Below are 72,089 nucleotides of genomic sequence, written 5' to 3'. Positions count from 1 at the left end.
TATTATCTTAGGGGAGATAAGGTGGAGAGAGAAATAGCTCTTCCCTTCTTTCCTCTTTGCTCCCCTCCTTTGTCACAAACTAAAGGAAAGTGCCTGGTTATTTTTCCTTTCAAGTAGGGGATTCTCCAGTGTCTAACTGCTCTCAAATGTGGTGCTGCTTAGCAACCACCAACCTGAAAGACCATCTTGGATGAATCCTACAGATAAAGGGCCCTGTGTTCTGCAGGCAGGATGGGAAAGAGATTTGAAACTCCTCTTAAAGGAATAGTTCAGCAGGGTGTCCGACCAAAGCTAGAAGTCTACTTGCTATGCATCCTAGCAAAGCTTCAGTCGCATAGGAAAATTCACACAAGAGTTCCCAATAAGTCAATCAAAGTTGATCAATTACTCTCATAGTTTAATCCATAGTTTGAACCTGGGGTGGTAGAACCCACACCTCCAACCCCTTGCCCCACTATGAGTAACTTTCCCATTATCAGCCCCTGATCATTTTCCTTTCCAAATGATAAAAATTAGTCTTTACTGAAAAAGTTGAGAATTCTTGTCTGATAACACACTTTATGCTATTCAGTCAACATTCATTTATTAAACACTTACTATATTCCAGGTACTGTGCTATTCTAGAGATATCAATCAATCAATCAATAATCATTCAACACCTACTATGTACCAGGCACCATATTAAATACTAGGGATATAAAAAGAGAGAAAAGACGGTCCTTGCTTTCAAAAAACTTACATTTTAAGGGGAAGGACAACATGTAAATAAATTTGAACAAAGCGAACTATATATAGGTAAGAAATAAGTCAAAGTGGAAATACACTATAATTCAGAGGGAATAGGGAAGGCTTCCTGTAGAAGGTAGGATTTTAAGTGGGATTTAAAGGAAACCAGAAAGGTCTCTCTTTCAGAACTTCTCAGAACAGAGGAGAGATCCCAGGCATAGGGGTGGGAGCAGCCAGAGAAAATGCCCAGAACAAAGAGATGGAAGAGCCAGGATGGCAGTGTCACTGGAATGAAGAGTATGTATTGGGGAGCAAGGCTATAAAAACACGAAGAATAAAACAATCTCACAATCTGAAGGAGCTTACAGTCTAATGGGGAAACAAGAAGTACTATATATATATATATATATATATATACATATACACACATATGTGTATATATATATATAGAGAGAGAGAGAGAGAGAAAATAAATATAAAAAATATAAAAAATAAATTTGAGGTAAGTACAAGATGGTTGGAGAGGAAGGGCATGAGTGGTTTCAGAGGTCAGGAAGTAGTTCTTGAGCTTTTTCTTGAAGGAAGAGGTAGATTTCTATGAAGTCTAGGAAAGGTAAGAAAGGCAAGAATTCCAGGCATGGAGTATAACCAGTTCAAAGGCATAAGTCATAGAATATCTGAATCTGGCTTAGCAATAGCTCTCACACAGGAGTGTGAAATTTGGATTTGAATCATAGATTTTGAGCTGAAAAAGGGCAATCTCTTCATTTTACAAATGAGAAAACTTAGACCAGATAGGTTATGTNATATATATGTGTATATATATATATATATATAGAGAGAGAGAGAGAGAGAGAAAATAAATATAAAAAATATAAAAAATAAATTTGAGGTAAGTACAAGATGGTTGGAGAGGAAGGGCATGAGTGGTTTCAGAGGTCAGGAAGTAGTTCTTGAGCTTTTTCTTGAAGGAAGAGGTAGATTTCTATGAAGTCTAGGAAAGGTAAGAAAGGCAAGAATTCCAGGCATGGAGTATAACCAGTTCAAAGGCATAAGTCATAGAATATCTGAATCTGGCTTAGCAATAGCTCTCACACAGGAGTGTGAAATTTGGATTTGAATCATAGATTTTGAGCTGAAAAAGGGCAATCTCTTCATTTTACAAATGAGAAAACTTAGACCAGATAGGTTATGTAACTAGAGCCAGGCCATGCAAATTATACAGAGATTCAGAAAAGACTTTAAAAAGTCATAGAATAATGAAATCAGATGAAGAGGGACAAAGCTACCTCTTGAAATGATTAATCAAAGGACCATATTTCTAGTACAATAAGACGAATCAGAAATGTATACGGTGCTTTAAGGTTTACAAAGCAGAAAGAAGTCACTGCAGTGATACAGATTGCAGCCCATTCCCAACTCTCTGATTAATATTCAGGACATATTTTATATGTACCAACCCACTAATAATAAGCTCCAGGTCAGTGCTTAGCACAATGCTTAAGATATTGCAAACATTTAATAAAAATATGTTGATTTATTGAATAATACCTAATTTAGTTATAGCTCAAAACTCCTTAGCTTGATTTTTAAGACGTCTCTAACTTTATCTCCTAGTATTACTCTAATTGATTCTTCTATGTCAACTTGACTGGACCATTCTTTGTACTTCCTCTCAAATGCCTTTACATTCTTGCCTCAGCATCTTTGTTCATAGCATCCCTATCTAGAATGCCTTTCCCTTTCTTGTCTAAATACTACTTTTCACACAAGGTCCAGGTCAAGTGTCACCTATTCCGAAATATTTCTGTGCCTAAGAATATCATATTTTCTTTCAACCACTCCAGCCCCCATGTCCTGCCTCCCAAATTCAGTAGTCAATCTACACATAACAGGCATTCAGTAAATATGTTTGTGGAGAGTAAGAATGATAATCATTCAACTTATTTAATTCTCTTTTAGAAGAAATAGCAAAGGGTAGCTCAGTGGATTGAGAGTCAGGCCTAGAGACAGGAGGTCCTGGGTTTAAATCTGGTCTCAGACACTTCCCAGCTATGTGACCCTGGGCAAGTCACTTGACCCCCATTGCCTACCCTTACCACTCTTCTGCTTTGGAACCAATACTATGTATTGGTTCCAAGACAGAAGGTAAGGGTTCGGAAAAATAAATAATAAAAAATTACAAATCAAAAACAATGAAATAGCATGTATCGTGAATGGGGAGCCGACCTCAAAGACAGAAAGGATGAGGATAAAACCTTACCTCTGACACATTCTGCATCACCCTAGTCAAGTCACTCAATTTTTCATAGCTCGGGGGCAATTCTCCAAGACTAAAAATTGCAGAGAAAGTGCCAATCTAGATAGGCAGGGTCCTCGTACAGAAGTTCTTTATACTAATGAAATTGCAAATCTAGTCCCTAAAACTATCCTAAAGAGGAGACTAGCTAAAGAAATATAGTGTCTAAGACTGAAAAAGTGAAAATAGTGTTTATTCCACAAAAAAATCAAACTTAGCACCTGTATACTCCAAAATAATTCCCATCATTATAGTGCTTTCCAATTTGAAAAACATTTGCATACTCTATCTCATTTGATTCTCACAACAAACCTGCTATAATCAGGCCAATTTGACAAATGAAGAAAATCAAAATCATGAAGCAACTTATAGAGATATACAATCAATAAGAATCTGAAGCAGGATTTGAACACAGGTCTTCCTGACTATTTCTCCACCTAGTTGCTTCGAATAACTCTTAAGCTGAAGTAAAGACTGAGTTCTCTAGAAATATTTGACAATTTCTAATTTTTGAGGAGTGATGTGGTACAAGGAAATAAGCCTTATGTTAGGAGTAAAAGGACTCATGTTTGAATTCTACTGCTTGCATTTGCAACTTTCTATAAGCTACTTTTCTCTGTTTTTTTTGTTTCATTTTTCTCAATATGAAATTAATGTGTTGGTCTTGTCCTCTAATGTTCATTCCAGTTTTAAATCCTGTCATAGAGGCTCAGTAAAGGAAGGAGGAAATGGAAAAATGCATATGGGTTCAACTTTAGTGCTAATGAGTAAAAAGGAGAATTGGAAGAAGAGATTTTACAGAGAAGAATTAGAAAAGAGAAGTTCATTCTTTTTGCTATATGAAGAGATTGTTGCCTGGGAGGATTTTCTTATTGAAGTCAATTGGTTTGAATTGAGAAACCTAATTTTCTGTTTAAATCAACTGTTCCTTCCCTCACAAATACTTCAGACACACTATGTGAATGTGATGTTGGTGCTTTGATAATCTCACACATTCTGCCATATTAACCCCCTGATTTTTGTTTCTCATAACCTGGGCAGAAAGGATCATCAAATAGAAGTCATTTGAAAACTAGTGTACTTGTTCATCTAATCATTAACTAACTAACATACATATTACAGTTTTTCTATTTCTTCAGAGAATGAATGTGCCAGGAAACCAAATCATTTTAAGAGGAGAATTCCCTGTTAAAATCTTTCCTAACTGTTGGAAAATTGCATCGTATTAGTGTGTGCATGTATGTGTACATATAAACACACCTACATATATAATATGGATTTTGGAAAAATGTTTTTTTAATATATACTGAAACACATGTCAATCAACAATTTACATATGCAAGGTACAGTGCCTTCATTTTTATGCATATCCTCTCTGAGACCAGACAGGTGCATTGTCTGCTTTCTATTCATCATCAAGAAATCCAATAACTTCTCTGTGTACCTACATCTGGTTAGGGTTTGACCCAATGTGTACTTGAGTGTGGATTTCAAACAAGGGCAGGAAAGAAACAGCTTCTTTCAACCTTTATCTAATACTTCGAGATATAAAGCCATTGAGAGTGCCCAGTTATGGGAACCTTCGTCAACCCCTGAAATCTTAAATCCATGACATTATGTTATTTTAGTTAGTTTTATTTTTGAGGAACAAAGGAAAAATTCTTTTAAAATATTATTAAGACAAATTTGGGTGTTTACAGGTCTATTCAATAACAGTATTATTGGCATTTATATAATACTTTCATGTTTGCAAAATGCTTTACATACGGGTTTTCATTTGATTTTCACAATAATCCTATGAGTTCAGTGCTGTTATTAGTCTCATTTTATAGATAAAGAAATTCAGGATCCAAAAGTCCCAGTGTCCTGCCCAACACAATTAGCAGTATAAAGGAGATTCAAATCCAGGTTTATCTGACTCTAATTTCAGCACTCTATCTATCATGCCATGTTTTTTTTTATTGCAAATAGTTCTTTAAAACATAAATATTTCCTAGCATAATACTACTTCTGCATAATCCTGGGATGGTTTTGCAGAAGTGCAGCATTGTGCTTTGTGCTTCATATGCCAAAGGAGATGTGACTACCAATTGGCCAAGAGAATGCTGAGGAGGACACTGGGTACATGTATAAGGAGGTTGTTTCAGACTTCGCAGAGAGATTTTAGAGATTCATATGGACAGAAGTGATCCAGTGAGGAGGAGAAAAGGTGAGAGGGGTATAAAAGGGAGAGACAGACAGGCAGACAAAGACAGAGGTAGACAGACAGAAAGAGGCAGAAACAGAGAGAGAAAGAGGGAGAGAGCAGACTGGAACTATACAGACATGTTTAAGAGCCTTCTGCCTCTTACTCTTTCACTTTAATGGCTAGATGAGATAATTTTCTATCTCTCATAGTTTGAACTAAAGCTTTATCTCATTCACAGTTAAAAAATTCACCTAATCTTGTGAAAATTTTGGTGTATTCTAATCTAAAGAACCCCAATTTATCTTTGCTTTTTTACTTAGGCTAAATGAGATTATTCACAATTGCTAATTGTGATGACTTTTTGGACAAGAGGGGGAATGAATAAGATGAGATTTCTCCCTGGAAGGATCTGCACCCTGCTAGGGAGAGGGAATTTATCAAATGGCATTAATATGTATGGATATTGTGCCATATCAAATATTTTCACTATTTCTGTGTCCAAAAAAAAAATGTTGAGACCAACAGAGTTTCTATCTACCTGAGAAGAGGCCAAGCTTGTAAGCTGAAACTAAAGGACACCTTCTGCCCTAAGAATAATCAGAGAAGTGCCTTTTTTTTCTGAACTCCTAAACATCATACCCCTAGGTAAATGAGGAGACAAGACCAGTTAGATGAAGCAGACTTTACTCTCTCCTGGACTTCTTCACAACCAGTATGCTGGTGGTGCCATAATGCCCTCTTTTCACAAGGGCCAGACTCACATGATATCTGTCCAGACTATTCTTAAGACAAAAATCTATATATTTAGACAGCTTTGTCCAACAGATATGTTACACTAGTTTAATCAGTCTTACAATCTGAAAACAAGATACCCAAATACCTTATAATTAAAAAACACAAAAGAAATTGAAGATATCACTATTATGTTGATGCTCCATTTATATTTCTCAAAGGGGTGAGTCCCATTATGTAATGCAATCTAGTTATATATAATACAAGTAAGAAATGGAATAACTTCACTAGATCTTAAATTATAATTAAAAGAAAAAAAAAGACAGGCTGAGTTGGATTATGTAATCTCTACAACATACTCACCAACCAACCAAAATAACCTCCACAAAAACTCAGTAATCAGGAACCCACCTGGCCCCTGCAGGACTCAAAGGATGGACCAAGTGCTCAAGAGCAAGTGAAAATCTTATTGCTTTGCCCCTACATCATCTTTGAAAGCTACAGATGCCACTGCGTATAGACAACTATTTGTCAAAAGGGTCCTTTGGAATCATCTCAGCAAAAAAGAGTAAGCCCTCTTTTTAGCTCCTAAGGAATAAAAATGCTACCATATAAGGTCACAATCAATTAGTTGCTCTACAGAACTGAAGATTTACATTATCACAAGGAAAATGAAGTGAAAAACAAAAATAAAAACAAAAACCAGTTTGTCTCTGGAAACTGTCTCATGCCTTATGACCACAAACTCTGTTCGTCTCAACATTTTTTTTTTGGACACAGAAACAGTGAAAATGTTTGATATGGCACAATATTCATACATATTAATGCCATTTGATAAATTCTCTCTCCCTACTGGGATGGGTATCCTTCCAGGGAGAAATCTCATCTTTTTTCATGCCCCCTCCCTCCACAAAAGTGCCTACACAAGTGATTTACACAAAATAGAAGCTTAATAAATGCTTGTTCCAATTCAATCCAATCCCATTCTCATTTTATGAAACATCTCTGCCACTGTGGGTCATTGTCTCCCTTACCACCTTCTCAGTTATTTTTCTGTTGAAATCCTAACCACTCAGCTGCAGATTAGGCCTGCCATTTGGGAAAGCAATTTGGAATCAAGCTTCAAAAGTTACTAAATTGTGTATCCCCTTTGACCCAGTTAGCAGGTTTCAACCTAGCAGAAATCAAATAAAGAGGAAAAGGACCCATTTGCAGAACAATATTTACAGCGGCCCTTTTTGTAGTTACCTTAAACTGGAAGCTAAAGGGCTATCTTCATATTGGGTAGTGGGCTTTACAAATTGTGGCATATGCATATAAGGGAATATTATTTGGCCATAAAAATGCTAAAATGCACAGTTTCAGAGAAAATGGAAGATCTCTATGATTCCACACAGAACATAATAGAAAAAGTAGCAAAAACAATTTCTAGAATGATATTATAAAGAAAAGCAATTTTGAAAGATGGTAGAACTATAATCTACACAATGATAAATCACATGTCCAGAAAACTGTAGATAACACTCACAATTTACTTCCCTTTGGAGAGGAAATGAACTTAAAATGTATAGAAAACATAAAGTTGTGGGTCTGGCCAAATAGGGAATGTTTTCCTGAACTCTACATTTTTATGATGCCATTTTGGTGCCTTGGTGCTGGGAGTGTTATTAAGCAGAGGTTAGTGAAAGGGACAGGGATTAAGTGAATATAAAAAATGAATTTATGTAAAAAAAATTAATCCTACCCACTCTTTAGGAAACTTTTTAAAGTGCTACATTCATAAAACCTTAGTCGACTCCCTAATAGAGAAGTGATATTTTAGTCCTCTGAATTTCCATAGATTTTGAGATTAATTTGTCATACTCTCCCTGGCTCTGCCTTTATTAGTCTAAGTGTCAGATCCCTTCTGATAGGCTGTAAATTCCTTGTGGGTAGAATTTACATTTTAATACATCTTTGAATCTTTTTCTGTGCCTATCACAGTGCTATGCACACAGATAGCCAAAAAATAAAGGATGAATAAACTATAAAATATCTCATTCTTTTTTAAAACCTTGATTTTCTAATTTACTATTAGTTCTAAGAAAGAAGAACAGCAAGGCCTAGGCAATGGGGGTTAAGTGACTTGCCCAGAGTCACACAGCTAGGAAGTATCTTAGGCCAAATTTGAATCCAGAAACTCCAAACTATAAGCCTGGCTGTCAAACCATTGAGCCATCTAGCTGCCTCATTTTTGTCTCATTCTTAAAGGAAATAAGTCCTTGGCAATTGTCCCCAGACACTTAGAGACTTGCCCATGGTTAAAAAAAAAAAAAGCTATCAAGTGTCAGATACAGGATTTGAATCCTAGTCTCCTTAACTTTATTCTCCCTCATGGCACTGCCTTATTATTTAAGCTAATAAATTCCTAATGATTACTTCCTTCAACTAAATATTGTCTGCAAAGATTAAAACAGCAAGAAATTTTGGTTATTAGAGAGTCTTGCTCATTTTCCAGTACTTAATGTCATCTGATTGTTTCAGATAATTAAATAAAAATAAAGAATATGATATCCAGTAGAGATCATTTGCAGTACATGATTAAAACATCTATGTAGTACTGACCCATCTAGATTGAACAAATATGACCTGGGGAAAGTTGGTATTTGAGTATTTTTTCCCATCTAATCTTTGGAAATTTATTCTCTGATCTATCAATTCCAGATGAATATAGTATTGAGTTGAAAGGACTGGTTCCAAAGTTGAATAGCCCAGGTTATTTACAAGAAAATGAAACCTTTCCCTAAATTTACCTAGTGGTAAACAAAATTTCTCAGCTCATTAAAAAAAAATCTCCTTCCCTGTTCTAGTTCTCCATCACTGGAGAGTCCTCCTAAGTCCTGACTCCAGAAAAAGTCTAAACCTTCATCTAATTTCAGTTACTTCCACTGTTAAGAAAAAGAATAACCAAAATGAAGAAATGTTTTTTGTTTTGTTTTGTTTTTCCCCTGTGCAACTTACTAACCCTTTGTCCCCACTTCCCCTTGCTAGAGGGGGGAAAATTCTCATAACTGGTCTCCTGCTTGGATTAATTTACTTCCCCAAAACAGTGACCATTGTCAGATGCCTTGCATCTCCATGGAAACTGTTTCCCTGGCCATAGACAAAGGTCTGCCTCTAATACAATGGCATGAGAGTTTCTGAGGTTGAAGACCCCTTGTTTAAAATCACAGTGCAAAGAATAATGTAGATTGTATACTCTTTCTGCTTGTCTGCTGAAGCTGCTATGTCTTCATTGCAAAATAATATTTTTTTTCAAATGAGATAGCAGAAAACAGCTTAACTTGTTGTTGTTGTTGTTGTTAGCCCTCCCAGCACAAAATAAAAAATGTGGGGGCTGCCACTACCTGATCTAATCAAGTGGAGTACATTCGATACCCACAGGCTACAAGTGCTGGGAAAGCTGACTTGTATTTTAATTAATAATACCAGCTACACTTTCTCAACAGCTAGGCCTTTGGCAATCTGATTTGCTTTGTTCATTATTTGCTGTAAACAATTTTCAAACAACGGGTAGGCAACTCTATTTCCGAATATCTCCTGCTAATTCATAACATTAAGGAAAATGTAGGGGGCTTTTCTTCTCTTCCTCCCACCACTCAACTTGCAAGAAAACAACTGATTAAACCTTAATCTTAACCCATGGAGGCTTTGGGGATGGAAGCGCTGGAGCATAGAATGGAAAGGTGGGCAAAAAGATTAAATGCAGCCTCCTACCTGGACGCAGGTTAAGGTGTCCCTGGAAATTTAGGAAACAGAAAAGGAAAAGGTTATTCTGCAGGATGGGGTAGAGGAAGTTGGAAAAACTGAATTACAGCCTGGATGCTTAACTCTGGACACGGTATGGGGAAGAGTGGGAAAATGTCCCTTTCTGCAGGATGAGATGGGTAGAAGGCAATAGGCTGTAAAGAGAAGGACTCAAGTTCAGACAACAGGAAGAACTTTCTGATCGTAAATAATAGGATATGAGGGAAGCCGTGGGAAGCCATATATAAAAGGACAGAACTAAGGGTGACAATCCCCCTTCTGGAGTTTTAGTATTTGTTTATCAAATGAATGGGGCAGCCAACTGACCTTCTAAGAAGGCTTAGGTTTGGTCTTGTCTTTAGACAGGGAAATGAACAAGATGACCTCCCTAGGGACCCTTCTGTTCCCATTATATGATGATGATTTTTCAAGTGCCTGAGGATATTATATGCTAAGAAATCAAAATAAGCATAACCTTTATAGGTAAATATATTTACCTACAAGAGGCTGTCTCCCTGTGTAGTCTAACATCCTAAAGTAGACTTCCTGGAAGAAATTAGAGAGCCAGTGTGGTAGGATGGAAAGAAGACTAGCTAGAAGACCTGGGTGCGTATTCTAATTAATTCATTTAATATACACTTATTTACAGACTAATAAGTGTCAGGCATGGTGCTAAGATTTAGCGTTACAGAGACAAAACCAAAATCGTTCTAGCCTGCAAGGAGTTTACGCTATCTTCTGGGAAAATAATATGCATATATGTAAGTAAATTCAAAATAAATAACAAGTAATAGGAGTTGAGCAGTAACAACTGGCAGGATCAGGAAAGGCATTCTACACAGGAGTTGAGCACTGAAGGAAGCTACAAATTCAAAGAGGCCTCAGAGGTATGTTAAACTCTAGGTCCTTTCTCCCTTTTTTTTTTTAACCCTTTAGGGTACAGACCTAGTAGTGGTATTGATGTATCCTGAGAGTATGCATGATTTTATAACCCTTTAGGCATAATTTCATATTCTTCTCCAGAATGTTTGGAGTACTTCACAACTCCACCAATAGTGTGTTAATGAAACTATCTGTCCTCATTTCCTCTGGCATTGGTCATTTCCCTTTCTGTCCTATTGGTCAATCTAATTGATATGAGGTGGTAGCTGAGAGTCGTTTTAATTTGCATTTCTCTAATCAATAGTGATTTAGAACATTTTTTCATATGACTATTGATAGCTTTGATTTCTTCCAAAAACTTCCTGTTTAAGTCTTTTGACCATTTATATATTGGGGAATGACTTTTTTTTTAAATCTATTTGACTCAGTTCTCTATATATTTGAGAATGGGGGCCTTTGTTGGGAGAAACTTGCTGTAATTTGTTCCCAGTTTACTGATGGCCTTCTAATTTTTCGCTGCATTGATTTTATTTGTGCTAAACATTTAAATTTCATTTAATCAAAGTTACCCATTTTACTTCCTCTAATTATCTGTCTTTTACTTGGTCACAAACTCTTGCTTTATCCATAGATGTGGTAGGTACATTTTTTCCATGCTGCCCAATTTACTTACAATATTATACTTTATGTCAAAATCACTTATCTATTTTGATATTATTTTGGAATATGCTGTGAGATGTTGGACTATGCCTAATTTTTTTGCCAAACTGCTTCACATTTTTCTCAGAAATGTTTGTCAAATGGTAAGTTCTTGCCCCCAAAGCTTAAATCTTTGGGTTTATCAAGCAATAGATTACGATGGTCATTTATTGCTGTGTATTGTATACCTAATCTATTCAATGGATCAACCACTTTATACCTTAGCCAGTACCAGAATGTTTTGGCTACTTTCCTACACATTTGTCTTCAATGATTCCCTTGATATTCTTGATATTTTGTTCTTCCAGATGAATTTTTTATTATTATTTTCTGTAGCTCTATAAAATAATTCCTTGGTAGTTTGAAAGATATCGCACTGAATAAGTAAATTAATTTTGGCAAAATTGTCATTGTTATTGTATTGACTTAGTCTACCCACAAGCAATTAATTTTTCTTTGTGTAGAAACTGTTTTGTCAATGGTGTTTATGTGATCCTTGGGTTTGCTTTGGCAGGTAGCCTCCCAAATATTTTAACTGTCAGGATTATTGTGAGGATCAAATGAAATAATATCTGAAAATCCCCTAGCAAACCATAAAGCACTATATAAATGCTATCATTATTATCATCATCATCATCATGACCATCATCATAATTATTATACAATCCTGCCAAAATGTATCCCATATGGAGAAACAGGAAAAAAAATAGCCCAAACCTGCATCAAATTACCCTAGCTATCACTCTGCAAAATGATTTTTTACCAATTTAAAAAAACTCAAGTATAAAATGTTGCCTAAAATCCATAAAAAGCCTGATTGTCCAACAACATACACACATGCTGCCCTAGCTGAGATCTAACCTCTGCTGACCTCTCTGGAGGAATGTGTTCTAAAGGAGTCAATTCCCCCCAGTCCCTGAGCACCTTGGCGGATAGAGCAGCCTCCAAACAGCTTTGGTGCAACTTGAACCTCAATAGAACTTGACTTTAGCTGTGTAAGGTAACCTGCTCTGAAAACACAATCAAAATTAATTGGTCTGGTGTACAAGTTGTCCCTCTAAGTCTCCAATGTTCCTAGACAAGTGCATCAATGACTTTCTCCCTCCCTAAGCCCCTTCTACTGAGTTTCATCTCAATCCCACATTACAGTGCAGACTCCCAATTTTTCAGAACAAAGACCAGGGGGAATTTTCATCTTGTTTCTCCCAACAGTGGCCTCTGAGTCATAGGGAACAAGTATTAACACATTCCAGTGTCTCTCCTGTTTTCTAGTTTACTTAACGAGTGCAATGTCAGCTATTTACTTGAGCTCACAGAGTCCTCTATACTTTGGGTCCAGGTCACCCTCCCTGAGCTGAAGGTCAGAGGACTTGCCTTGAGCCACTAGGGCAGGACTTTGAACTTCAGGAAACAAAGTGAGATGATTTCTGTGTAAGAACCAAATGCCCCAAAATCCATTTCCCCCTACTACTTTGACCCATTCTGTATCTATTTCCTAGTCTCCTTTTTCTTTTTAGTCTTCCCTAGTCAAATTGAGTAAAAGAAAGAACATTTATTGGTATTTGAATATTAGCAAAGTAAGTTAGAAAAAGCACAAGATTTGGTCAGTAAAGCCTCAGTTTGGATCATGGTTCTGCCTCTTATAAAGAGTATGGCTTTAAGATAGTCACTTTATTTATTTGTCAACAAGAATTTTATAAAGCACCTACTATGTACCAATTCTCAATAAATGCTGCAAATAACTTGTCTATAAGGTATAAGAAATAACAATTAGCAAGTTCCCTCATTAGGATCACTGGTGACAGAAAATTAACAGTTCTTAGCCAATATCAATTTATTGGAAGGAAACTTAGGGATTAAAACACTCCAACCTTCATAATTAACACGAAAAAAACTGAGGAATTGAGAGATTATAGTGCAGTGAAACATTTTAGAATCAGAAACTCTGAATTTGAAGCCCAATTTTGTCACTTTCTAGTTACATGACTTTGCATAAGTCATTTAATCTTTCTGAGTCTGCTTTCCTTTCCCTAAAATAAAGGAGTCCCTGCTCTTAAATATCTCACAGTCTAATGGGGGAAACAACTGAAAACAACTATGTGTTAAGGAAATATATGGAGAATAGACAGGAAATAATCTCAGAGGGAAGGATCTAGCATTAAAGGGGATCAGAATAGTCTTCTTGCAGAAGGTGATATCTTAGTTGAAACCTGAAAGAAAATGGGAAGCAAAGACTTACAGGCCTAGGAGTCAGCAAGTGAAAATACTTGGAGATGGAGAGTCTGATGAGAGGAATACTAAGGAGAACTGTTACTGGATAACAGAATAAGTATTTAGATGGTGGTCAAAGTAATAGAAGACTGAAAGGTAGGAAGGGGCCAGGTAATAGAGGGCCAGGTCATGGAGGGCTTTAAAAGTCAAACAGTAATATTTAGGCTTGATTCTGGAGGCAATAGGGAGCCATCTATAAAATTATCTGGAGAAGGAAATGACAAGCCATCTCAGTTTCTATGGAAAAAAAATCCCAAACAGGGTCCTAAAGAATCAGATGTGACTGAAAAATGACTGAACAACAATTATCATCATGGGAATTAAAATGGTTGAAGATCTTGGAGGCTAGGGTGTTTGAGTGATGAAAAGGCAGGAAATAGAGAAGAAGATTGTGAACCAGATAGTGAGCTTACTGAGGAAGACAGCTGGTGACCCAGAGGCCCAAAGTTGATAGCAACAAATATCTAGAGAAGATAGAATTAACTTTAAGATATAAATTGCTCTATGATGGTGGTAGCAATAGGAGGGTCTAAAACTAGCAGTATTTCACCTGCTACTCATGATCATAGATATCAGAGAGTATGGAGGAAGGTGAAGTGGGAAAGAGCAGCCAATTTTGTAGAGAATGTCATATACCATTCAGAAGGGCATATTTGAATGAATACCTTAACCTGGAAGGAATGTGAAAGAAGGAAGTTTTCAGAGCATAGGTCCTAGATTTAAAACTATGAGTCCTTGTAGGTCATGCAGATGTATAGAGATGTTAAACACTCAATGCTCCCAGCACAGTCAAACCAGATCAAAACGTCACTGGGAAATATTGGACAAAATAGTTAAAATACAATAGAGCAAAGATCATGTTAGATGGGATTCTCTAAGGGGATATGGATTCTGTGTGGATTCTTATGTAGAGGGCTCCCATTTTTATTTGAGTTTGACATTACTGAACTAGTATAACTCTCCTAATTCACATATGAGGAAACCAAACCCCAAGAGATGAAGGGACTTGCTCCTTGTTATTGTTGTTCAGTTTTTTCAGTCATGTCTGACTGTCTGTGACCCCATTTGGGGTTTTCTTAGCAAAGATACTAAAGTGGTTTGACATTTCCTTTTCCAGAAGGAAATGGCTTTGATCACACAACTAGTAAGTGGTAGAACTGGGCTTCCAATTCAGGTTCTCTAACCCTAAATCTCAAGATCTTAACACTTTCACGAGAAAGATCACAGTCTTAGGTTTATACTTAGAAAGGACCTCAAAGTCATCTAGCCCAAATCCCTCATTTTAGAGATGAGATAACTGAGGTTGAGAGAGCTTAATTCACTTGTCTAAGATTACACAGACAAAAAGTAATAAAGTCAGTATTTGGACTAAGTTCTTCTTAGAGTTTAATGGAAACAAACTGAATAAGACATTAAGGATGAGGGGAAAGGAGGGCTGAGTTTACTACAGGAGGAGAGGCAAACTGGGAGAGCAGGTAAATTCCATCCTTTGTTTAGTACTATGCCCCTTAGAATATCACTATCTGGGGCAGAGCCCTAATTGCCCATACTAGCCCTAGCTCATTCAGGTTTACATAGTTCTCAGACTTATTGTAAGAAACAAATAAGATTATGTATACAAAATATTCTGTAACCATAAAATGCTACATAAATGTGAGTTATTTTATTGCTAAATGCTTGTTTTGTTTAATCAAATTAAGTTGAATTTCTAGTAGGAAGGGTGGAGTTAGCAAGACATGCACTTTATAAATTGCCTCACTGTACTTGCATCACCTCTGATCTCGCTTCAAGGACAGAGTTGAGCAGTAATTTGTAAAAGACTTTGATGCCACTGAAGGAAATATGGTTACTTCATCTCATCCACCAAACCCAAGACAGGTTATATCTATTCACTAAAGTCACCTTGCCCAATATGCGCATGGCCCTTACATGCTAGGATCAGATCTAGGTGCTATAGAAATAGCACCAGAGCCCAGGGGACCTGCAAAGTCAATTCAGATATAATATGGAGACATTTGGTTCGTTGGAGGAGTGGGGCCATCTGCATCAGGTACTCCGTCATCTGATTAATGAGGAGGCATTCATTATAGCCCAGGAAACGACAGCGGCTTCCCATATAGGGAATTTAATTTATTAGTACAAAGGACAAGGGTTAAAAAACATCAGAAAGTGAACGAGGGGAAAAAAAGGGAAAAAGTAGAATATGAAAACTCTTAGCTGGGGCATTGAAGTTAGCTGGAGCAGCAAATTTCATCAGGACTTGTGATCTAAGGAATTCTAAAAAGGAAATTCCCTCTACTAAGAGTCATAAGCGGCTGCTTTACAACTTGGTCTTAGAGAGCTGTCCATTGCAAACACTACAGACATAAGAGTGGTAATCATGCTTTTCAAGATTAACTTTGAAAAGATAATAACGATTTAGTATCTACAGTGAGGACAGGGTCCTGGATTTCTACAACTTTTCTTCAAAATTCCCAGATCACTTTAAGAACAGATACAGCAACAGTAAGAATAAATTCATCCTAGTATGATGAGCCCACACGCGAAATGGAAGACAGAGATTGAATGATGGGGTTGGTTGGTATGGGAACGTGATATCATTGAAGATATTTAGATTGTTCTGGCACCACAGGTTGGATTATAGAACCATAGATCTAGAACTGGAAAGGAATTAAATATTAGTAATTAAACAATTATGAAGAGAAAGTCCTGCACAATTATTTCTTTGAGCCACGGGTTATTCTAATTTAGAAAAAAATTAACTGAGACCCAGAGAATTTAGATAACCTAACTTGTCAAAAATCACAAAAGTAATACTTATCAGAACAAGGATTTGAACCTAGACCTTACTACTCTAGAGCCAATGCTCCTTCCATGCTCACCAGGATATTGTAAAGGTAAGGCACTGGATAAATGTAAGTTTATCATTATTGTTCTTTAACAATTATGGAAACTGAAATAGAGATGAAGGGATCTGTAAATGACAAAACAAATAGAACCAAGATTAGAGGCAAGTTTTCAAACTCCCAGTCAAATTCTCTAGTTAATGAACCTTGAGTAAATCACTTCACCTTGATGAGCTTCAGATTTTCTCAGTTTTTTATTCTCTAATGAGAGTCTTTGATCCAGGAGGATCCCTTCCAGCTCTAGATCCAATGAGTTGACAATCTCCATCACTCTGAAATTCAGTAACTCAGGGGGCAGTTAGGCAGCTCAATGGATTGAAAGTCAGGTCCAGAGATGGGAGAACCTGGGTTCCAAAATGGCCTCAGACATTTCTTAGCTGTGTGATCTGGGCCAGTCACTTAACCCTCATTGTCTAGCCCTTACCTCTCTTTTATCTTCAGTTTTGATTCTAAAACAAAAGGTAAGGGTTTAAATAAATAACAAAATCATTCAAGGACTCTCTGAGTCCAAGTCTCATACAGAATAGCAAAGTTAGAGGAAGTCTCTGTTCAACTTCCACTCCTACCTCCTCAGCTCAACAAAACAGGCACCCAGCAATGCTTTAAAAATTGTGACAAAAAGAAGAAAAATGAAATGTCAGCAGAACATGCCAGAAAAACACCTCAGCAGCCCTCTTCCTGCTCCTTTCCTCACAGAGCCTGTGGTTAGACAGGACCAGGGCCAAAGTCCGGGATCCCTGTGGTGCTGCAGCATAAGATATCATCTCAGTGCTTGGAGTTAACCCCCAAATGACTCTAATTCCAGGGTTGGAAGGGAGCAGATGGTGGCAGAGAGAATAGCATTAGCTTCAGTGGCCTCTTAGAACTACAATAAAATCTTGGCTGGTCACTCTCACTTCTTGATGGCCATAGATCTAGCCCAAACCTGGGGATCTGGAGAAGAGAGAGGAGGTTACAGGGGAAGGGGAGGGCAACAACAGGCTAGCCCTATCTAAAAATTCTACTACTGAAGGAAAGGGTGACAATAAGACATCCTATTATAAAGGCACCATAGAAAGTGGTGGGTTGGGAAGCAACTAATCTGAGTCTTTCCTTAAATTAAAAATGCAGAGGTGAGCAGAGTATGTCAATAGAGAAATTCATCACACAAAAGAAAAATAAACCACTTCAGAAAGAAATGGAAAACTAAGAAATAAATTAATGTTTTCATGCAAGGCAATGAATGTGGCAGGTTTTCATTTTGTTTTACTGAAAGTCAACAGGAAAAAAGAGAAATTATCTTTAAATAAAAGAATCTAAGGAATAAAAACTATCTGGTGGTAAAATTAAAATTAGGAGAGTATGAGGAATCTACAAATTAATATTCCATAACCAAAACCCCACATTCTTTCATTGGGAAATGGGATACTATAGAAGGATAGGATAAAAGGAGGGATGAAACAGGTTAGTCTAAGGAAAGGTGGGACAGGACTCAATATGAGCTGTGATTTGGAAGTTACCTAAGTTATCTATTCTCTCTTCCTCCTACCTCCCACCACTACCTCTTGGGAACTGTGGGAGAAGAGAGATTAATTCATGGGAGTTGGATCGCAGAAGAACCCTTGTCAATCCCCCTCATCCTAGGAAAAATTCTGGGATGTTCACATGGAGGCAACATTCAAATTCAAATTCAGTTTTGAGTATGGTTGTGGAGAGTTCCATACTTGAAGAAAATAGCACTTCTTAGGAATATCTCCACTGGGAAGAAGAAAGTGATTGGGGACCTAGAGCACATGGCTTTGAGAGAGGATGACAAGGGGACCCAGCTTCAAAGAGAATATTATATTAAGAGGGAAGCAGCAAAAAATATGAATAGTCTTCATGGACTTGGGTTGTAGAGCTCATCCCATTATATCACATTGACTGCTGGGAAGACGGTTCCTAAGAAAATCATTCTCCCTTCCAAAAGAAACCCTAAAAAGCAAAACAGAAAGAAGTAGATGAAGAAAGGGAGGGAATAGATATTTAATAGCATTAATGGGAAGTATCTAGAAATGAGAAAAAAAAATTAAGCAGGACCAGAAAAACAATATACTATGACTATACAATGAAAATGGAATGAACATCAACAATAAAATTATAAAAACTAATTGTTTTGAAATGAAACTGATAAAATTATGCTTCCTTATAAAGAGATATCAGAAGGTACCACTTCCTGTTTGTTTGCAGAGGTAGGGGACTATAGGTGTAGAACACTATAAAATATTAGTTTTGCTGATTTTTTTTGTTCTTTGTTATAATGAATGACTCTCTGGGAATGGTAGAGGTGAGGGATACACTGGGAAACAAAATTATATAATAATAAAGAATAAAAATTTTATTTTAAATTAGAACAAATCTTATATTTCCCAGACTTCTTAACTAATATGAAAGCCAAAAGGAACAAAGGAGGAATATGTTAGCACAAAACCCATGAAAGGAAAATTAGTTCATAGTATAAACCAGAAGAGAAAATAAAGGAGTGAAATTTAAATAATATTTCTTGAAAAGGAATTTCAAAAATTAAATATCACTAAAGCTAAGAGAGTGGAGAAAAGTGTAGATAAGGGATAATTTGGGATCAAAATTTAATCTGACCTTGGAAAGGAAAAATTAACAAAGCAAAAGATGATTGAGGAAAAAAAGAAAGAGACAGACACACATACAAAGAGAGACTGAGATTGAAATAGAGGAAAAAAAGTTAAAATCAAGGAATTTAGCAGAGTGATGCAATTGTGGGAGGAGACTGATTTTTAAAAATTAATTAATTTATTTATTTAGAATATTTTCTCATGGTTACATGATTCATGATTTTTCCCACCCCTCTTCCCTTTCCCTCCTAGAGCTTACAAGCAATTCCACTGGGTTATACATGTATGATTGTTCAAAACCTATTTCCATATTGTTCATATTTGCTATAGAGTGCTTTTAAGACCAAAAACCCCAATCACATCCCCATCAAAACACATGAAAGAGCATGTGTTTTCCTTCTGCCATTCAACTGCCTCATTCCTTTCTCTAGATGAGGATAGTGTTCCTTCTCATAAGTTTCTCTGGATTGTCCTAGTTCATTGCATTGCTGCTAGTAGAAAAGTCTATCACATTCGATTGTGCCATAATGTATCAGTCTCTGTGTTCAGTGTTCTCCTGGTTCTGCTCCTTTCACTTTGCATCACTTCCTGGAAGTCTTTCCAGTTCACATGGAATTCCTCCGGTTCATCATTCCTCTCAGCACAAGAATATTCCATCACCATCAGATACCACAATTTGTTCAGCCATTCCCCAATCGAAGGTCATCCCCTCATTTTCCAATGTTTTGTCACCACAAAGAGAACAGCTATGAATATTTTTGTAAAAGGCTTTTTCCTTATTATCTCTTTTTGGTACAAACCCAACAGTGGTATGGCTGGATCAAAAGGCAGGCAGTCTTTTAAAACCCTTTGGGCATAATTCCAAATTGCCCTCCAGAATGGTTGGATTAATTAAAAATTCTACCAGCATTGTATTAGTGTCCCTATTTTGCCACATCCCTTCCAAGATTTATTACTTTCCCTTATTGCCATATTGGCTAGTCTGCTAGGTATGAGGTGGTACCTCAGAGTTGTTTTTATTTGCTTTTTTCTAATCAGGATTTAGAACACTTTTTGATATGCTTATTGATAGTTTTGATTTCTACATGTAAAAACTGCCTATTCATGTCCCTTGGCCATTTGTAGATTGGGGAATGATTTGATTTTTTGTAAATTTGTCTTTTTTTTTTTTAACCCTTGTACTTCGGTGTATTGTCTCATAGGTGGAAGATTGGTAAGGGTGGGCTATGGGGGTCAAGTGACTTGCCCAGGGTCACACAGCTGGGAAGTGGCTGAGGCCAGGTTTGAACCTAGAACCTCCTGTCTCTAGGCCTGACTCTCACTCCACTGAGCTACCCAGCTGCCCCCTGTAAATTTGTCTAAATTCCTTATGTATTGGGGAAATTAAACTAAATCTCTTTGTCAGAGTTTTGTTATAAAAATGTTTTCTCTGTTGCTTTTTTAAAAATTTTGGTTGCATTAGTTTTGTTTATACAAAACCTTTTTAATTTGATATAATCAGTCATTCATTTTACATTTTATAATGTTCCCTATTTCTTGCTTGATCATAAATTCCCTCCTTTCCCACAGATCTGACAAGTATACTATTCTATGTTCACCTAATTTATTTATGGTTTTGTTCTCTATATTTAAGTCCTTTATCCATTTTGAATTTATCTTGGTATAAGGTGTGAAATGTTTATCTAGACCTGATTTTTTCCATGCTGTTTTCCAGTTTTCCCTTTTGCAAATAGTGGGTTCTTGTCCCAAAAGATGTGATCTTTGGGATTCTTGAACACTAACTTGTTGAGGTCATTTACCCCTAGTCTATTCCATTGATCCTTCTTTCTGTCTCTTAGCCAGTACCATATTGTTTTGATGACCACTGCTTTATGGTACAATTTAAGATCCAGTACTGCTAGGCTCCATCCTTCACATTTTTTTTTCATTAGTTCCCTTGATATTCTTGATATTTTGTTCTTCCAGATGAACTTTGCTGTAAATTTTTCTAATTCTATAAAAAAGTTTTTTTGGTAGTTTGATAGGTACAATCAATTTGGGTAGGATTATCATTTTTATTATATTAGCTCATCCTATGCAGGAGCAAGTAATGTTTTTCCAGTTTTTTAGATCTAGTTTTAATTGTGTGAAAAGTGTTTTGTAATTGTGTTCATATAATTCCTGTGTTTGTCTTGGTAAATAGATTCCTAAATATTTTATTTTCTCTAGAGTGATTTTAAATGGAGTTTCTCTTTCTAAGTCCTGCTGCTATATAGAAATTCTGATGATTTATGTGGGTTTATTTTGTACCCTGCAACTTTATTAAAGTTGTTAATTATTTCCCCTAGCCTTTTAGTTGATTTTCCAGGATTCTTTAGGCATACCATCATATCACCTGCAAAGAGTGATAGCTTAGTCTCCTCATTGCGTATTTTAATCTCTTTGATTACTTTTTCTTCTTTAATTGCTACTGCTAGTGTTTCTAATACAATATTAAATAATAGAGGTGATAATGGGCATCCCTGTTTTACTCCTGATCTTATTGGGAAGGCTTCTAATTTATACGTATTGCAGATAATGCTTGCTGATGGTTTTAAATATATAAGAAGACTGAGTTTCGAATAGGTAAGCAAAATAAAACACAGTCACAGAAACTATTTTTTTAGGTTCAATAGAAGAAAACACATTTATTAATTAAAACTCTAAATGAGAATAATGTAAGTTTCTTCAGTAAAAGAAAAGAAGGTGGCAAATTTTTAAAAACCCAAACAAAGGGGCAGCTAGGTGGTTCAGTGGATAGAGTCAGGTCTAGAAACAGAAGGTCCTGGGTTCCAATATAGCCTCACATACTTCCTAGCTATGTGACCCTGCGCAAGTCACTTAACACCTATTGACTAGCCTTTACTGTTCTTTTGTCTTAGAACCAATACACAGATTGATTCTAAGATGGAAGTTAAAGATTAAAGATAAAAAAAACCAACCAAACCTAACAGTTCGTTGCATAAAAAAAAACATACAAAAAGATATGGAATGAAAATAAGATGAAAAAATAATCAATTATTCTTCAGATTACTCAAAAAAAGAGTTATGATTTCAAATAAAGTAATAATAAAATTATAATATTCATGATGATGGAGAATTTAATATACTTAAATGTGATTTGTACCAAATGGAATAACATCTAATTCTTAAAATAAAAGTGATAGATTGCAAAAAAAAAAATATGATGGGGCAGTTGGGTAGCTCAGTGGATTGAAAGCCATGTCTAGAGATGGGAGGTCCTAGGTTCAAATCTGGCCTCAGACACTTCCCAGCTGTGTGACCCTGGGCAAGTCACTTAAACCCCATTGCCTAGCCCTTACCACTCTTCTGCCTTGGAGCCAATACACAGTATTGACTCCAAGAAGGAAGGTAAGGGTTTAAAAAAATAATATGGTGCTAGTCATATTATATATATATATATATGTATATATATATAATAGTAGGAAATTTTGGTATTGAAAAAAAAACACCTTACTTTCCATCTTCTAAATAATAACATTGGTTCCAAGGCAGAAGAGTGGTAATGACTAGGCAATGGGAGTTAAGTGACTTGCCCAGGGTCATACAGCAAGGAAGTGTGTGAGGCCAAATTTGAACCTAGGAACCTTCCATTTCTGTCTGACTCAATTCATTGAGCCAACTATCTGCCCCTAATTTCAATATTTTTGCTCAGAAATAGATAAATCCTCCCCATGAAGATAAATGAGATATAAAACAGGACTGAATAAATTGTTGGAAAAAATAGATTTGAATGATTTATAGTATTATATGAATTGAAATATTAAAGAATATATAGAGAAATTAATTTTGATTTCCCTCCTAACTCTAGAATGCTATGATAATATGTGATTTCCAACAAGGATGAATTAGGTAGAGTTTTTTCCCCAATCTGAGATGTTGCTAATTTTGCTAATTACATTAATTATTCAGTTTAGATGTGATGTCATTTTACAGTTTCATAGTTGTTTGAATGTGAAGCCTTATTTGATTATATACTCATCAACAAATTTCATATAACCATGAAGGGATAAACTGAATAAACAAGTAAGAAAATCCTTAGCTCATACAAATGGGAAATGGGAGGCAGTTGGATATGCCAGGTTTCTGAAGGTTAACTAAAACAAAAGGTAATATGCTTCAACTCAACATGTCCAAAACAGAACTCATTATCTTTTCCTCCAGATCCTCCTCTCTTCCAAATTTCTCATTACCACCTAGGTCACCGCCATCTTCCCAGTTGCCAAGGTTTGAAACATCTAGCTTAACCTCTAGTCCTCATTCTCACCCCATATATCTGATCTGTTAAAGCCTGTAATTTCTATCTTCACATCTCTCATATATGTTGTCTTTTCTTTTTACTCACAAAGCCACCACACAAGTAGAGGCCCTTGTCAACTCTCACCTATACTACTATAATAGCTTTCTAATTGTTCCTCCTGTCTCAAGTTTCTCCCCATTCCAATCCATCCTCCATTCAGCTGCCAAAATGATTTTCCTAAAGCACAATTCTGACCATGTGACTGCCTTGTTTAATGAGCTCCAGTTGCTCAGTATCACCTTCAGGATCAAATATAAAGTCCTCTTTAACTCTTCCTCTAATTAGGCTTGTACGGCTAGATCCAAGAACCAATTATAGCATGATTGCATCAAAAGCTCAATCTCAAAATCATCAGAGGAGAAAAGAGTATTATATCAAGGATGAGAAGAACTGCAATTTCAAAATCATTTGCAGAGGAAAAAAGATTTTTATAATGGGAGTGAGAAGAACTGCATTCAAATCCTGGACTTGAGTAGTAGCAGAGGGATCACCTGATACACATGTCACCTTAAATGACTTTACCTCTTTGGAAGTCAGTTTCCTCATCTGTAGAATGTAGGTATTAGACTAGATGATCTCTCTGATCTCTTTCTCCATTTAATCTTTGCTCCTACAATCCTAAGATGCCAACATGACACCCAAGGGGGAGAGAGCCAGCTAGTATGCTGTGAACAGATGGGATAAGAAGCTTGGACAATGAGAGAGAGAGAGAGAAGAAACCTTCAGAGGACAAGATGTTTAATGTTTAGGTCTCGGAGGAGAGATAGGAGTGGGGAAAAATTGTAGGAGTTAAAGGGGTTCCCTTGGTAGTAAAGTGAAGGTGAAAAAAGAAGTGAAGAAATTATTAGAATAGCCTTTAGCACATCTGATCCCTCTGAGAAAAGGCAGAAAGGAGGATTTATAGGGAGAGAAAAATTTGACACAGGATGTAGAGACAAGAGAGATATATATTCAAAACAGTTAACACTAGAAAAGGTGGCTGACCAAGGGAGTCTGAGTCAGTTGGCAGAGTTGAATCCATTTCCCTTGAGGTACAGCTACAGAGGACAGATCATACTCTTCTTCTCAGGGAGTGAAAGGGTATAGAGATAAGGAAGGTCCTGCAAATAGAAGCTATTTTGACCAATATCAAATATTATGAATTTGAGTCCTCTCCCCAATGGTGTGATTTGAAATTGATCCACTTCTTTTTATCCTATTTTATTCTGGTCCATATATTCCCATACATCAACCATCATGGTCTGCCCAAGTTACAGTTGTTTTTCCTCTAGATTTCTGCACATTGGTTGGATATTGACAAAGGGTTGAGCGGTCAGTCTTGACCCTCATTATGTGAGAAGTCTATCTCTTTTTCAGTCAAACATTTATCAATATCATTTATGCTACTCCTGCTATGCAATTCTTCATTAGTAACCTATCAATTCTCACCATGTACCTATATGTTGACTTTTGGATGATCCATGACTTTAATCCCTGATAGGCTGTGTTATTCCTAAACAATTGGAGGATATTGTCATTTCAATGAAAAAGCCAGGAGGGTTCAGCTACAGGAATAAGAAGAACATAGCAGCTGCTGCTAATAGCCCTGGCATCTGGCCTTTTTTTTACTCTATAGTTATTGTCAGGCAGTAGATCAAAGACAGGAGACCAAAAGCTAGTCTTTTTAAACTAGTACATAATCCTTAGGTATGGAACTCACTTTCCTGAAAAGGGAAAGAGCAAGAAAGTCAGGTGTGACCTTTTTTGGAACAGAATAGTGTGGCTCCAAAGAGTTTGGTTATAGCAATGCCTTTTGCTGTACACGTGTCTTTGTTGCCCTGTATCATTTGTGTCTCTTGGAAAATTGTGTTTGCCAGACTGTCCTACAACCAGCCTGAGGTAATAGTGAAAAAGAAGAAGATAAAGGGAAAAAAGAGGAAGAAAGAGAAGAGTTAAATTCTTTATACATTTTATCTTCTGTGATCCTCAAAATAACCCTATAAATAATACTTAAATAATCCAATATCAGAAAAATAAATTGAACAAGCCATCAAAGAACTCCCTAAATAAAAATTGTCAGGGCCTGATGGATTTACAGTGAATTCTATCAAACATTCAAAGAACAACTAATCCCAAAAGTATACAAATTATTTGACATAATAAGCAAAGAAGGAGTTCTACCAAATTCCTTTTATGACACTAATATGATACTGATTCTAAAGCCAGGCAGATGAAAAATAGAGAAAGAAAACTACAGACCAATCTCCCTAATGAACATAGATGCAAAAATCTTCAATAGAATACTAACAAAAAGACTCCAGCAAGTGATCATGAGGGTTATCCATTATGTTCAGGTGGGATTTATACTAGGAATGCAAGGATGGCTCAACATTAGGAAAACCATCCACATAATTGACGATATCAACAAGCTAACAAACAAAAATCACATGATTATCTCAATAGCTGCTGAAAAAGCTGTTGACAAAATACAACACCCATTCTTCTTGAAAAACTAGAAAGTATAGGAATAGAAGGACCTTTCCTAAAAATAATAAACAGCATATATCTAAAGCCATCAACAAGCATCATCTGCAATGGTGATAAATTAGAAGCCCTCCCAATAAGATAAGGAGTGAAACAAGGATGCCCAGTATCACCTCTATTAGTTAACATTGTACTAGAAATACTAGCAGTAGCAATTAGAGCAGAAAAATAAATTGAAGGTATTAAAATAGGCAATGAAGAGACTAAGCTATCACTCTTTCAGATGATGTGATGGTCAACTTAAAAAAATACTAGAAAATCAACTAAAAAGTAGAAATAATCAACAACAATAATACACCAAGATAAATTCAGAATGGGTGAACAACTTGAATATAAAGAAGGAAACTATAAGTAAATTAGGCAAACACAGAATAGTATACTTGTCAGATCTCTGGGAAAGGAAAATTTTAAAACCAAGCAAGAGTTATAAAAAATTACAAAATGTAAAATAAATAATGTTGATTACATTAAATTTAAAAGTTTTTGTACAAACAAAAACAATGCAACCAAAATCAGAAGGGAAACAACAAATTGGGAAAAAATCTTTATAACAAAAAACTATGACAAAGGTCAAATTACTTAAATATACACGGAGTTAAATCAATTGTACAAAAAATCAATCCATTCCCCAATTAATAAATGGGCAAGGGACATGAATAGGCAATTTTCAGATAAAGAAATCAAAACTATCAATAAGCACATGAGAAAATGTTCTAAATCTCTAATAATTAGAGAAATGCAAATCAAAACAACTCTGCAAAAAATGCAAAAACAAAAAACCTCACACCTAGCAGATTGGCTAAAATGACAGCATGGGAGAGTAATGAATGTTGGAGGGGATGTGACAATATTGGGACATTAATGCATTGCTGGTGGAATTGTGAACTGATCCAACTATTCTGGATGGCAATTTGGAACTATGCTCAAAGAGTGCTAAAAGATTGCCTGCCCTTTGATCCAGCCCTACCATTGCTGTGCTTGTACCCCAAAGAGATCATAGATAAAAAGACTTGTACGAAAATATTTATAGCCATGCTTTTTGTGGTAGCAAAAAAACTGGAAAACGAAGGTATGCCCTTCATTTGGGGAATGGCTGAACAAATTGTGGTATATGCTGGTGATGAAATATTATTGTGCCCCAAAGGAATAACAAGCTGGAGGAATTCCATGTGAACTGGAAAGGCATCCAGGAATTGATGCAGAGTGAAAGGAGCAGAGCCAGAAGAACATTGTACACAGAGACTGATACACTGTGGTAAAAGAGAATGTAATGGACTTCTGTACTAGCAGAAATGCAATGACCCAGGACAGTTCTGAGGGATTTATGGAAAGGAATGCTATCCACATTCAGAGAAAGAACTACAGGAGTGGAAACACAGAAGAAAAACAACTGCTTGAACACATGGGTTGATGCGGACATGATTTGGGATATAGACTCAAAACGACCGCTCCAGTGCAACTATCAATAATATGGAAATAGGTCTTGATTGATGAAAAATGTAAAAATCAGTGTAAATGCGCATTGGCTATGGGGTGGGATTGGGGTTGGGAGTGGGTGGGAGGAGGGGAGAGTAAGAGCTCGAACCATGTAACCATGGAAAAATTCTCTAAAATAAACAAACAAATAAATAAATCATTTAAAAAAATAAATAACCCTATAAAGTAGGTGTTATTATTTTTTTTCCATTTTATAGATGGGAAATTAAGAGAAATAGAGAGAAGTTAATTCCCAAGATCGCATATGAAACAAATTCTGAAGCAGAATTCAAACTCCAGTCTTTACAACAAGACTAGTATTCCTTCCACTATAGGTGTAAAACTCACATAGAAATAGATATGTGAAACCATATATTAGTTTAGAAAACCACAAATTAAGATTATCTATGTTTTGCTGTATTTTTCAATTTTGGTAAATATTTTCCAATTATATTTTAATTTAATTTGGGCAGAACTCAGGGCTTAGTCTGAATTTAACATCTCTAAATTATACCATATCTTAGATAAAGAAAATACACATAGTTCTGGGAACTGTTAATGCTGTCTGAAAGGTCAGTGAGAATTGCATTTTTTACTTTATTTTCATATACGCATATATACATATATCATTTTTATCTTTAAAACTCAGATATTATTTTCAAAATAAAACCATAGAACACACACACACACACACACACATCTCCTATTCCTTTCTCCATTCATCCATTTTCACCTGTGTGAAATGTTTCAGGATCCTGGCAGTCTAAAACAGTGAGCTTCTGACTTGAAAAATTACCAGAAACATAATAAAAAATAAAATTAATGAGAAGATAAAGGAATCATATAACATGACACCTAGATGAGTTCAAATTCCCAGGTCTAGATGAATTACATTTCAGAGAACTAAGATGATTTTCAGATACAAAAAAAAATCTAAAAAAAAAATTGCCAAAAGTCTTCAAGGACCATGGAAACAGGAGAAGTACTAAAATATTGGGGTGTGGAGACTTTTCTTAGATGGTAAGAGTATATTATAGTTCTTGGGCTCAATTTGAGCCTCCAGAAGATTTTGCAACACATTGGATGGTTCGTGAGCACCTAGAAAGGGAAGCAGTGATGACTATAAGCTAGCATATTCGCTAAGAATAGATCATGTCAGACTAACTTTTCTTGCATTGCTGAAAATGACAGCAGACTGGTAGATCAAAAGAATTGCATTGATAGACTTAAAATAACATTGAGATTTCATTAAAGCTTCTGACAAGTCATCTCATGATATCTTTGCGGATCAGGTACAGAAATGTGAGATTGAGGATAGCATACAGTTGTGTGGATCTGTAAATAGTTGAACAACCAGCCCTGAAGAGTGTTGATTAAAAGATCAATGAAAATCTGGAGGGGGATCTTTGGCAGCAAACCACAAATTTGTTCTCAATCCATTTTGTTTAACATTTTCATCAGAGACTTGAACAAAGGCATAGATGGAATGCTAATCAAATTTGCAAATAGTGTAAAAGTGAGCATTGATAACCCATTGGTTGATAGAAATAGGATTTAAAAGGTCTCATTAGCCAGGAACAATAGACTGTCAAAGTCCAAGACCTTTTGTCAGAATAAATATAAAGTTCTATAGTAAGTACAAAATTTAAGCTATGTATAAGATGGAGATTTGGCAAGGAAGGAAGAAAAGAAGATTTGTAGAGTATCTACTCATGTCAGGCCCTCTGCTGCACTTTAAAAATATTATCTTAGTTGATAATAATAATAATCATGGGAAGTAGGTGTTCCTATCAACATCATTTTGCAGTTGAGGAAACTGAGGCAAATAGGTTCTTATTTTCCAAAGGTTACACTATTTGAGGCTGGATCTGAACTCCAGGCTTAGTACTCTAATCCACTGTGGCAAAAAGCTGGAAAAAAGACATGGTGCTCACTATGTCACAAGTTAGTCCATTTTACATTCCAAACTAATTGTCACCTCCTTTATTTATTCATTGTTTCATTTTAGATTATAATTATTTGCGATTGTATGGAATCCCTCTACTAGGTTGGGAACTTAGTGATAGCAGGGATCAAAACTTACCTTTTTTTTTTTAAATCTTTCAAAGATGTGAATCAAGCATTCTATACTCAATATATATGGTATGTATTTCTTGAGGCCAGGGACTGCCTTTTCTTTTGCTTTGTACGTTCTTTGCTTAGCATAGTACCTGGTACATTGTAAACCCTTATTTAATGATGATTGATTGGTAATAGACTCTTAATAAATATCTGCTACATGACCACTTATCAAGAATATGCTAGAGAGGGGGCAGCTGGGTAGCTCAGAAGATTGAGAGTCAGGCCTAGAGACGGGAGGTCCTAGGTTCAAATGTGGCCTCAGACACTTCCCAGCTGTGTGACCCTGGGCAAGTCACTTGACTCCCATTGCCCACCTTTACCACTCTTCCACCTAGGAGCCAATACACAGAAGTTAAGGGTTTAAAAAATAAAAAGAATATGCTAGAGGGGATTAGTGTTTCTCATATAGGTTATACTGCCTGGTCTCCAAAGTCTTTCAACTATAAGATTCTACGATTCCTTTCATTCTTTATTTGATAGATTGGTTTTTATCCTGAAGAAAAGTATAAAGAACCATCAGTGTAAGGCATTTCTGGTATGGAAATGTCATCTTGTGATAAGTATTGCAACTTCTCTGTAACTACCCAGAGCATCAAGGTGATTAGTGCTTGGTCAACACAGCTACCACATGTCATATGAAGGACTTGAACCCTGACCCCAAAGCCAATCCTCTATCCTATCTATTGCCTCTCGCAAGTCCATGACAATATTACTATTTTTTTCATCGAAATTTAATTCTTACTTCTAATGCTACAGTACCAAGAAAGAGGAAAGGAGTTAAAGACTCTCTAAGGGGCAGAAGAAATCGGATCATTCTCTAGAAATTTTTTTAAGACAACAAAGAACCCAATGTTATACTCCCTGCCCCTTACCAAAAAGAAATAAAAATTTGCTTTTAAGATTTATTAAAGACAAATATTAAGTAGGTCTTGGAAAGGTCTCTGAAAGCTTTCTGGATTCATTATGTTATGTCTACTGTAGATTAGGATCTCAAAGCCCGTTCTCTTTACCAAGCAGTTTACATATTAACCAGCCTATGATAAAATAAGCTTAAGCCTATTACAAAATTATCTAATATTTCCAAGTATGGAAGATGAGAGGATTGAGTGTTCTTTGTAATTATTATTTTTTTCCATCATTTCCCCCTTTTCGTTAAAGATTTTGTTTGGAAAGTTAGTTTAATAGGGAAATGCTAGGAAAAACTGCTTCTTTTTCCCAAATGAATATCCTTAAGTCACATATGTTACAATACATTTGCATTCCTAAACAAATAGAGCTTGCACAAACAAATTAAAAATGATTATTTATGCCCTGAGAAGCTGTGTTCCCCCTGAAGTGCTGTCAAAAGGTCAACCATTGCCTCAAACACTGCTGTGCATAACCTGACCTGGAAGTACCATTGATAATGACCCCATGACTGGAAGACTTAAAGATTTAATCATTTGACATACAAGCAGCCCCAGGGCATTTATAGTTGGCATTTTCTTTTGTGAGATGTACACAAACAATATGCCTTTTAAACAATTCAAAGACTGGGTGCTGAAAATAGAGCTGGCACACACAGCTCCCACTTGGCAACAGACTTCTCACTCTTCCAATTCTCTCACTTTGAGGCACACGCTGGAGAGAACCAGCAGATGCGACTGGAACTGGAAGCAAAGCTGCACATCCCCCCTCCCTTGGCATTTTCCCCCACATCTCTGGGCAAATTTGTCACCCATGTCACTAAGAACGTAATTATAGTCCTTTATAACTCTAACCCTTTGGGGGAAGGAGGTGGTGAAGGAGCACTTTTAAATTATTGTTCAGAGGGGCAAGAAATCTCCTTACCTGGAAAACGTTTTGTCAAAGAGAAAATTTAATTGACAACACTTACTTAAAATGTCTCAGTTGCTGTTACTTAAAGTTTTGCCAAAGCATCTTCATGAAATAAGGCATATATTAGTGATAGTGTTATTTCTATAATCATGAATAATCTTGGAGGACATTGTACAGAAATTGGTACTAGTCAAGTATTTAAAGAAACTGGGGAAAATGACTATTGCAAAGGCAGTAGTTTAGCTCCTACAATCACAGGATCTTCAAAAGATTGAGTTGGACGGAATCCTAAAGTTCATTACCTATTCTATACTCCTCATTTTGCAGCTGAAGAAATTGAAGCCCAGAGAAGAGAGCCGTGGCAGTGTAATGGAGAGAACACTGGATTTGAAGTCAGAAGAACTGAATTCAAATCCTCCCTTTACTACTTGCAATTTATGTGGCCTTGGACAATTCACCTTCCTGGGTTAAAGTTTCCTCATTTGTTAAATGAAGAGGTTTGAATGGATTTCCTTTAAAGTTTCTTCTATCTCATTCTTTCTAGAGTATCCTCCGGACTGACTTTCTCAGGTTCATTGAGCAGAAAATCCAAGACATGGAAGAAATCAGGCTTCCCAAATGGATTTTAATGGTAATTTAAAATGTATCAGGATTGGAAATCCCAATACCAAATATAAAAACCAGTGGTAGCAGAATTGAAGACTAAGTGTGAAAGGAAAGAGATCAGAAAAGAAGAAAGTTGCTCTTAGAGCTTTGGTTTTTGCACCTGATACACTTGTCATGGAATATTGTGTATTATGGATTATCCTATATGCCTTGATACCCTTATTCCCCCTTGTTTCCATGAGGGTAGGGAACAAATTATTTAGATTTTATATCTTCATCCAGTATTTTGCACAGTGCTCTAGGGTCTTTCTTAATAAATATTAGGGGAATGAATAAATATAAAAGATAATACTATCTATCAGTTCTCCATTTAAATTTTAAACCCTACATCCTTCAGCTGTGAGGAAGATGGTCTAAGCACAATTATATAATGACTGTCCTGAGATCTTTCTAGTATAATTGTAGATGAAACTGTTTTTCTTGGTCAACAAATAAGCATTTATCAATTGCTTATTATCTTTCAGGCATCATGACATGCTCATGCTCTCTTCAGTTTCGCTGAAAAGTAATAACACTGATAAGTAAAAACAAAATAAATATAGAAAGATGGTGGGAATAATTGATGACTAGAGGAATCAAGAAAGAGTTTATGATGAAGATTCATGTGGAAATAGGCCAAACTGGCTGGAGATTGTGAAGGCCTTTAAATGCCAAACAAAGGATTGATATTTTATCCTAAAGACAATAGAGATCCATTGGATCTCCTTGAGAAGGGAAGAAACATTATCAGACCTGGGTTTTATGAATGGATTGGGTTAGATCTGAGGCAAGGAGACCAATTAGGAGTCTACTGCACTATTTCAAGCAAAAGGCAATACGTTTCTGAGTAGCTTTGTGAGGGAAGAAAATGAGATATATATGAAGAATATTGAGGACTTAAGAGTGTATAAGAGTTGGCCACTGGTTAGATATGGAAAATGAGAGAGAGGGAAGGATCAAAGATGATTGAGTTTGCAAATTTGAGTTCTAAGAAAAATAGTGGTTCCCACAAAGAAATTGAGGAATTAAAAGTAATAGGCTTAGGGAAAAAAGATAATGAGTTCTGTTTTGTATATAGATACCTATAGTGTATTTATATGGTGTATTTAGTAAGCGGTGTCTAATATACATTTGAAGATATAGGACTGGAGCTCAAGAGATAGATCCATTCGAGAGCAATAATTGCAATAGCTTCAAATTTTGGACCTCAGTTTCCTCATCTGTAAGATAAGGAAGGAGCTTGGAATCCGTGTCCTCTAAGGGACCTTCTAACTATAATTCTAAAAAGCTATGAGCTTATGAATCCATAGAAGCTGATGAGATTATCAAAAGTGAGAGTGAAGAGAAAAAAGAGGTCAGAACTCTGGGTTTCTTAAAAAATTCCCTTTTGTTTTATAGGTCTTGTCATGTCAGCAGGAGATATTTGTCTGACTTCCCATGGTTCTGTTTTTCTCTGCATATCAAGAGGAAGAAGGATTTCTATTCTATACAATATTTAGCACAAGTAATAGAGTTAACTACAGAAATGGAAAGAAGGTCATTTCTGCTACAAAATTATTGGGCAGCTGAGCTGCTTAGATAGGCAGCTTAGATAGGTTTTCTAGCAATTCCACAATAATATATCTGAAGTTACAGTTGCAGAGATATTGCTCATGGAACCTCTTTATAACAAAGAGATGCTTATAACATACATAAGGATGCTTGTTATGGTACAAATAATACAAGTATGCTATGCACTAAAAAGGGAACTGGAATCATGGTTTGGGTTGTATTTAAGCTATATGATCTGTCATAAGTGTTTGATTTCTTTCAATTCTACTTTTTTCATTTTTTGACAAGTTGAAGGATTTCTTCTTAGCATAAAGAGAATTTTTTTTAAAAACCCACAAAACACCCAAAGAGAAGAACTGTAAGACATGATGTCTCTTTTCTGTTTTTCACCGTCCTGGGAACCAAGAAAACCAAATCCTACACTTACACTGTGTTATGTTTTAATAAACTGTACATTAGTTTCATTCAACTGCTTCAGCCCCTGGCTATCCACTCTACTGTATATTAGTTTTAAATACATGTTGCTTGCAATAACACTGTAGCAGTAGCTCTGCCTCAAGTTAAGAAATGGTTTGGATTGCTTTACATTTGCAGTCCCATTGAAAACATTTATTCAATCAAAGGGAAAAATAAATGTGGTCCCTCAGCTCTGTCAAGTATAAACTGTTATTGATCCCCTAAATGAAATTTGTTCATGCTGATCGATCAAACACATTATCTTTTTTTTCCAGTCTATTACCAGCAATTGGAAACTCTCAAGCGTCAATAGCAGTTTGACCACATGCAGCTCTAAGTTGAGCCCATCAGCTTTTGAAACCTGGATCATTCGTCCATATCTTTGGCCCCCCCAAAAATGTGTGTGAAATGAGATGATTTCTCCATTGCATTGAAAGTTAAAAGAAATTCTAAATTGAATAGGCTATTGACAGGAGGTGCCATCATCTATAGCTTCAGTAACATAGCATAGATTCTGGAATTTGTTACATGTCCTTTCCATGCTGTTTTTTTTTTAACATGAAAGAGCTGTGTTGGCTTTCTTTCTCTTTTTTTAACCATGCTTAACATAGAGTAGCTCATTGGTGAACTTCTTTCCCTGTAGATCCTTTGGTCTATTCAGTTTTGTATGATGTATAACCCAAGAGAGCAAAATGTCCTGGTTTTGATCATAACCTTACTATTCTGTGTCTCCATTAAGGATGAACCCCAAAGTTTTTATCTCCATGAAGTTTTAAGATATTGGAAAAGTAATCTGGAGTAGTGGAAATCACGTGGAATATAAGTTAAAAGGATTACCCAGGAAGGTTATTGTTTTAGTCAAAAGAAGTATTATATGGAGAAATGCTTTGGAATTTTAAAACCACATATAAATGTGAGCTATTATTTAAATAATTGATTGCATTTTGCTGGTTTCAAGCTATGTATAAAGATAAGGTGAAGATAAGAGTGATATCCCTATTTTTCAAAGAAAATATAGTGATTTCATCCCTAGTCATTGTTTTTCATAAGAGGATCTTAACTGTTCCCAGAGCCTATGGTTCATTCACTATTAATAAAGAATGTCATGTGTGAGGGGGTAAAGGGATGAAGGTAGGAGAATTGGAGGAATGGAAGAAAAGAGAGAGGAAGGTAGAGGAAGGTAAAGGAAGAGAGCGGTCCCCAGCCCCAGCAGGGGAAAATTGATCAGAGCCCTTCAGGAGCTCAAATAAAAGATCAGAGAGCAACTTAGGGTTTAGAATAGCTAGATTTTATTTAAATTAGAAAAGGGAAGATCTAGGGAAAACTAGGAGGTAGGAAGAAAGGGGAAAAAGGCCCCAAGAGAGAGATCAGGGTAGAGAGCAGAGCTTCCAGAGTCAAGAGAGAAAAGGTGCCAAACTTTCTCTTTTATACTTTCTCTGACACCTCCCAAAAAGGAAGTGGGAGTTGTCAGGGGAAGTTGTAGCAGAGAGAGTCCTGGGAGTCTCCTAGGGCTTAGGATAATTTCAAATGACACATATGTTTTCTAGGAGCAGAAATCTGTTGATAAAATTGAAAGAGTATTAAAATTCAAACAGCAGTTGAAAACCTTTATTGATTTGGTACAACTAAAATGAAGTCTTTCTAAAAATAAAAAGCTATCCACAAATTTTCAACTCTATATCTGGTTTAACCGGTTAGTAGGAAAAACAAAACAAAACACTATTCTGTTCTTGGTTTAATCACTTACAAGTTACATGACATTGAGTAAATCATTTCCCTACTCAGGATTCACTTAACTTATGAAAGGAGCAAGTTGGACTGAAAGACCTGTAAGGTCATTTCTAGGATTTTCAGGAAAATATTTTGGAGTCTGAGTTCTTGAGGCTTTATCAAATGAATTGCTCTGAACTCACTTTAGTAAAAGAAATTTTCAACAGTTTTGTAGAGTTTGGATCTTCAAATTATTCAAAAAAGTATAATTTGTGTGTGTGTGTGTGTGTGTGTGTGTGTGTGTGTGTGTGTGTGTGTGTGTGTATGTGTTTTAAGTAAGGCTCCTTTTCTTAATAGCCGCCATTAGGGACCTTCTTTCTGCTGCTGTCAATACTTCATGTGTTTGTCTTCTATCTTGCTGATAGGTAATAATTTTCCAAGCAAGCTTAGGGAGCAGTGACTCTTTATTAAAACCAATAAAGGAAGAATCACAGGTTTTTAAAAATCACTCAGAAAATTGTTACTGACAACTCTTTCTTGAATTCCTAAAGAGAATAAAAATCAAGAGAAGTTAATATACCCTGTTGCTAGAAATGACTTATGCCTTGTACTTATTTCCCAGATATAAGGAAGGCTTTTAGCATGTGCCTTTCTATTATGTTGGTGATTTAAAGGTTGTAAGGTTTTAGTTTTGGTTATGACTTTGTTCTTGTTGTTTGTTTTTGTTTTTTCATGGTCTGTTGTAAAAAAGAGAAAGGAGTAACTGCAAATGAACACAGAAGAATAAAATTTAACTGACATTCTCTTGTGGATAAATATATGTATACTTGTAAATAAGAAATTCAGAGTAGTACTCTGCTAATGATCCAAGTTCAAGAAAAAGCCTACTAGGAGAAAAGGAAAATCCTATATATAACCAAGAAAGTTTTTTTCATATACTTCTTCTTTACCGAAGCAATTGATTATTTCAATTAGTTTTCCTATTGATCTTCTATGATTTTCTAAGCAAACAGCATATTATTGGCAAATAATGATAGTTCTGTTTCTTCTTTATGCCTCTTTTCTCATTGTTGTTGTTAGCATGTCTAAATTATTCCAAGTAACAGTGGTTAAAGGGGGCATCCTTTGCTTTATTCCTGTATTTATTGGGAAAGCTTCTATTGCTTTCCCATTTCATATATCTTTTTGGTTATAGGTGAATTCTTCAGTATCACTGTCAAAGTTCACTTATGCCTATGTTTGGCATTTATTTTTGTTGTTGTTTTAACATATATTAGTTTATACCACGTCAAAGTCTTTTCTCACACTTTGTTGTATTATGTGGTTTAGGATTGGGAATATTTTTTTTTAATTTCCCCATATCACTGATCTTCTGACTTTTCAGGTTACTCAGGTTCATGGATATTAGATATCTAATGAGGAACTAATGTGCTGAATATGAGAGTGTGTGTGTGTGTTTAGTTATTTCCAGAGCATGACCCCGAGTCAGTAGATATTTATCTCATTCTCTTTCTTATACCTATTCTATCTTAAACAGTGATCATTCAGAATGATGAACCTAAGGAAAACAAATCCTACATGCTATTCTAGACGTACCCAGGCAAAAAATAGAATAATACAGTTCAGAAATATTGCAAACCATTATAAAAAATTGTTTTTTGTTCTTATCAAATTTACAAAACTAACTTTTCCTAAAACTTAGAACTCAAACTAGGCTTTGTTGTGCCTGAGTTTGAAAATAGCTCTCAAGAAGTTCTCTGTAGTAAATCCAAAAGGGAGAGAATTGCATCAGATTCTGTAGGAAAAACAAAATACAATTTTCAAATGTACACAGAATGGAGATTTTCTCTGAAAAGATTTCAGATCTTAAGTATATGTTCAGCTCTTTCCACCAAATTGAAGCAGTCATAGTAAGCTTTTACAATGTGTGGAAGTTTTACAATGTGTGGAAGGGGGCTATTACATTCAATCAATAGGACATGAGCAAAAGAAGGGAAGAGGCTTGAAGTCATATTAAATATAAGGTTAGAGTAAAGGTAACATAGTTTAATAGAAAAACTATTGAATTTCAAATTAGATTTGGTTTCTAGTTCTCTTCTCCAGGAATCAATTTCCTTGTCTTTTCAGATAATGGAGTTGAATTGCACAAACTTACTTTAAGTTCCTTTCTAATTGTAACTTTCAATGGTTCAAAACATTAAGAAATAAGTTATGGATGGGCATGGGGCTATTTGTGTAAACTCTTTAGCTAGCACCCAAAGTAGTAGGGTGTTTTTTTTAAATTCTTTAAATCTACTTTTTAAAAATGCAGTTGACAAACACAGAAATTATCCTTGAGGACTTATGTCTAGAATTTTCCACAATGAATTCAAATCAAGTGTCATACAAGCTCCATATCTTGCAATCTATTTTCTTCATATTTCAGCTAACACTAACATCAGACAATACATGAAGGCTGCGCATTTTAGTATGTTTGCCTCTTACTAATAAGAAACATATTGCATTAAGTACTTTTCCATCTCCTCTTTGAAAATCCCACCTTCTTTCAAGATTCTACTCAAATGATACTTCTCATGGTCTTCCTTTATTTCTCATTTTGAAATGATTTTCTATGCCTTTCTATCTTAGAGTTGTTTCTAAAACAAGAAGTAAGAATTTTTTAAAATTATATTTCTTCCATTCATTCTATACAAAATCATAGGTGATATTGAAAGTGATATCAAATAATATTTAGCACTATTCACAGAAATAAAGTCAGTCCTAAGCAAATGGAAAAACATTAACTGCTCAGGGACAGGCCAAGCCAGTATGATAAAACTGATAATCCTCTCTAAATTAATTTACCATTTCAGTGCTATACAATCAAACTTCTCAGGAATTATGTCAAAGAACTAGATAAAGAAACTAAAAAAAGAATATCAAGGAAATTAATGCAAAAAATAAAAAAAATTAATGCGAAAAATTAATGCAACTGGTACTGGCTAAGATATAGAGTGGTGGATCAATGGAATAGATTAGGGACCCAACACATGGCAGTTAATGTCCATAGCAACTTAATGTTTGTTGAAACTCAAAGATAGGCAGCAGCTGGGTAGCTCAGTGGATTGAGAGTCAGGCCTAGAGACAGGAGGTCCTAGGTTCAAATCCAGCCTCAGACACTTCCCAGCTGTGTGACCCTGGGCAAGTCACTTGACCCCCATTGCCTACCCTTACCACTCTTCTGCCTTGGAGCCAATACACAGTATTGACTCCAAGATGGAAGGTAAGGGTTTAAAAAAAAAACAAACTCAAAGATCTAAGGTTTGGGGGAAATAATTCACTGTATGACAAAAATTACTAGGAAAACTAGAAAATAGTATGTCAGAAAGTAGGTATAGACTAAAATCTTACACCATACTCCAGGATAAAATCAAAATGGAAACTTGATCTGGATATAAAGGGTGATATCACCATATATAAATTAGGTGAACACTGAAAAGTTTATTAGTCAGATTTATGGATAAGGGAACAAGATATGGAGAACACTAAGAAAAATGAAATGAATAATTTTATTACATTAAATTTAAAATATTTTGTATGAACAAAAGATTAGAACAGAAACAAAAAATTGAGGAGGGGAGATTTTATAGTAAATATCTGAAAAAAAGCCTTATTTCTTAAATATATAGAGAACTGAGTCAAATTTATAAGAATACAAAACATTCCCCAACTGAAAAATTGATCAGAGGACAAAACACAAGCAGTTCTCAGAAGAAGAGATTAAAATTATCTATAGTTACATGAAAAAAAAATCTCCAATGACTATTGATTAGAGAAATGCAAATGAAAACAATTCTTTTTTATTAAACATTTAATAATATTTATTTTTTAGAAAAGTTAACATGGTTACATGATTCATACTCTTACTTTCCCTTTCACACACCCCCACCTCCCTCCCCCATAGTCGATGCGCATTTCCACTGGTTTTAACATGTGTTATTGATCAAGACCTATTTCCAAATTGTTGATAGCTGCATTGCTATGGTCCTTTAGAGTCTGCATCCCCAATCATGTCCTCATCAACCCAAGTGTTCAAGCAGTTGTTTTTCTTCTGTTTCCACTCCTACTGTTGTTCTTCCTCTGCATGTGGGTAACATTCTTTTCCATAAGTCCCTCAGAATTGTCCTGGGTCATTGCATTGCTGCTAGTACAGAAGTCCATTACATTCTATTTTACCACAGTGTATTGGTCTCTGTGTGTAATATTCTTCTGGCTCTGCTCCTTTCACTCTGCATCAATTCCTGGAGGTCTTTCCAGTTCACATGGAATTCCTCCAGTTTATTATTCCTTTGAGCGCAATAGTATTCCATCACCAGCATATACCACAATTTGTTCAGCCATTCCCAATTGAAGGGCATACCCTCATTTTCCAGCTTTTTTGCCACCACAAAAAGTTCAGCTATAAATATTTTTGTACAAATCTGTTTATCTATGATCTCTTTGGGGGTACAAACCCAACAATGGTATGGCTGGATCAAAGGGTAGGCATTCTTTTATAGCCCTTTGAGCATAGTTCCAAATTGCCAGCCAGAATGGTTGGATCAGTTCACAACTCCACCAGCAATGCATTAATGTCCCAATTTGGCCACATCTTCTCCAACATTCATTACTCTCCCCTTCTTTCATTTTAGCCAATCTGCTAGGTCTGAGGTGATACCTCAGAGTTGTTTTGATTTGCATTTCTCTGATTATTAGAGATTTAGAACACTTTCTTATGTGCTTATTGATACTTTTGATTTCTTTATCTGAAAATTGCCTATTCATGTCCCTTTCCCATTTATCATTTGGGGAATGGCTTGATTTTTTTAAACAATTGATTTAAATCCTTGTATATTTGAGTAATTAGACCCCTTTCAGAGTTTTTTGTTATAAAGATTTTTTTCCCAATTTGTTGTTTCTCTTCTGATTTTGGCTACATTGTTTTTGTTTGTACAAAAGCTTTTTAATTTAATATAATCAAAGTCATTTATTTTACATTTTGTAATTAAATGAAAACAATTCTGAAATATCACCTCACACCTATCAGATTGGGTACCATGAACAAAAAAAGCAAAAATTAACTTTTGGAGGGGATGTGGGGAAAATGGGACATTAATATACTGTTGTTGAAACTCTGAATTGGTAAAACTATTCTAAAAAGCAAAATGGAACCAGGCTCAAAAGGGCCATAAAACTATTCATGCATTTTGACCCAGCAATATCACTACTGGGTCTGTATCCTAAAGAGGTGAGAGATAAGAGGAAAGGACCAAAATAATTTTAGCCTCTCTATTTGTAGTGTCAAAGAATTGGAAACTGAGGGATTATCCATTACTTAGGTAATGAATGAGCATGTTGTGGTATATGGTTGTAACGGAATAATATTATACTGCAAGAAATGATGAACAGGATGAGTTCAGAAAAACCTGGAAAGACTTATATGAACTGAAGTAAAGTGAAGTGAGCAGAACCAGGAGAATAATGTATACAGTAACAAAAATATCATACCATGATCAGCTTGGAAGAACTAAACCATTATCAGCAAAGCAATTTTCTAAAATATCCAACAAGGACCTCATGATGAAAGTGCTATTTACAACCAAAGAAGGAAGTTTTGGAATATGAGTGCAAATCAAAGCACGTCTTCTTCCACTTTATTTCCTTCATAAGATTTTTTTTTTAACCCTTAACTTCTGTGTATTGGCTCCTAGGTGGAAGAGTGGTAAGGATGGGCAATGGGGGTCAAGTGACTTGCCCAGGGTCACACAGCTGAGAAGTGTCTGAGGCTGGATTTGAACCTAGGACCTCCTGTCTCTAGGCCTGACTCTCAATCCACTGAGCTACCCAGCTGCCCCCTTTCATAAGATTTTTATTGTATATGTGATACATACCTTCTATAACAACATGAGCAATATGGAAATATATACTGCATGAAAACACTGGTATAACATATCAGACTATTTACTGCTTCAGGGAGGAGTAAAAAAGCGAGGCAGGGAGGGATAGAGAGAGGGAGAAAATCTGAATCCTAAAATGTCAGAAAACAACTGTCAAAAATTGTTTCTATATGTACCTGGAAAAAATTAATTAAAAGAAAAAAAAACAGCATTTCGTCCAATCTTTATCTGAATCTCATCTTCCACATCCTCAACAAAGATATCATGAAAAACTATTTCAGGTTGGTCGATAAATATTAAATGCCTCCTATGAACTAGACTCCTCTCCTGGATTACTGCTTTGTCATGATGGAGGGACTTTACACAGCTCAATGAAACCATGACCTATGTCACACAAGGTTCCTCAAAAGACAGGTCGTAGTGGAGAGTTCAGACAAAAGGTGAGCCATTGGAGGAGGAAATGGCAACCACTCCATTAGCTAAGAATACTCCTTAGACAATGGGCCTGGCATGCAACGGTCCATGGGATAATGAAGAGTCAGAAACTATGGAATGACTAGGCACTGAGCTAAGGCTTAGGGATACAAATATAAAAAAGAAAGATAGCCCTCAAGAATGTGTTTTCATGGTATATCCCGACTCTACATTTTCATTGTGATTGTCATAGTTTTTATCTGGCTCAGACCTGTAATTTAACTAGTGTTAGAAATTCCTGGTCTGCAAATTCCTTCCACCAATGCAGATCAACAACTCATCTATAAAGTATTATTAATCAACCAATTTGTCATCCTAGAAGTATTTTATGCTATGCACAAATAGTGAATGGGATTAAAATATGACAGATAATATCTGCCTTCAGAGAACTTATGTTGCACTATCAGAGACTTAGAGAACTAGCGAGGCTCTGAAAGGTTAGGAGTCTTGGCCAGGGTCAGATAATTGGTAAGGATCAAAGGCTGGACTTGAACCCAAGTCTTTATGATCCAAGGTCAGTTCTTTATCCATGAAGCCATATTACAGTATATTATGTATTACTGGATATTTATGCATGTGTGCCATATTATAAACTCTACAGGAGCAGGGTCTGTTTAATCTCCCAAATAGCAAAATGCTTTGCAAATAGCAGGCACTTATTATATGACTGGGAATGAATGAATGAATATTAAAGGAGTGAGTTATGCTTTTCACATGGAAGTAGTCCTTCCTTACCTTCTCCTATTTGCTCCCTGATTTGATTTTGATAAGATGGGTTTCAGACACAGGTTTTTAAGGTACAGAATATTAAGAGACACAAACACAGAGTAACATTACTACCCTTCTTTCCAAGCTTAACACACACATACACACATATCTATTGTCCTCACCATCTCCACCCCCCCAGGGAAGTCACAGCTGTGACAAAATCACAACCTTCCTTCTGACTGTAAGAAATTAATTAACACTGAAGCATTTTTTTCAATGAAACATTTTTGGAATTAATCCACATTACATAATGAATGATACAAAACTCTGTAATTGCTACTAATTAGGATTGAAGCGATTGATGTGACATGCAGCTTAATTTTAGAAATGGCTTTAAACACTCAATATTGGGCACAGACTGCTTTTAACTGGTTCCACTCATCTTAAAAATGGTATTTGCCAACAACATTAGGTAGGTTTTTCAAGTCAAAAGGTGGGGGATGAAAAAGAGGGTGGGTGGGAAGAGCACATTTCGAATAAAAATCAAACCTAATTTTCTTATCTTCTCCTCCTAGGAGAATCAATATAATTGGAAGCCTGAATGAGTCCAAGCTCACTCTCTATCTGTCTTAGTAGATGTTTAAAAACATAACAAAACAAAAGCTTGGTTCCTGAATTTCTTCAATCACCTTGTCCTTATATGCTGAGTATAACTATTAGATTCTACATTAGGGCAATATGAATGAAAACATGCCAAAACACCACCAAAAAAGATAAATACTCATAAGGTCACGCCTGTATACCTGCTCCCAGGTCATTCTACTAAAAGGTAATGTCTGATATTCATTATTCAGACAAAATTGTAGTTTGGGCAATAAACTAGTTTAATTTGTACCATAACTGTACAAAGCTTAATTAGTAATAATTTGCCATCTAACAGTAAATAGGGAGCCGTGTGACTGTTCAGCACTGATTTGTGATCTCTTAATGGGTTTGGCAGGGATGGAAAAGAACATGGGTATACTTCATATGAATATTTAAACTAAACTGTCTTTGCATGGATCCAGGAGCTCAGAATTGGAACCCCACTGGTACAGAAGGCTCCTGTCATTTCTGCTAAAGCAATAAGCATTCCCCTTTGAAATTAATAAAAGAGCACTGTAAATAAATACGGGAATAAAACTCCGCCATGAATCATGATGTTTTGTTTGCAGGGCTCTGAACACTCCACCTCTTCATCTTCGCTTTCTTCAGGACTAATAACTCAAATAATTAGGTAAGTATAGGCAAGCCAAAAATGTGCATTTCCCATAAGAAACATGGAGACAAAATGATTGATAAAAATATCAGAAGCAATTCAATGTTTGAGGGGGATCATTTGGCCCCTAAGTGATTGCATACATCTTTTTGAGAATGTGCCAATAATGTTCCCCCCTCCCTTCTGTGCCCTCTGGTTTTTGCTCAGCCAGCAAACTGAAAATTCAGTCCCAGGATCCTACTATGAGCCAACTGGACCAGGGCCCAGGGAGACTGACATCAACACTCAGCTGGGGACTGTTGCCTCACCACCTTTCTTAGCAGATCAGATTATGTTTTTCAATCAAACAACAAATATTTGTTGATCACCATGAATGTGCAAGTCACCTTGTTAGACACTGTAAGACATACAAAGAATAGTAAAACCTTTTTTTGTGACTTGTGGAGAATACAATCTGAGATATAAGACCTACACATACAAGTGAAGAAATCACTAATGATAAAAGGCAACATATTGCAAAACAGTGGTAGGGACTATCAAGTTTAGAGAAGTTTTTAAGGAGAATGGAAAAAGAATGAAATCTCTGATTAGGCAGTATTAACCTTTCATGTGCATACCTGCATTATTCAATATGCTTTTCTTTCATTATCTTATCTATCTGAATTGAGGAAATGAGTACAGAATGAATAAGGATTTGTTTTGGTTTATTTATTCACTTATTCTTTCAACAAACATTTACTTGGTGAGGAGGAAGCAAAATACTGTGAACAGACCTCTAGGGTAGGGTCAGTCAGACGTCCTAGATTTAAACCCAGGTTCCATCACTTACTCTATCTGTGACCTTGGGCATGTTACAACTTCTGAAATTTAGTCTTTGTATATATAACATGAAAGGGAAAAATGGATGATCTCAGAGGAGCCTCCTAGTTTGAAATCTTATCTTATGATGACAAATTTGTACTCTTTTCAGAACACAGCAAGACTAATCAAATTCAATGGGATGGCCCAGCAAGATTTATTAAGATCCCACTATGTGCCTACTATTGATTAGGCACAAGAGAATGCAAGGATAAAAAAAAACAAAAACAAAAACAAAAACAAAAAAAAAACTTTTTCTCTAAGGAATTGACATTCTACAGGGGGTGAGGAGTGGCTAAATGAATAGCAAATATGGAATAGTTACCAACCCTGAGTTTCTATTCACATGAGCTTCTTTGGATTTATACCTCCTTCTATGGATAGTTTTGATTCATCACTGTTATGTCTGCAACTACTTTTTCTTTAAATTTCAGTCACTGAAAACTTTTCTATTCTCAGCCCACCCTACCCTTCTTTTGCTTCTTACCACTCTTCATATTTATTTCAATCTTTCAAGGAGTCATGATTTTTAACCAGTGTAGAGACTTTCTTTACCATTACAGATCATCAAATCTAGCTAATTTTGTGAGTTGCTATAGATAGATAGATAGATAGATAGATAGATAGATAGATAGATAGATAGATAGATAGGCAGACAGATNTAGATAGATAGATAGATAGATAGATAGATAGATAGATAGATAGATAGGCAGGCAGACAGATAGTTGGATAGATACATATATGAATAGATACATGGATAGATGAATGGGTGAATGGATGGATGGATGGAAGTCAGATAGACAGAGGTTGTAAATATTGATCATTATCTGGTGGGTAACTTTCTGGTAATGAGTCTTTCTACAAAGAGACATACTTGTGTCGTCCATGTTTAAAGGTCTTCAATCTTAGTAACAACTTCCATCTTGCCAGAACTTGTGTTTCCCTGGTAACATTTTTAAGATTGTAGGCATCAGAATAAAACTTTGATGAAGACTTCCAACTTTCAGACAGAAAAACTTCTATATTATCAGGAATGAATCAAGTGTAGACATTGTATACTTTCAATACCTTCAATCCATACTAACATCTCAAAACTCTGTGCTCATGGCAAATCACTGCCTTTTGTTATTTGAATGTAGGAATCTATGAGATTTAAAAATAATGGCTGTCCTTTCCCAACAAAGTGCTAAATTCTCAAGCAAAGCCAGTTTACAATCTAAAGACATCCTATACCCTGAGTTTGTATCACATTAATTTCTACCATATATTCTATAGTTTAGCCAAATTAGACCTTTCGCTCTCCCCAATACCACCTTGCTCGACTGGATTTTATATAATTTTTCTTCCTCAGAAGGATGATGTCCTTCACAGTTTAGCTTAAAAGCTACCTGCTCCATAAAGCCTTCTATGATTACAATCTCTTCTTGTCCAACTTAAAACATTTCTCTCAAAACATGAATTCATAGCATCTTTTACTCCTCTTAAGCCCTTATCATAGCCTAATTTTTTATCCTATTTGTTTTCCTGTCTTGTATCAATTTTAGGTTCTTGAGATCAGACTTTACCTTATTTAACTTCCTGTATCCCTAGATTCTATGGAAGTACATTGCATAACAAATATTTGTTGAATCAAATTGAACTTCTAATTAGCTTTTCTCTTTCAAGTCATTCCCTTCTCCAATTCATGCTCCATTCAGTTATCAAATTGATATTCCTAAAACAGGTCTATTAACGCCACTGAATTTAAGTTCTTCAGTAGTTGTCTGTTATTTATAGTATAAAGTAAAAAATCCTCAGATTGACATCTAAAAGTTCTCCATAAGAAGCTTCCCACTTAACTTTTGGAGCTTATTTTATAAATTTCCCAACAGGCACTCTCAATTCTAGTAAAACCTGGCTTCCTGCTATTCCTACAATCTCCTATCTCAATGCATTTGCATAGGCAGTCTCACTTGCTTTGAATGCATTTCCTCCTTATTATCATTTCTTAAAATTCTGGGGGCAGTTTGGGGGCAGCTAAGTAGCAAAATAGAGCTCTAGGCCTAGAGGAAGGAGGACTTCTGGTTAAATCTGGCCTCAGACACTTCCTAGCTGTATTACCTTGGGCAAGTCATTTGACCCCAAACTGCTGAACCCTTGCCACTCTTCTGTCTTAGAACTGATACTAAGGCCGAAGAGGTTAAGGACTTAAAACAAAATCTGTAGCATCCTTCAAAGCACAGCTCAAAGTCTACCCCCTACACGAAGCCAATTCTGGCCCTCAGAGGCATTAGTGTTCTCTCCCTCTGAAATTACTTTAACTTGTGTTATGGGAGAATTTGGGAAAGGTGTTTGGTAAAAGGGGATTTTAGAAGGGAGGTTGTCAGGTACTTGCAAGGTAGATAATATGAGCTGCAGGTAAGATGGAATAGTGAGATTCAGGATGTAATATGAGGCTGAAGTCAGGGAGTATAACACTGAAGGTAACAAAGATCTCTAGGGAGAGGAGGAATTAATCTAAACAGGCAAAGAGCAGCAGGGTTTATAGACTAGGGCTTAGACTAAAGACAAACTGAGGGAAATAGACTGATTGAAATTAACTACAGGCTTTAGTTAATTTCACAGGAAGGGACTTGTTTTAAAGTTACACCTTCTTTCAAGATGGATACCCGGCTTCCCTTCAAGCCCAGAGTATGTTTGGTCTATTCCTCTTCTTCCCTTTCCCTACTAATTAACTGACAAAGTAACTAACAGGCCTGTTTTAAACACAAAAGGGGTTTATTGTCTTCTCAGGTTAAATTGTCAAGAAAGGAGGATTAAAGTAAGCCCTAACTGTTGTTTAAAGAAACCTCAGGTGGGGAAGGAAGGCAGAGATGGGGTTTGAGCAAAGTCTTGCCCTGATTCAGCTCTCAAGGTGATCTTGAAATTAAAAGGGAATATGATGATGACTACCTAACCTCTCTAGATAAAGTACTGCCAAAGTATAGCTAAACCCTCACAGATTTGAAACTACTCTCTGATTCACTCTCCTTATTCACTCCTCACAGCCATTAGGTAAGGGAAGGAAGGTAGGGAAATGAGGTAGAGTATGGAAATACAAAGGGTTTATCTAAATTAACAAATCTCAAATAAATACTCCAAAGCTAGGCTAAATTTTCAATCTTTAGAAAGGAGAAGAAGCAGGTCGGCTGGCCCTGGCTCTCTCCACGAGGTCCCAGGTCCAACTGAAACTTTCTTCCAAGATTCTAAACTCCTAACATTAGACATTAGAACTCAGCCAAAGCCTATAAAAACTGCTATGACCCCCCTCTCTCTGTACTACACTTGTCATACACTTTGTTTACTTATCTCTGTATATTGTCTATGCCCCTCCCTCTAGAAGGCTCATTGAGGCAAAGACTATCTTGCTTTTGCTGTTACTTGCATTATCAGTGTCAAATGGTGGCATGCAGTGGTATGTAGCAGACACTTGAATGTTAATTGAATTAAATTAAATTGACCTTCACATAGTAGCTAGCTAATTGATGTTGGTTGGTTGAATAAATGAATTTATGAATATATAAAAGAAACTGGTAAATTTTCACATCAAGTTACAGGTTTCTTGAACTTCAAAGTTCTCCCTTCCTTATTCAGGTGTTTGGTATATTTATGAATGGTTGAAAAAGTATTCCAGTACTTACTATGTAGAGAGTCCTGTGCTAAGTGGAACAGATACATTTAGAAAAGGAAGACAGTCCCTTCTCTCAAGGAGCTCATATTCTAATACAGAAATACAACACATAGTGGAGATTTTAGCAACAAGTTAAGCACAAAGATCCCCATGATCGTTAGGATGCAATTGCAAAGCAATTGATAACTTAGTAACTTCTTTAATTTCATTTACATTGTTTCTTGTCTGTTAGCCTTCTATTCATGTCACTATGTTGGATTTCTCCATGAAAAGGTGCTTTCAGCAGATAATGCAACATCATGTTTTACCTTTTCTGCAAATCCCTAAACCCAAAATTACTAGTTAAGGGTTCCAGGCTTTTTTTTTTTTTTTTTTTTTTGTGGACTCCTCCAGTGCAAGGTGATAGTCAACCTAACAAAGAATTTCATGCTCTAATGCTAATGGTGGAAAGCGAGTTGAGTTTTCCCTCTTCTCCTAAACAATATATATTTACTCAATTCTGCAATATTCCTACTTTATTTAAATTAAATATTTGAGAAGTGGACTTTTGTAATTAAGGCAGGAGGCAGATGACCATGAAAAATCAATGGGAATGATCTTCTAGACCTTTGCAATCTCTAAATTACAGCAAGTTGGTCTACTGCGATCCATGGCTATAGCTACTACAATAAAAAACAAACAACAAAAAATCCCTCTCCAGTGATTAGCACAGTGCCTGGAATATTGTAAGTTTTTCACAAATATTTATTGAATGACTCAGTGCTTGATGACTATAATGTTCATTGATATACATAAATCAAGAGTCCCCTAGAATACATAGAAAGTGAATTTTGGGGCAGTGGCATGCAAGGTTGTGCCTGGAACATAAACCTTCACCATTAGCTATAGTATATTTAAAACCAGGCTTAAGGGACCCAGAATGCTTCCCTTCCCACCAATTCCTAGAGGAAAGAAAAGATCAATGAAGTTTGTTAAATGTGAAATGAATAATTTGAAAACCCCCATTTCTCTTTTATCACTTACTCCATCTCATATCAACACACACCTTTCTTCCACACTCCCTTGAGTCCCTATTGGGAAACAGGGAGCCAAAGTACTTGCCCCATGTGCAAAAGCAGAGAGCTGTAACCAGTTGGCCAGGGTTTTCCCTCATTAGGTGGTGTAATTGAATCTCTTTCCTGAGGCATAGGGCAGCCCTCAACTCTCCTTGACAAACAGAGCCCTCTGTAGGCCTTTTGGTATGTTTAATTAAGATAATTCATCAGGACCAATGTCAGTATTGTTAGCAATACTTAAAAGCAGCTTCTGAACTTCCTACAATGTGCATTTCTATCCAAGTGAGAAAATATATATATTTTTTTAAATCTCAGTTTTTCTAAGAAAAAGCCTGTAACTGCGACAGATACAATGTCATCTGAATATTCCACATGCAATTTCACATCATTGCTCATGTCTATTTAAGCATTTTTGAAAGCAGTAATTACATAAACAGAGAGCCTCCCACACTGTGACTGGTGGAAAAATACATATTAACTCCAGACATAATGTGGGTGGCTTCATCTTTTTTTTCCCCCTTTAAACAAGCTTCATACTGTCAGAAACTATGAAACGCAATCTACAACAGCAATAACTCACCCTAAGTCTCTTGTTTTAGAAACTGCCATGCACTTTCACGGGCTGTTATTTCACTTTATTGTTTCTTCCTGGCAAAGTGAGAGGTGAGACACCAGAGCTCTTAAATCTGTCTCTTCTTGCTGTGTCAGGAAAGTCTCAATTCCCTCTCTCCACTCCCACCTACCAAGATACTTCTGTTTACAAAGATTGGCCTTCAGGGGAAATGTTCTCTGTGTATCTATTAGGAGAGGCATGTTCACAGGTTCCTTCTAATAGTCAAGTTTGTCATTTGCATTGCACAAATTGCATCACTGTATAACAATAGTAAGAAAAGGCTACTTGGCTTTGGCAGAGAAAATACTGCTCTGGAGTGATACCTATAAATGAATAGATTGAGCATCCATATACAGATCAAGCAGCGAATATTTATGGAGTACATATTATGGGTCTATCTCCTTGTTCTTTTGTGGGGGCAGTCCTCTAAGAGGATTCTAATTTCTTAAGACCTATAAAATCATGAAGCAATTAAAAAACAATAAAGGTAAAAGTGAACTTACTTATGATTTTATTGGGGTAAGTAGGTCCTGAGGAACTTCTACCAAAAAATAATTTAATTCTACTAAATAAGAATATAAAAATGATAGCTTGATTTAATTTTTCTAAAAGTTTTCCTAATAGCAATTCAGGAAGTAGGTAGTGAAAATACTATATAATATCCATTTTTTAGATGAGGTAACGGTCTTGTAGAGAAGCCCAGAGAATTTAAGTAATTTGCCAAGTTTACATATCTTACAAACGTCTGAAGTGAGGCTTGAACCTATGCTTAAACTATGTTTGTGAACTTTAAGTCCAATTTTAAAGCTAAATAAACCTTCAAATTTCTGTGCCTGGCAATGATATCTCTAGATCAAAGTGAAAGAACATTTTAGTCACTTACTTCCCCCACCCCTTCTTTTAAAAGAAATGTATTATTTATTTTTAAATTTTGAGTTCTAAATTCTCTCCTTCCCTTCCACCCCCTACCTTAACCACTGAGAAGTCAAGCAATACCAAATTATACATGTAAAGACATGCAAAGTTAATTTTCATATTAGTTATATTTTCCCCCCAAAAGCAAGAAAAACAAAAGAAGAGAAAGAATTATACATCAATTTGTCCTCGGAGTTCATTAGTTCTCTCTCTGGAGTTGGATAGTTTGTTTTTTTTCTTCATGAGTCCTTTGGAATTGTCTTGGATTGTACTATTGATCAGAGTAATCAGATCTTTAAAGCACAGTTGATCATTCTTAAAACATTGTTGTTACTGGGTACAATGATCTCCTGGTTCTTCTCATTTCACTTTGTATCAGTCCATATAGGTCTTCCCATGTTATTCTGAACACATCTCCCTCATCATTTCTTCTAGCATGATAGTACTCCATCACAATTATATGCCACAACTTGTTCAGTCATTCTCCAACTAATATACATTGCCTTGATTTACAATTATTTGCCACCAGAAAAAAAGGTGCCATAAATTATTTTTTTTTTACATATAAGTCCTTTTCCTTTTTCTTTGATTTCTTTGGGAAACAGACATAGTAGTGGTATTGAAAAGTCAAAGGGTATGCACAGTTTGTAGCTCTTTGGGGTGATTTTTGCACATCAGCTATGGGGGGGGAAATCAGGGGGTGAAGGGGAAAGTAAGAACATGAATCACGTAACCATGGATAACTTTTCTAAACAATAAAAATTATTATAGCTCTTTGGGCCTATTTTTCCCACATCCCTTCCACAATTTGTCATTTCTGCATTGTGTGAAGTGAAACCTCAGAATTGTTTTAATTGGCTTTTCACTAATGAAAAGAGATTTAGAAACTTTTTTCATAAGATTAGAGATAGTTTTGATTTCTTCTTCTGAAAACTGCCTGTTTATATCCTTGGACCATTTATCAGCTATGAAATAGTTCATATTTTTGTAAATTGACTCAGTTCCATAGTCAGTATATATTTGAGAAATGAGGCTTTTATTAGAGTAACTTGCTATAATTTTTCTTTTGTATTACTTCATTTGTCTATGGTACCTTTTAGTAAAAATGTAGTTTCCCTGATTATATTTTTAAATTAGATTTCTTTTTGCTTTTGTTTTGTCTGAAATCATGATTAATATCCCTCCCATTTTTTATTTCAGCTGAAATGTATTAGATAACTATTCCTGCTCTTTATTTTAACTCTATGTGTGTCCTTCTGTTTCATGAGTCTCTTGTAAACAACATATTGTTGGATTCTGGTTTCTAATCCATTCTGCTCTCTGCTTTTGTTTTGGGGCTAAGCTGATTTCATCCACATTTAGTTATGATTATTATATATTTCCTTCCATCCCACTATAATCTAGTTTATCTTCTCTTTTTATCTTGTCCCTCCTGGAAAGTCTATTTTGCTTCTAATCACTGCTTCTCTTAATGTACCCTCCCCTTCATGATTCTTTCCCCCCCAACTCAGTTCTCTTATCCTCTTCCTCTCTTATTTCCTTAATGGGCAAGTTACATTTCTATACACCGCTGACTGTGTATATATTTTCTTCCATCTTTGAGCCAAAACTGATGAGAGTGAGTTTCAATCATTGTCTAGCACCTTCATCATTTTCCCTTCTATTATAAAAGTTCTCCTTTGTATGCCGCTTTCATGTGAGAAAAATTTCTCCATTCTACTTCTTGCTTTTGCCTTCTCCTTGTCCATCCCTTTTTTTCACCTTTTCATTTTTTGGGGAGATTTTTCTAACAATCAAATCACACCATGCCCTTTGTCTATGTAAATTTCCTTGAAAAGTCTTTAAAATGATTAAATTCTTATGAGTAACATTATCTTTCCATTTAGGGATATAAATAGTTTAACTTTATCAAGTTCCTTATGAATACTATTTGATGTTTACCTTGTTCACTTGAGTCTTGTATTTGAATGTCAAATTTTCTATTCAACTTGAGTCTTTTTATTAGGAATGCTGGAAATAAAGGATTTTTCTCTTTTACTTGGTAGTTCTGGAATTTAGCTAAAACTTTTCTGAGTTTTCATTTTGCAATCTCTTTCAGGAAGTGATTAGTAGATTCTTTCACTTTCTATTTTCCCACATGGATCTTCAATACGGGGGCAGTTTTCCTTGATAATTTAATGATGTCTAAGCTCTTTCTTCAATCATGGCTTCCATGCAATTCAATTATTCTTAAATTATGTCTCTTGGATCTATTTTCCAAGCTAATTATTTTTTTCTAATGATATATTTTATGCTTCCTTTTATTTTTCATTCTTTTGACTTTGTTTTATTGTTTCTTGATGTTTCATGAAGCCAATATCTTCTACTTGCCCAATTCTAATGTTTAATTGTGAGATTTTGTATAGTCTCCATTTGGCTTCTTTTGTTTTTTAAAAAAGTTCTTCAGTGATTTTTGTTTCTCTTTTACCTTTAGATCAATTTAGTTGTTTGATGTATTATTTTCTTCAGTACTTTTTTTTATCCCTTTTATGAAGTCATTAGGTCTCTTTTCATAATTTTTTTTCATCTTTTTCATTTCTTTTCCAAATTTTTCCTCGACAGTCTTATATCTTTAACTCTTCTTAGAAATTTTATTAGGCCTGGATTCAAATGGCATTTTCCTTTGAGTCTTTTAGTGTATCTGTTTTTGCAATACTATACACTTCTGAGTTTATGTCTTATTCTTCCCTAAGTAGCTTTTTTTTATTTTCTCATTTTCTAAGTCCATTTCTTTCCTTTGAACTTTATGTTAAAGTTGGGTCATGTTCACTTTGGAGTCAGGAAGAACTGTATCAAGCTTCAGGTTTTTTGTTTTTTTTTTTTTGGTTTTTTCTTTAATACCGCTCTTTTCAGAGTTAGTGGTCAAGTTTTCAGTGATTCCAAGGTGATATGACTCTGGGACATGTATGATCACTGATTTCCTGGTCTAAGCTCTATTATTTATCATAGAAGGGTCTCTGTTTCCCTGTAGCTGCACAGGCTCCTCTTTGTCTTAGAACTGTGACTACAGCCCATACTTCCTTGTAACAAACCCCCCCAGTGCTCCTCTCTGCCCTGGAACTTTGACTCAGAACTGCATATGGGGAGTAAAAGTTGGCAATCAGCTCCAGCTATACCCAGTTCCAACACATGGTCCTATGTAATTTCTTTCTGATAAGTTGTCCAACCTCTTTATTGTCTCTGGGCTAAAAGCTACTGCTTCCACACCCACTTTTGCTGCCACTATCTATGTGGGCTCTAGACAGACCTCTGCCCCAATGTAATGAATTTCTTCTGCTGGCAAAATAATCTTTCAAATGGTTGTTAATAGTTTAAAATTATTTGGAATCTATTTACTCCTTTTAACCATTTATAAATTGGGAAATAACTTGTGGTTTTATATACTTTTTTATGCCCCTAAACATCAGATCATTTTCAGAGTAAAAAGATTTTTTCCAAAGTTGATCAGTTCTCTTCTTATTCTAGTTGTGCTAATTTTGTTTCTCTAAAAGCTTTTCAATTTAATGCAATCAAAACTAACCTTTTAATTTTGGGTATCACTTTTATATTTTGTTTGGTCAAGCATTTTCCACCTAGCTATAGCTATGAAATATACTTGGTCTTCTTCTCTTCTAATTTCTGTATATATGACATTTAATATTCAGACCTTATGTCCATTTTGAGCTTGTTATGTTATTCTTTATAAATAATATTTATAAACCTAATATATGCCCAACTGTTTTCTAGTTTTCCACCCAATTCAAATCAAGAGTTCTTCAAGTGATGTATTTTCTTGAATTGATCATAGACTGAAGTTTTCTAATTATCTATTTTTTCTTTTTTATATTCAGAACTAAATAAATTAATGATAGGATAAATTGAGGTCAGGAAGTGCTACTTTCATTTTATTTCTACATTTTTCATTATTTCTCTTTCTCTTTTTTGTTCCTTCATATTATTTTGTCCAGCTATATTATTTTGTCCAGCTCCTTAAAGTATTCCATGGGTAGGCTGACTGATATAGTACTAAGTCCTAGTAACTTCCTCAATGATTGATTGGTATCTGGGCCTGAGCATGCTGAAAAATACTGTTTTTTCCTTGATTATCCTATTCTTACTACCCCTTTGATATTCTTGGATGAGCCCCTTCATCTTTTGGAGTCTCCATTTCCTGCAAAATGAAGATTTATACTAATTAATTGCTATGATACCTTATAGCTTTATACCCCTTGATTCTATTATCTAAAGTGCCAAAGTGATGTCCCAACAAGGAATTATGTTAAATGTGAGGATTAATCATTTTTTACTGGAAAAATCTGGGAAGAATTTAGGGAAGAAGCAATATTATTTCTATTGGGTCTTAAATGAAGGGAAGGACTAATCAGGCAAAAACTGGGGGAGAGTGGTAAGATAGAGAAGTTAATTCTATGCTTTGAGACTAAGATAAACTGAATAATAGAAACAAGTATGGGCAGGCCAGGATTGGCAAATAGAAATTGTCTCTTGTTTGCTATACAATATGACTAGGTGAAGGAAAATAAAATAAGGCTGGAAAGATAGGTTGGAAACACATTATGGAGGGCTTTGAATGCCAGAACCAGGAATTTATATGTTATTTGAGAAGCAACAGGAAACACAGAAGGGTTTTATTTTGCTCTTAATAGAGGAGTGACACCATAGCATTAATATAACTCCAACATACAAGATAGAGACAGTAATACAATGATGGTAGGAGATTTTAATGTCTCTCTCTCTCAGTTTTGGAAAAATTAGCAAGAAGCAAATGGGGAAATAAAGAATTGCATACATTGCTATATAAACTAAAGATTAGGGGCTAATAGTATTCTCCAAATGATGAAAGAGAGAGGGGGGTATCATTTAGAAAGCAGTATCAAAATATATATATTTTTAGCACTATATTGAACTTTCACAAAAAAAACTAACAATTCATTAAAGTACAGAGGTATCACAAATAAATGTACAAAATAAAACAGAATTACTACAAACAGACATTAGAAATAATAATGCAAAAAAATTAGTCATTTTCTCAGGGAACACAAACCCAAATACATAGATCCAAATGGAGACTTAAGAATGAAATTCCCATTTATAAGTGGATTAAAGAATGAATCAACAGAATAATTAATAATTATAAAGAAAATCATAATGACTGAACCACATATCTACATTTTTGGAATGTAGACAAAGCAGTCCTTCAGGGAAAAAAGCACAGCCCTACAAACAAACATTTAAAATTAGAAAAATAGAGTATTAAGGGACTAAATATGCATTTGTAGAACTTAAAATTTAGTTTTAAAAGTAAAAATCAAACACATAAATAAAACTGAAGTATGCAGGAAATAATAAATACTAAAAATTAGATGGGAAACAAAATAGAACCCCTCAAAGAAACTTAGAGAAAAAAATTAATGAACCTAAAAATTGGTTCTCTGAAAATAGAAATAAAATTAATATTAATTATTAATAATGTTAGCCAGACTGGTTTTTAAAAAGGATAGAAAATCAAATAAAAAATAACAACAAAAAATCATGAAGATGAAATCTCTGTAAAACCAAAAGAAATAGAAAAAATTATCAGAAACTATGTAATGTTTCTTTAAAAATATAAAATAATTAAATTAACAGAAGACTAAACAGAAAAAACAAATAATCCAGTCTCAGAAAAGGAAATAATACTTTCTCCAATGGAACTGCAAAAGAAGAAATCCATGGTCCTAATGGATTCACAAGAGAATTCTATCAAACTTTTGAAAAAGCAATTCATACCCATACGAAACAAAATTTTTCTCTAGAATTAAGGAAAACAACACCTACCAGTCTCCTTTTCCAAGATAAATATAGTGATCATACCTTAACCAAAGAAGTATAAAGCACAGAACTATAGACCTATATCAAGAATGAAAATTGATTCAGAAATTTAAGTAAAATTTTTTCAAATATATAGCAATTCATTCAAGAAATCAATTGCCCTGACCAAGCTGGATTTACATGAAGAAGATAAGGACAGTTCAGCATTATGGAAATGATCAACATAATCACATTAAAAAATGAAAACAACAAATTATATGATTATGTCAATAGATGCAGAAAAAGACTTTGACAAAGAACATTTATACTTTTTGTATTATCTATTTAAAACCAAAAATAAGCATCATAGACAATAGAAAGCTTTCCCAATAAAAAAAGGGGAAAAGTAAGAATGTCCCCTTTCCACATTATTATTTAATATAGTTCTGGAAATGCTAGCAATAGCAATAAGACAAGTTAAAAAAAATTAAAGGCATATGGATAAAGAAGAGATTAAACTCTCCCCATTTGCGGACACCATGATGGTTTACTTAGAAAATCCACAGAAACACCCCTTCTTTGGCCACTACCCTCTTCCTCCATGCAATGGGGAGTGGAGACACAAAGCAATTGATAGATGGACTTTTCAGGAATGATAGTGTTGGTTTTTGTTCTCAAAAGTTGAAGGACCTAGGATAGTTCAGCAAAATACTAGCTTGATTTAGCATTTAGAACACAGAAGTATAGTATGAAAATGGCCTAGAAATAGCTGGGTGGGAATATGCATGGAAAATGCATGAATTAGGAATGGCCAAGATTTATCAAGAACAGGGAGAATATGAATAAAAGGAATGGTAAAAAATGACTATAAACACAAGTAAGGAAGTCATAATGATGATGACTTCTTTATGGAAAGGTTAAGTGGTTTTCTATATGAGAACAGAAAGGGAATGTGTGAAATAGTGATAAAATTGAACATAGTAACATATGGGAAAACGTTATGAAGAGTCTTGGATAATATAGGATCATAGATTTATAATCAAAAGGAACTTCAATGGTTATTGAGTCTAAACCCTTGATTTTATAGTCAAGGAAGCTGAAGCCCAGAAATACAGAGTGATTTGCCAAAAGTCACCAAAAGTGCACAGTGGCAGAGCTTGAATAGGAACCCATACCCTCTGGCTCTGAATCAAATAGTCTAACCTTATCACATTGCCTCCAAGTAGAGGAAGAATCTGAATGTAATGTAGGTAATATTTTTATTTGTAATTGATTATTCCAATGATATTAGCTTAAAATTTGGCAAATTTGAGAAAGATTTCTCATCTCCTTGAAACTTTTTTGTCTACTCCATTTGTCTTCTATCAACTCATAGAATTTTGATTTGAAAGAAGCCCTCTAGATCATCACCTCCAAACCCTTCAGGACCACCACAGCTATAAGTAATTTCTTCCACCTGTTAACTACTTTTGCATTTACTGTTGTACCACTCATTTGGCAAACAGGAAGATTAACATGATATCTTGATGTAGCCAAGTGTAGTGGTTAGATTAGGAAGAGATGGATTGTAGTTATCCTCTGACAAATACTAGCTATGTGACTATGGGAAGGTAACAGTGTCCTAGATAACTGACTAAAACTATAAAATTACCTAAAAGCTGTCAGTCAGCATTGGCAGGAATTTTAAAATTTTGTGTTCCTTAATCAGTAACGCAAAAGACAAGCATTGATTTTGGGTTCTTCACTATGCAAAACTTTGGAGATATGAAGCAAAAGCAGTCAAGGAGCTTGCATTGTAACGGAGAAAAATATGCATATAAATTGATATATTGATATATACAAAACATGAGGAGATGAAAGATAACTATAGAGAGGAAGTCACTACCCACTGGGACCTAGAAAGACCTACTGAAGAACATAGAAGTTAAGCTGAGGCTTGAAAGAAACCAGGGACTCTAAAAGATGGTGATGAGTAGATAATATTACAGCTTTAAGGGATAGTCAAGGAAAAGATATAGAAATTGGGGGGGGTGATTAGGCTCATGTGTAAGGGCTAGCAAATAGACAAGAAGGGCTAGCTAGATATATGGGGTATTAAGGGGAAAATAGCATCTCTGGTATGAGGACTTACTGATCCCTTTTCAAGGCTGCTTTCTGCTTTTGGTGTCTACCTGCCACCCAACTCTGACCTATGGCTCCAAGAGCTGGAAGAGAAAGTGAGATCAATGACTATGGACAATTCTGCCTCTTTTAAATCCAATATATGCTCCAGTCAAAAGATACCAAGTGATGTAATATTGATTCTCTTCAAGTACGAAGGGCAAACAAACAAACAACTAACCAACGGCTGGTCCATAGAGTATATGGATGGGAGTGTAAGAAGACTGAAAAGGTAAGAAGAAGATATATTGTGAAGAGCTTTAAATGTCAGAAAAATGAGTTTCTATTTGATCTGACAGGTAATTGGAACCCAGCAGAGTTCATGGAGTAGGGAGATGACAGGAAGAAGTGCGAGTTTTAGGAAAAACACTTTGGCATCTATGCAGAAGATGAATTTGGGGAGTATTCAGAGGCAAGACAAGGAGACTAGTTAGAAGGATATTATTAGAATATACCAAAAGAGAGGTGATAAGGCTCTGAACTAGGATTAGTGAGGAGGAAACATGTTATAGATGTCATAGAGGTAAGAAATATGACATTACAACTGATCGAATGTATGGGATGAGTAAGGCTAAGGCATTAAAAAATGTTACTGAGTTGCAAAGTTGGTTAATTAGGCAGATTGTTGTGCCCTTCATAGCAATAGGAAAATTGAATAGAAGAGATGGTTTGGGGGGTGAGGTGAAATTACGAATTCCATTTTGAAATGTCTGTGAAACATCCAATTCAAAATATCTAATAGGTTGAGAAACTATGGCTGAGTATATAAATCTAAGACTTGATTGCAATAATATCATCACTGAACCTATGGGAACTGATAAAAACAACAAGTAATGTTATTAAAAGAGAAGAAAGCCAAGAACTGAAGAATACCTCTGGTCAGTGAAGATGACATGATTTAAGGTTCAGCAAAGGAGATTGAGAAAGAGTGGGGCAGGTGGGCATTATTATGAGGATCCAGAGAGGAGGGAAGTGATAAACTGTATTAAACACTGCAGAGAAGTTAAAAAGATTAAATGGTTTTTAGATCTGGTCATTAAAAAATCATTAGTAAATCATGAGAAATAGTTTTAGCTGAATGCTGAAATTGGAAGTCAGAATTTAGAAGGGAGTAGAGAGGAAGTAGAAGTAGGAAGCATAGAAGGCTTTTTCATGGAATTTAGCTACATAGGGGAGGAGAGAGATAAGTTCATATTTAGTGAGAATGCTAGGACTTTGTGAAGGAGTTCTATAGGTAGAGGAGACATAGAAATGTGTGATTATTGCGATGGCCTGCTGGTTGGTCAGTCTGCCACAAGCTTCTCTCCCCTCTGGACCACCTCTGGAGCATATTCATGCTCCAAAATGATTTTCCCCACGACTGACCACATTCCCTATTATCCCCAAAATCAAATATAGAATCCAAATATAGAATTTGGTGTTCAAAGATCTTCATTACCTAGTCCCATCCCCCTTTTTTCTAGTCTTCTTACACTTTAATATCTTTCATCTGCTCTTTGATCTAGTGACATTGACCTTCTTGCAGTTCTTTGCATGAACCTTCACCTCCCAATTTTCATTACTATCCCTTAATCATGTAATGTTTTCCCTCTTCAGCTTTGAATTCTGACTTCCTTGTCTTCCTTAAAGCTCTAGTTAAATCTTACCTTCTTTAGAAAGCATTTCCTGTACCTTCTTAACTCTAGTGCCTGTCTTCTGTTGGTTATTTCCCACTGATCCTTTAGGTAGTTTGCACATAATTGTTTGTACATGTTCTCCCCCATAAGATTGTGAACTCATCATGGGCAAGGACTGTGTTTGCGACTTCCTTTCTATCCCCATCTCTTAGCAAAGTACTTGGCATATAATTAGCTTTTAATAATCATCTATTGACTAATGAACTCACTCCCAAAATAAAAGGCATAATAAAATTAAAAACCTAAACATCATTAACAATTTTTTTCTTTTGGTCCATTCATTATCTATTGTCTTAAATAATTCTTCTACATTAATTGTTCTATTCCATTTATTGTAGCAGCTCTCCTACACCTTTTCTTCCCCCCATAAAAATCCCATAGCACTGCCTTCCCTCACTTTTCTTTTCTGCTAAAGAACTTACACCTCAGACTTCACGGAAGAATTTGAGGCCATTTCCTGAGAAATCCCTCTTCTCCCCTCCTCATCTCCTATATTTTGGGGCATCATCACCTACTATCTCCTCCTATGTTCTAAACAAAAAGTTTACCTTTCTCCTTGACAAGGCCAGCCTCATTACATGTATCTTTGATCTCATCAGCTCCTATCTTCTGCAGAAGATTTCCCCATTATCATCTCTAGGATCTCTGTAACCTTCAATCTCTTTCTGTCTAGTAGTTACTTGCAGTTTAGAAGAGTCTGGGTACAGAATCAATAATGCAAACTGAAAAGCATTGATAAGAAGCACTAGCTCCTGTAATCATTTGTTTGGGAGGATAGATGGAGTGAAAAGAGAGAGAACAATGGAACTCTAGAAAAAATATATTTTTTTTATTGTCACTCTCAAAAGATCTCAGAGAAAGAATTCCAGGCGATGTAGAAAGCTAAGCAGTTCCTCATTTTGTCCTTGTTGAGTTTTTATAAGCTATGACTTTATATGTCAATTACTTAATCAACTCAAAAATGATATACACAAACCTACCAAGATGCATGTAATCTCCAATGCTAAATCACACAGAATTCATTACAATTTTGTCAGTGTTATTATATTGCCTTCAATTTCCCCTGAGCTGTCTTGGACAGTAATCATTTCATTTTTTTCTGCTTTATCATCTCAGGAAGCAATAATGTCCCTTTTGTAACTGTGGGATGAAAATCCCCCACCCCCATCCAACTTCAATATTCGGATACAGCAATTACACAATCAACAGGCATTACTAAACAGCTTACACCCACACGCACATCCTCTTCAATCCAGTGACACTGGCATTCTTGCTGTTCCCATCTCCTGACTCCAGGGTATTTTTACTGATTGTCCCCTGCATGGAATGCTCTCCCACCCCTTTTCCAAACCTGGCTTCCCTGGCTACTTTCAAGTCCCAGCTAAAATTCTACTTTTAGGGGAAGATAGACAGCTCAGTGGATAATGAACCAGGCTTGAAAATGGGAGGTCTATGTTGCAATCTAGCCTTAGACCGTTCCCATCTGTGTGACCATGGGCAAGTCACTTACCTCCAATTTCCTAGCCCTAGCAGTAAGCTCTTCTGCCTTGGAACTGATACTTAGTATTAGTTCCAAAAAAGAAGATAAGGGTTTTAAAATAAATTAATTTAAATCAAATCAAATCCTACCTTCTAAAGCCTGTCCCAATCTGTCTTAATTCTAATGCCTTCTTTCTGTTGACTGTTGCAATTTATCTTTTATATAGCTTTATTTGTTCATAGTTATTTGCACATTGACTCCCCCATTAGATGGTTAGCACCTCAAGAGCAGAGACAATCATTTACCTTTCTTTGTGCTCCTAGCACTTAGCACAGTACCTAGAATATAGTAGATGTTTGATAAATGTTTATTGACTAACTGACAGGCACTCTGTTTGGTGCTGGTGTTCAAAGATAGAGCAGCATATTTTCTCATCCTAATATAAACTTAAAGAGGACTTTAAAAATCCTGGCTTCTGTGTAATTCCTCAGCTAGGTAAATCACGCCAATTGACCCTTCATTTAATTCCTATATTTAACATATTCCAGCATTTTACATCTACCATAGTCAAGCTTTGATTTTCCTTAATAGCATCCTGAAATCTTAGATCCTTGAAATATAAGTATTAATTATAATATTACTACTACCTCCACTACTCCTAATGACATTTGCTTACAGTATCAATAATTGTCTCTTGAGGATTCACATACCTTAAAAAGAGGACAAGCAGACATTCTCATGTCCTTGTATGTGCTCTTTAAGGATGAGTTGCACACCTGGTTAGGAACGGAATCCACAAGGGATCAACAAGGACCAGGGAGAGCAATATGGAACATGCTCCAATAGGATGGACATTAATTAAAGAAAAAAAAGTAATGATTAAGCTCTTTGTTTCCTTTAAATCTGAAGAGTAGTGACTGGAATCTTGTTTGATCTTGGTCCTTACTACTAACCCCTATACCATCGTTGTCCCCACAGAAGGATTCTGGACCAGACTGATATATCTCTGAAGGAAAACCCGATGGAATCTACCAAATAGTATAACTGTAGCAGGATTAATTTACATCCTTCCACTCTTCTCAACCTCAGGATAGAGAATCTTAATCAGAGGTAATTTTTGTTTGTTGCTGTTTTTTATCATTTTATTTTTTCTAGATTATATGTAAATACAGTTTTAATCATCTTTTTCTGACATTTTACCATCCATATTCTTTTCCTCCTTCCCACCACTTTTCTTCTCCAAGATAGCAGATAATATATATATTGGTTGTACATGTGCTATCATGCAATACTTATTTCCATATTTGTCATATTATGAAATAAGACACTTTCTTTTAACTTACACTAGTGAAAAATTCCTGAAGGAAATAAAATAGAAGAATGAGATGCTTTGATCTACTTTCAGACTCCACCAGTTCCTTCTTTGGTTGTGGATCACCTTTTTCGTCATGAGTCCCTTGGACTTGTCCTGGAGAGTCATTCACAGATGATCATTGTACATAATGCTATTGCTATGTATAATATTTTCCTGGTTCTGCTCCCTTAGTTTTGTATCATTTCATAAAAGTCTTTCAAAAGCTTGTTTGGTGATTTTCCTGGTCATTATTTCTTATGGCTAGAGGCAATTTTTAAAATGGAGTCACTATGATACTGGCAGAGTTGGTGTTTTTAGAGAGAAGAAATGGAGGACAAGGATAAATGGTCACTTTTCTTGCATGTAAAGAGTAAGTGTGACAATAAGTTTCCCTGGGTCTAAGTACACTGACTGAGCATGTTTGAGTATTTTAAAAAATGATCTGAATTTATATAAATCTGAATTTATATAAAATAAAGAGGATTGTTTATATAAAATTAGATAATAAAACAATAACAAACAAAAAAATTCATCTGACTAATATTCTCTACTCTAGGATTGAGAAGAGTGAAAGGATGTAAAATAATTATAGGCAAGAAATGAAGGAAGTCTAATTTTTAAAAATTTACCCCTTTGAATGAATTTCAAAGGTTCATGGCAAACTGATATTATCTTTCACTCTGTTAATATGAGATGAAAACTGAGGCAAAGATTTAGTCTATGACCTCGAACAGAGCTACATAAGACAAAAACATAAACACAATATTTATCTACCATTGTTAATGAGGTGGCCTTCCCATCCCAAGTCACCTTCAAAGTCTAAAATTCCAACAAGAGTTATACCTTTGGACCAAGAGACTGATCCCAAAATGCAACTGTTGAAATGCAAATATTTCCACTGGGTAGAAAATGCATTCAAACTCCTATTACCCATTTTGGTGTTCCCAGGAATATGTTTATCAGTTCCCTAGCAGAGTTCAGGGCTCACAGGGAGTAGGAATAGTTTATGTAAGCTCTGATGGTGACAGGGGAATGGGACATATTCAAAGCACATGGCTCTACCCTATAAGGCCCCCTATCCCAGGACCCAGAATAGCCAGAAGGCAGTATGAAGATAATGGGGAGAAGGCAAAAGAGAAAAGTGTTTACAGGAAATACTGGGGAGCACAGGAGACAAATTTTGCCTATTTCATCATTTTGCCTAGAGCTAGCCCTGCAGGGAGCAGATGACATTCCTGAACATTTTGGCTCAATCTGTGTTTTTTTTTCCCCAATGTATTCGGCTTTCCACTTATACGCAGCTTTCAATTTATAAACAGGTTGTGTTGTGCTGTATATCAAAAATCTATTGGATGTTTGGAACTCAGATGAGAGTTTTCTAAAGAAATGATGTCATAAATGATGGTTAGTTTCCCAAGTTAGCAGACAAAAAGCCCATTATTTTGTCCCCTGGGAGATGGGAGAACTAGACCTGTGATTTCATGGCTATAAGAAACTCCTGGTGTGAAAATGTGAAAACTTCCTGTTCTGATGCCATATAGAGATCTTTCCAAAACATAGAGAGTTGCCTGGGAGCACTAAGGGACTTTCCCCTAGTTATGCTAAGAAGGATTTGAACCTAGACCTTTCTGACCAGAAGTCAAGAAGTCAGCTTCAATGTACTATACTGACTCTACATTTTCAAGAGGAAAATAATAGGAAATAACAGTACTATAATATTATTAATTTTTAAAGGATACAATATAATCGAATAGATATCTATTCTATTTGCTTTAAATGCTGGCACCGGAACACCCCAGTTCTTGAAGCTCCTCAGTTCTGATTACCTCCATCTCTGCTTCACTAAAATTATAAACAGTATGAAAATGTCATAGATCTCAACTGAATTCTATTGATTTATTCCTAAATCTAGGCACTACCCAGGAATCCCTTGTCTATCTGACCAGCTGTCACCATTAGATCACCCTCTCTTGCTCCTGGGCTAAGCACTGTGAGAGAAAGGCATGGAATCAAGTTTATTTCTCTCACTATAAATTTACAATGCATAACTTCTGAATTGAACAGGAAGAAGAGAGTGGGCTGGATTGCCTTTGAAAAATCACAAAGTTCTTTTAATGACTCTCAGCTATCCCTTGAAATAAAGGCCCCTATTTTTAATGCTAATATTCTTTCAGTGACATTGAACCTAAAAATTATGGGACACTACCATATCTCAAGAATTTAAGGTGTTGATTGCCCAAAGGGCAATAAGGAGGTGCATGATAGGCATGGGCAAACTTCCATCTACAACACAAAAGGAATTACAAAGAAGAAGCAAGTAAATATCATCAAAGAAGTAGATGACCTAAAAAGAGAGGCTGGTTATTTCACCAGAGTGAGGGATAACTGATGTACAGCTGACAGATTTCATTGGATCCTTGGCAAAGTCAAGAAAATTCAGGGACTTTTCATGCCTAATCTAATTCCCTTAACTGATTGATTAATTGACTGATTGATTGATAGACTTCCCAAACCTAGTCTAATGCCTTTGTTGGATTTATTGTTTCCATATAGATATTTTGCCCTTGTTCACACTTAATTCATACTTACCTTAAGTGGAATGGGGGGATTGATTGATGAATTGGAAGTATCATCATCTGATACAGATATTGCGGCAGAGTAGGAAAGGGTGACTGATCCCTGGAGACAGCAGCCATTTTATATTTAATCCCAGAAGTATCCTAGTGCCTAGCACAGTGCTGTATGTAACAAAGGTGCTTAAATGGAGCTGGTTCTTTATTATATCTAATTAAAAACTTAAGACCTTTTCAAAGTTGTTTCCAAATCCTATTTCTACATTTACCTATCAAATAAATCCCCTCTTTGTAGGAAGATGGTGAAGTAGGGCTAGAGAGCACTATCCCAGTTCCCCCCAAAACAATCAGAAATAACGCCATGGAATAAGTTAGAAGGGGAAAAAACAGAAAAGAATTAGGAGTGAAACAGAGCAACCAGGGATAATTCGGAAGAGTAGGTCTCTACATAGCTTTGGTCTTGGCATCCCCTGCTAGAACAATAACCTGGGACAAACACTGAGGAATCCAAAAGCTAAAAGTTCTGGGAGCAAGGCTTTACCTGAGAGTTGGGATCCCAGTGGTGGATACCAGTAGAGTCCACAGTTAGTGAGCACTGGGAACACCTGGGTTGACTGAAACCTTGGCTCATCCGCAGGTAGGGGGTGATGGCTGAACATGGAAGGACTTCAGGAGCCTTAGCACCCTGACCAGATTCTGGCTCTGTCCCAGGCAATGGCTTCAGGAGAGGAAGAACAATGAGAACATACATCAGTGGGTGCCATTGCCCTGCTGGCTCTGGTCACTTTCAGCAGAGTCAAGTCCTTGACTGCCATCCCAGGAGGAAGATGAGCTGTCTGCTTGTAGTAGCAGGAGTATGAGGGAAGAGATCTAGTTGGAGTATCTGAAATCAATCCAAGACCAGGGTTTGAGCTGGAGTGGGGAACAGAGACTATACCTGTCCCTGGATTACAGAAATCTGAAGAACTAAGTAGGGCCATGGAAATAACAAACACAAAATAATCTTGAAATCTGAGGCATCACCCTCCACATACCATTCTCCCCATCCCCCCACCAAAAGCAGAACCCATCTCAAACATAAAACTAACAGTTAAACCTATTGGTTTGGCCACTAAATTTTGAAGAAAAAAAAGAAAGAACTCAAGTATAGATGTCTATCACAGACTCAGAAAAGACCTCGGTTCAAATTCAGAGGACAGTGAAATTACCTACTTCTGAAATAGCAAAGCAAAAGACCAAAAGGTCACAAGCCCAAAAAGAGTTTTTGGAAGAGCTTAAAAAAGATTTCAAAAAGCAAATTGCAGAGGTTGAGGAAAAACTAGAAAAAAAAAAGCAATGCAAGAACAAGAAAATCATGAAATAAGGATCACTCCATTGGAAAAAGAGATCCCAAAACTCATGGGGAAAAAAATTCACTAAGAATTAGAATTCGATCTGGGGAAGCTAATGACTTCCTGAGACAGTAAGAAATAACAAAGCAAAATCAAAAGAATCAAATAATAGAAGAGAATATAAATCCCCTCTACTCATAAGACTTTGTTGAGTTGTTTCACTCATGTCTGACTTTTTGGGATCACAGTTAGGGTTTTCTTGGAAAAGATACTGCAGTGCTGTTGACATTTCCTTTTCCTGCTCATTTTACAGATAAGGAACTTAGGCAAATGTGGCTAAGTGACTTGCCTAGGGTCAGAAAGGTAGTAATTGTCTGAGGCCAGATTTGAACTCAAGAAGATAAGTCTTCAGACTTAAGAGAGGACTCTCTCTATTCATGATTCCATTTAGCTTTGGAAGAGAAATGGAAAGGATAAGATTTGAACCACATTGTGTAGAGCACCATGGATTAGAAGTCTTAACCATAGGGCTATCTCAGAACGCCACCACATCTCTCACCTGGACTATTGAAAAAGCCTCTTTTTTGGTCTCTGTGTCTGAAGCATTTCCCCACTCAATCTGTCCTTCATTCAGTCACCAAAATGATTTTGCTAAAGCATAGATGCAATTATGTCACTTCCTTGTTCAAAAAATTCTGATGACTCCCCAATGTCTCTAGAATCAAGTAAAAATGCCATTATTTGGCATTTGGATCTGTGACTTTAGAACCTGGCCCATACTTCTTCAGTACTGAGACACATTATTTTGTTCCCTCCCTCTGTGACCCAGCCATTCTGGTTGCCTTATTGTTCTGTATTCACTACACTCCATCTCCCTTATGTTTGTGCCTTTGTACTGACTGTTTCCCATAATCATATGTACTCCAATCAATCAACAATCAGTCATTATTATTAAATACTTACAAAGTACCAGGCACTGTGCTCAGCCATAGGAATACAAAAAGAAGCAAGAAACAGTTCCTGCTCTCCAAGCGCTTATAGTCTAATGGAGGAAACAACTTGCAAACAAATACTTACAAATTGTAAATAAAACAAAGGCATAAATAAAGAATTGATTAACAGAGGGAAGACTCTATAAGTAGAAGGGGTCGGGGAAGACTTTCAGTAAGAGATGGGATTTGATTCATCCTCCCACATTCAATCTGTTACCAAGGTCTAATAACTTCACCCTAAACACATCTCTGAATTTACCCATTTCTCTCCTTTGTGTTGCCACCACTCTAGAGGGGGCTCTCATCACCTGACAACTGCATTATTTCAATATCCTGCTAGTGAATTTGCCTGCCTCCAATCTCTCCTTACCTTCAGTCCATTCTCCATTCAGGCACTAAAATAATTTTCCTAAATAACAGGAATGATCAAGGCACCTCCCCACTCTCTGCCCCAGTCAATAAACTCTAGTGAGTCTCTATTGTCCCCAGGATTATTATATAAGATGTTCTGTTTGGCACTCAAAGACCTTCATAATGTACCCTACCTCTGCCTTTCCTTTCTGTTTTCTTATATTTTATTCTCTGACAGGTACTTTTCTATCCAATGACACTGACCTCTTGCCTCTTCCCAAATAAGACACTCCATCTCTAGGATCTTAGCCTTTTATCTGAATGTTGCACATGCCTGGCATGTTCTGTCTCTTCTGGTTGGTCTACAGTACTGACCTTTCTGGCTTTCTCTAAGTCCCAATTAAAATCTTATCTTTTACTGGAAACCTTCTCTTTGTTTTCCCTCTGTTAAACACCTCCTATTTATCCTGTTTATAGCTTGTTTGTTTTTTGTCTCTTCCATTAGATTGTAAGCTCCTGGAAGGCAAGAACTATCTTTTCTCTTTTTATAGAAAGCTGAGCTTCAGGACTGAGCAATAAAACATATTTATTTAAAGAGGGGGGGAGGGAGGGAGGGAGAGGGAGAAAGGGAGGGAGGGAGATACCAAACAGTGAAAGAGAAGACAAAAAGGGTCAATAAATTTTCCTGAGATAACTAGGCTAATGTTGGAGAAAGAAGAGAAAGGGGTTAAAATAATTTTTTTTAAAAATATGGCATGAAATAGAATTAACTATAATGTGAGCAAAAAAAGACAAGAAAGGTAGGGAGCATCTTTCCTCTGAGGGCAAAGGAAAGAAGTGATGAGGAGAGAATTTGAGTCAGACAACTGAAGTAACCACTAACCTAGTACTGGTTGCCTCCTGAAGTGATATGACTTAAAATGACTTTTGAAATGATTTAAAAATGGCAGAATGGGTCAGAACATAATGAGTTCATACATTGAAGATATGAACAAGTCAGTTTTAATTCAGGGAGCATCTATATCTGTTGTTTAGGATGAATAATAAAGTGGTGCTGATATGGTGAAATTTAATAGGAATAAATATAAAATCCTGCATTTGATTTCCAGAAATAAACTGTATAAGATAAAGATACCCTGATGTTTATTGGAACCCAGAAAGGAGGTCAAGTGGGGGGGGGAAGGATAATCATGGTTTTAGTTAACTGTAAACTCAAATTAGAATAACAATTAGAAGAGAGAGCCAAAAAAGCTAATGTTATCTTTCAGATGAAGTAACAGAAATATAGTGAGAGGAACAAGGGAGGTACTAATTATATTTTACAATGCCTTATGAGACCACATCTGGAGTATTATTTTTATTTCTAGGTGTTATAATTAGGAATAATTAGGAAGGACATTGTCTAGAGATTGATCAAAGCAGGCTGCTTGAAGGAACTGGGGACCATATCATATGAAGACTAGTTTTAAAAATTGATGATATGTCTCTGGACTCTGGAGAAGGCTGAGGGGATGTGATCACTATTTTTAAATATTTAAATGATTGTTCGTTTATAGCTTGTTTGTATATATTTGTTTATTTGTTGTCTTCCCTATTAGATTGTCAGCTCCTGGAGGGCAGGAACTATCTTTTCTCTTTTTGTCTCTCTTTAGCCCAGTGCTAAAGAAATATGAGAAAAGTATAAGACTTTTTCTGGCCGAATCCAAAATGCTGAATAAGGAGCAAGGAATAGAAGAAAGAGAAGCAAATTTCACCTCAAGATACATTTTCTTCCTTTATTAAAAATTTTTTGAACCCTTACCTTCCATCTTGGAGTCAATATTGGCTCCAAGGCAGAAGAGTGGTAAGGGTAGGCAATGGGGGTCCAGTGACTTGCCCAGGGTCACACGGCTGGGAGTGTCTGAGGCCAAATTTGAACCTAGGACCTTGGCTCTCAATCCACTGAGCTACCCAGCTGCCCCCACGAGGTAAATTTTCTAACAATTAGACTAACCAAAAATATAAATATCTGCCTCTATAAATATTGTCTTCTCCAAGCATGCTGGGAAGGCTAACACCGGAATTATTTTAATTGAGGTTGAGTCACAATATCAGAGAGGTAATGTGCAGACTTCATTCATTGACTAGCAATTAGATACCTGACATCTTATAATTCTGATATTCAATTTTGTTTTAATTCACTGGGTATAAACAAGACAGGAAGGGGAGATGGTGGTGACTTGGGAACTGGGAGGAACTAGAAAGAAATTCTAAAGGGTTTAAGGGGTATCCACAATGTGGACTGATTTACAGATACTTGAGAGTAGTCTATGATTTGTATTGGGGTAAAACATTTCTTTATGTGATCTTTTTTTTTTAAACCCTTACCTTCCGTCTTTTGAAGTCAATACTGTGTATTGGATCCAAGGCAGAAGAATGGTAAGGATAGGCAATGGGGGTCAAGTGACTTGCCCAGAGTCACACAGCTGGGAAGTGTCTGAGGCCAGATTTGAACCCAGGACCTCCTGTCTCTAGACCTGGCTCTCAATCCACTGAGCTACCCAGCTGCCCCCCTTTATGTGATCTTTTAATTCACACATCAACCAAAACATTAAAGCTGTATTGTACAAACACTTGTTGTTAAATAAGGATATATGGTTGTACAGGAAAGGCCAGATGGATATAAAAGGAAGAATTGGTCTCCAAATTTAGAAACAAACTATTTTGGTTAAGGAGGGCTTCATTAAGTCTCTGAATACAAAATCAGCCATTCCTCAGGCTTGTTTTCTGTATTCCAGTATTTCTTTTCTTCTATTATTCTCTAGGTGTTTGTCTTTACAAGTTTGACTAGTAAATGTTAAAATTGGCTATGGACATTTTTTTCCTTAAACTCTTTATCTTCTGTCTTAGAATTAACATTGTGAATTGGTTTTATGGCAGAAAAGCTATAAGAAATAGGCAATGGGGGTTAAGTGACTTGCCCAAGGTCCCACAGTTAGGAAGTATCTGGGGTCAAATTTGAACCCAGGACCTCCCATCTCTGGGTCTGGCTCTCAATCCACTGAACCACCTAGCTGCCTTCACCATGGAAATTTCAATAAGTATTTCCTACTCTTTAAAGTTCTGTTTTTTTCCCCTCAAATTACTCAGTTCCATAGGGTTTCTTGAATACATTACCTTCTGAT

Source organism: Gracilinanus agilis, chromosome 3 (assembly GCF_016433145.1).
Source record: "Gracilinanus agilis isolate LMUSP501 chromosome 3, AgileGrace, whole genome shotgun sequence".
Taxonomy (NCBI): domain Eukaryota; kingdom Metazoa; phylum Chordata; class Mammalia; order Didelphimorphia; family Didelphidae; genus Gracilinanus; species Gracilinanus agilis.
Note: the sequence above shows the minus strand (reverse complement) of the source record.